Source organism: Nicotiana tabacum, chromosome 14 (genome assembly GCF_000715075.1).
Source record: "Nicotiana tabacum cultivar K326 chromosome 14, ASM71507v2, whole genome shotgun sequence".
NCBI classification, from domain to species: domain Eukaryota; kingdom Viridiplantae; phylum Streptophyta; class Magnoliopsida; order Solanales; family Solanaceae; genus Nicotiana; species Nicotiana tabacum.
In genome coordinates, this window is record NC_134093.1 from 53,435,927 (window position 1) to 53,508,015 (window position 72,089).

The 72,089-nt window shown below is 38.8% G+C and overlaps 3 protein-coding genes across 5 annotated transcripts; 1 reads left to right on the forward strand and 2 right to left on the reverse strand.

Moving 5' to 3' along the window:
- The first annotated feature begins 17,573 nt into the window (after positions 1-17,573).
- LOC107791047 (photosystem II D1 precursor processing protein PSB27-H2, chloroplastic-like) lies at positions 17,574-21,820 on the forward strand. 2 transcript variants are annotated; one of them, XM_016613034.2, is made up of 4 exons: positions 17,574-17,745; positions 18,124-18,238; positions 19,131-19,525; positions 21,439-21,820. In XM_016613034.2, exons 2-4 carry the CDS (start codon positions 18,160-18,162, stop codon positions 21,574-21,576), a joined length of 612 nt encoding a protein of 203 aa, XP_016468520.1. In that variant the 5' UTR covers positions 17,574-17,745; positions 18,124-18,159; the 3' UTR covers positions 21,577-21,820. The 2 variants fall into 2 exon arrangements, with proteins under 2 accessions (XP_016468520.1, XP_016468521.1); XM_016613035.2 differs by having other exon boundaries at positions 17,606-17,745; positions 18,142-18,238.
- Positions 21,821-23,039: 1,219 nt separating this feature from the next.
- On the reverse strand, positions 23,040-28,973 carry LOC107791048 (imidazoleglycerol-phosphate dehydratase 1, chloroplastic). The gene is made up of 8 exons (XM_016613036.2): positions 28,667-28,973; positions 28,011-28,132; positions 25,990-26,094; positions 25,667-25,759; positions 24,907-24,981; positions 24,247-24,309; positions 23,982-24,091; positions 23,040-23,578 (listed from the first exon to the last, which is right to left on the reverse strand). Exons 1-8 carry the CDS (start codon positions 28,902-28,904, stop codon positions 23,551-23,553), a joined length of 834 nt encoding a protein of 277 aa, XP_016468522.1. The 5' UTR covers positions 28,905-28,973; the 3' UTR covers positions 23,040-23,550.
- A 1,842-nt stretch (positions 28,974-30,815) lies between these two features.
- Positions 30,816-46,438, reverse strand: LOC107791595 (uncharacterized). Of its 2 annotated transcripts, XR_001649297.2 has the most exons (10): positions 46,264-46,438; positions 43,800-46,152; positions 42,166-42,295; positions 41,997-42,085; positions 37,244-37,482; positions 35,680-35,766; positions 34,396-34,495; positions 33,186-33,378; positions 31,418-33,055; positions 30,816-31,340 (listed from the first exon to the last, which is right to left on the reverse strand). XR_001649297.2 is itself a non-coding variant. In XM_016613677.2 (9 exons), exons 2-9 carry the CDS (start codon positions 46,032-46,034, stop codon positions 31,473-31,475), a joined length of 4,656 nt encoding a protein of 1,551 aa, XP_016469163.2. In that variant the 5' UTR covers positions 46,035-46,152; positions 46,264-46,438; the 3' UTR covers positions 30,816-31,472. The 2 variants fall into 2 exon arrangements, 1 of the variants encoding a protein (XP_016469163.2); XM_016613677.2 differs by having other exon boundaries at positions 30,816-33,055.
- Between the last annotated feature and the right edge of the window lie 25,651 nt (positions 46,439-72,089).

A 72,089-nucleotide genomic window follows, 5' to 3' on the forward strand; every position in this document is an offset into this window, starting at 1 on the left:
CAAGTTGCGGCCGCAATTTTAAATCTGCGGATAACAGAAAGACTGCCTCGCGGCCACAGATCAAAATTGTGTGGCCACAAACCTCCAGTTCCTGACAATTTGAAGAAACCTGCGGACCGTACGTGGAATTGTACGGCCACAGAACCTCCCGAGGGGCAGTTTTGTCCGAAATTTTTAACTTTGTATAAATAGAAGAGTTTCACGAAATTAGATCAACTTTTGACATCAGCAACTACAGTAGCCATTTCTCTTTGCTTCTTTTAGTAGTTTTTCATATTTTGGGACATTTTAATATAGATTTTATCATTTTGATTTTACAATATGAGTTTAGTTAGCATTTCTTCTTCTATTTATTCAATTTCAAGTATGAGTAGCTAGATTTTTACTAGGGCTGTGACCCAACCCTAGTGTGTAAACCTTGAGAGTATTTAATTTAATACTTGTTTATGGTTGGGTGTTTATTATTTAGCCTTGTTCATACTTTAATTTGTGGAATTAATGGTTGCAAATATTAGTTCATGCCTATTTGACTTAGTCTCTACTTGAGAAAGAGAAACTTAGTCTAGGAAAACTTGGCGAACAAGAAATTGGGTCAATCGAGAGATTGATAATCCCAGTTAAAGGGTTCAACTTAGGAATAGTAATAACCCGACTTGAGCTTTTATCAACCGTTTTGTGCAATACCCATTTGAAGTTGAGAAAGCCAAATTGGGCAAAATCACTCTCTGACCGAGAGATATTAAGTGGGTAATTGAGAGTTGATAGGTACAATATACCCCGATCAACAAAACAAGCATTAAGGTCTATATCACATTAGGCAAACACCTAGGTGATGGTCATAACCCTAGGTATTTTTAAAAACTTGAAAAATAACAAAAATAATTTCTTAGTTTCATTTCTTAACTTTGCAATATTAGTTTAAAATAGACATAAAAACAAACCCAATTTGTGGACGCGTAAATTGAGGTAGTTCAAACTCATGTACTACAATATATACTCCTAACTCCCATATATAGCTCCCCAGGGAAATCGATCCCAACTTTTGTTGGGTACTACTATTGCAATCGACCGTTTAATATCTTTGATTTGAGGTGTGAATTAGACGAGATCAATTTTTGGCGCCGTTGTCGGGGAGTTAAAAATAGTGTTAACTATATATTTATGTGTGTTTTTGGAATATATTCTTTTCCTTCCTTGTTACTATCGTGTTGAGAAATTGTAGGTGCAACCATGGCAAACAATGAGCTCGAAAATATAGCTTTAGGGGATGTGGACGTTGAGGATGATCAACTAGATGAGGTCCCTCTTGAACCTCAAGCCAATAGACGAGGTCGAGTGCCTCATGACAATGTGCCCGCTCCACCCCACCTCCACCACGAGCGGCTCCACACCAGGTGTTGCCGAATGAAGGGTGTGCAAGTGCTATAGTCCCTCCCCATATTAGGGCAGACAACTTTCAAATAACCAACGTGATGCTCACATTGCTCGAGCAATGAGGGTTCTTCACCGGTGCATCGGGTAAAAATGCATACAAACACTTGAAGGGGTTCGTAGATACGTGTTGGGAGAGTAAACAAACAAATGTCTCCGGGGATGCTTTGAAGCTAAGGCTTTTTCCCTTCTCTCTACGGGGGAAAGCTTTAGATTGGTTGGAACATTTGCCAAATCATTCCATTCATACTTGGGATGAATTGGCGGAGAAATTTATTTCTAAGTAATTCTCTCCCGAGCATATGTCTATACTTCGGGATGAAATTCTAGCATTCAAGCAAGAGCCAAATGAACCATTACACAAGATATGGGAACGATATAGAACAATGGTGAAAGAGTGTCCCAACAATGATATGACGGAGAACATGATTCAACAAACTTTTTATCGGGGGATCAATACAACCAACCAATGTATAGTGAATCAACTTGCCGGTAGGAACTTCATGACTACGCCTTATGCGGAGGCGTGTGATATTTTGGATGAGATGGCGGATACTTCATCGGTGTGGCGATCCGGGCTAATGTTCCACAAGGTGATCCCAATATGATTCACTTTCACAAAGAATTGCATGACCATGGGCAAGCCATAGCTGAATTGACCACCACCATGAACCAATTGGCAAAGGCTCAACTTCAACAAGTGCAAAACCCGAGGCAAGTCAGTGCAATGGAGGGAGTAAACATGATGGTGAACAAAGGGTCCGCAAGGGCAACAAAGAGTGGAAAATTTTGTGCAAGAAGATAGTGGGTTTGACCAAGATGATTCCTACAATGACCAAGAAGAAGAGGTCCAATATATGAACAACTTTCAAGGGCAAATAAACAACTTCCATGGCCCAAGCCAACAACAATAGAGACCTCAAAACAATCAAGGAAATTGGAATTCTCACAACCAAGGTAATTGGAGTGATGAAAATAATTAAAGCAATTGGAATAACAACAACAATTAAGGAAATTGGAGTGGCGGCAATAATCAAAGGAATTGGCATAACAACAATAACCAAGGCAATTGGGGAGGCAACGATCAAGGCAGTTGGAGTAACAATCAAGGAAATCAGGGGTTAGGTTTTCAAAGGACCCCGATGTATCAACAACCGGGCAACCCACCTCCTTATCCTTCCCATGGTCCTAGTTCTTCCAACAATGAAATGGGCCGTATTGAGAACATGTTTAAGCAAATGATGGAGAAGAAGGTTGATTGTGATGCCCAACTTGCTTCACACAACACATCGATCCGCAACTTAGAAGTGCAAATAGGGCAAATCTCTCAAGCTTTAAATTCTCGTCCTAAGGGGGCACTACCAAGTGACACGGTGGTGAACCCAAAGGGTGGGAACAACACGGGGAATGTCATGGCTGTTACTACAAGAAGTGGAAGAGGTGAGAATGCACCCACCTCAAGTCAAAGTCAATTTGTGGTTAATGAGCAAGTGGTAGAAGAAGAATAAGAGATCCCGAACAATGTGGTGCAAGCAAATGATGAAGTGCGGATTGATATTAATGACAATGTGGGAGAGACTCAAAAGGAAGTGAACATGTCTAGGGATCATGTTATTAACATACCAGAACCGGTAGTTCAAAAGGTTAAGGAACCATTGCCTAAGCCTCCTCCTCCATATCCTCAAAGGCTCGCCAAGAAAAATGGAGATAATCAATTCAAAAAGTTCATTGACATAATGAAGAGTCTCTCAATAAATGTGCCATTAGTTGAAGCCTTGGATAAAATGACAGTTTATGTAAATTTTATGAAGGATTTGGTGACAAAGAAGCGGTCAATAAATTTTGAAACTATCAAAATCACACATCAAGTGAGTGCAGTTGTGCATTCAATGGCTCTTAAATTAGAAGGTCCTGGTGCTTTCACAATCCCTTGTACCATTGGAAGTTCCGGGTTTGCTAAAGCTCTTTGTGATCTTGGGGCGAGTATAAATTTGATGCCCTATTTGGTTTTCAAGATATTGGGAATCGGGCAACCAAGACCCACATCTATGAGATTACATATGGTCGATCGTACCATGAAGAGACCGTTGGTAGTGATTGAAGATGTATTGGTTCATGTTGATAAGTTTATTCTTCCGGCTGATTTTGTTATTCTTGATTGTGAAGTAGACTATGAGGTGTCGATTATTCTTGGAAGACCTTCCCTGGCTACGGGGAAGGCTCTTGTTGATGTGAAAGCCGGAGAACTCACTTTCCGGGTGAGTGATGAAAAGGTGGTGTTACACGTGTGCAAATCTATGCGGCAACCAAATAGCAATGAAGTATGTTCTTTCATGGATTTGGTGACCGACGTGATTATTGATGATACAAGTACCACGATTAATATGGGTGGTATGTTGAAGGCCGTCTTGCTCAACTTTGATGATGACGAGATGGATGGCTTCATGGAATGTGTGAATTCTTTGCAAGGAATGAGGTCGTACAACTATGCACCCCCGAAACTTTCCTTGGATCTTGAAAATAGGAAAACTCCTCCTACAAAGCCTTCAATTGAAGAACCTCCTACCTTGGAGTTGAAGAAAGAGATCTGGGAGGACAGGTTCGTCAGTTTGGCTGCCTTCTCTTGTTTTCGTGAGTGGTGGCCAGTGAGATCGCTCACTCTTGAGCGTCAGTTCCAATTGAAAGATCTTGAAAAGTACAATCCGGGAGTCTTGAGGCAGTTCCGAGAGAGGAAGGGGTGGATGTGGTTCACCTAGAGCGTAGTGGTCACGAAGGAATACCTTGTCCGGGAGTTCTACGCCAATGTGGCACATATCAAGAAAGGGACCAAGGTAACTAAAGTGAGGAACCTGAAGGTGAGTTTTGACCAGCACACATTGAATACCTACTTGGGGTTTGATGATGTTGAGCCCACACAGTATTTGAAGAAGTTTGCAATGGGGGATGCAGCTCGCCCATGGCTAGCTGAGATTCTGGCAGCTCCTAGGCCACCACCACCATGGATCACAACAGGGGTGTCTATTCACAGAAACACCCTAAGTTTTGAGGCAAAGGGGTCGCAGACCTTTATATGCAGCCGACTGGACCTGTGTCAGAATGAGACATACCTTCCTATCCCGCGGGCAGTTCTAGTCGCCTCCATCATGGCCAGGTACCCGATCAATGTAGGTGTCATGATGTCAGCCAACATATATGTGGTTGCCAAGCAATTTGATACCTCCTACTCGTATCCCAATACCATTATTGAGTATCTTACGGATGCACGGGTGGAGCCGCTAGATTTTAATACGAAGGTGTATGCAAAGAAGCCCTTCTTATGGTATTCGTTGATGAATGCACACAACCCTAAGAAAAAGGGTCAGTCGACTACCACCATAGGCCAGTCTGATGAGCCATCGGTGGTAGCTACAGAGACAGTCGATATGCCATCTACTTCAGCAGAGCCTTCAGCCAGTGCAGCAGGTATGCCTTCACCTCCAGCCTTAATGCCTCTAGCAGCCCCCATTATAGGTTCCACCTTGGCTTTGAAGCCGGTGCCGATGAACTATCTGTGTTGTGAGTCTCCCAGACACTGGCGAGCCTTAACAACTAGATGTATATAGCTAATGCAAAGCTGTCTGACATATCCAGTAATGTTGCAGCACAATCCTCCATTCCGGAACCCTAGATTCCCCCCACAGTTAAAGAAACTCTGAAGAAGCTCTTGGAGAATCAGAACACAATCATGGCCACTTTGGTGCAGCATGGGTCAGTAATAGAAGAGTTGGGCAAGGAAATAAAGAAGATGTGGAAGTCCCGGGCCTCCAAGAAGTCAGTGTAAAAGCTCTGGAGACAGGTTACCAAGCTTGAAGCAGTCGGAGACATTCCATTTGACATGCTGATTGACCCGCACCACCCAGGACCAGATCCTACAGCACATACAGCACTAGCTGGCCAGTTTGATGAGCTAGACCTTGCTACTGACACTGTCGAGGCAGTACGTTAGATGTTCACCAACCCAGTCATGCCCGAAGTTGATGATGATGAGATCCAGCTGGATGAGACTGAGGTCGGTGATGCTGTTACGGACACAAAGATGGCCAAGGAGCCATAGGGAGTTTTCTTCACTCTTACCCTTCCTTTACTCTTATTTTGTTAAGCATTGGGGAAAATGTTTTTTTTTTATTTTGGGGGTTGGGTGGAGTTTATTTGATATATTTTGATGATTCTGAGACAATTGGTTTGTAATAACTGACAGTATTTTCTTCTTTTTACTTATTCTATATATATTCTCTCTTTTCCTCTCTCATTATGTATATATCTTCTTTAATTATGTATATTCGTTATACTTTCAATAGTTTTTGCTTTATAGCTTCTTTACATGTGTTTTTTATTAGTTAGTGTTTAAACTAAGTAGTTTCTTTTTGAATTAGTAGCTTCTTTTTGATTTAATAGCTTCTTTTTATGTTTTAGTAGATAATAAGCATTTGATTTTCTTAATGCCACGGTTCTTTTCAAAGGTAGTTTTTGCGTGAATCGGGTGACTCTTCCCAATGATGGATGGCGTGACAACCTTCTTAAGGGACTGAGTCCGTTTTGGTGTTTAGGTAATAATAGTAGTAGTAATGAATAAAAAGACTTAATTAAGTCATGCTAGAAGAGTCAAACATGCTTCACTTGGTACCAACACACTTAACTACGTGTTTATGGTTAAAAATAAGTTTTTTGGAAAGAAATAGCTCTAGTTAGTGACTTTGTGACTCATGTGTTGATTTAGGCAATCATCGAGTGGTTTAATCGAATCATAGTGATTTTCAATCTTGAATGTGGTCGTTGTGGGACCTCGACTCTATCCTCTTTAACAATCCAGTTGCGTGAGAGGTGAGATATTTTTGTTGTAAGTCCAAGTATCCGTGCGAATGGTCTAGAACTTACCCCGAATGTGTTTCAAGGTGAAATCTTAAGTTTTTCTTGGCTTGAAAAGTGATTGTAGGCTTTCCTTGACCCGCTTGAATTTTTCCATTGCCCACCAATTTTGTTATCCCTAGTCAACCCATTTGAGCCTCGAGCCTTTCTTATTTGATAACTATGTTACAAGTCTTTACCCGTTTTGTTGTGACACTCTCTTGGCACCCGAGCTTTCCTTAACACTCTTGTGATACAATTGGATAAAAACGTAAGTTTGGGGGAGAGACGAGGAGCTTGAAGGAGGTATAAAGGCACAAAAAGAGAAGAAATAATGAGAAGGAAAGGCAAGAAAAGGAAAGAACAAAAAGAAAAATGCAAAAGAAAGTGAATAAGTGGAAGAGTTGAAGGGATGCAAAGAAAAGTAATGATACAAAGCATGGAGAAATCAAAGAGGAGAAAATGAATATCATGATCAAGAAAGAGTGATGCTAAGTCTCTCTAGTTCCCCAAGGAAAAGAAAGTGCCTCAAAGAATTGGCAAAGCATGAGCCGAGAACAAAACAGTGGAGTGCTTAAGGAAAGATGAACCCGGTCTACCATAGTATATTCAACCTTAGTCCAAAAGGCTTCATTACATTTCGAAAAATCCCTACGTGATTTCAAGCCGAGTGAGCTTACATTAGTGGCGATCTACATAAAGGGCAAGCCTATGGTTCTTAAAGTCGTACTTGCGACATTCTCTTGAGAGAGATCAGTGAACCTTTCACAAATATTTTGGATTGAGTGCTAAAATTCTTAAGTGAGATAGGCAAACGGAGAGTAGAATAAGAGGAGTTTGGGATCCACAATGACCTACATGAAAGAGCGATCTTCCTTGATGAACAAAGTCAACTCTTGATGCTCAAGTGTCACATTAGAACTATATGTGCATAAAAGTTTAACTTGTCGCCTAGTTGATAATACATAAGTAGTGTGGGTAATTGTTGGTCCCAATTGATATGTGAATGACTCACCTTTGATTGGATGGAATGGCCCTTAACTATTAGAGGTAGGAACTATTTTATTTGCTTGAGGACAAGCAAAAACTTAAGTTTGGGGGAGTTGATAAGTGGGGATTTTGACTACTTATTAGTGCCTTTTAGCTTTTGCTTTAGTCTAAAAGCGTTTAATTATATTCCCGAAACTGATAAAATATGCAAAATTGCAGAAATGTTCGAAGTTGGACACCTGGGATGAAATATGACTCAAAAAGGAGTAATCAAAACATAAGGCAACAAAAGGCACAAGAACTTGCAAAGTGTCGATCGTAGAATTCCATCTGCGGCCGCAAACAATGAAGAAAAACCCAACAGGCTTCCTAGCAAAATGTGGTCCGCAAAGGAATTGTGCAGCCACAATTGAAGAATTGGAAATCAAGTTCAGAGGGTGTGCAATTTTCCAAAGTCCAAGTCCCTCAAGATTGCGGACCACTGCGGACCACAGAAGACCAAGTTGCGGACGCAGTTTTAAATCTGCAGACCGCAGAAAGACTGCCTCGCGGCCACAGATCAGAATTGTGTGGCCGCAGACCGCTAGATCCTGACAAGTTAAAGAAACTTGCGGACTGCACATGGAATTGTGCGGTCGCAGAACCTCCTGAGGGGTATTTTTGTCCCAAATTATCAGCTTTGTATAAATAGAAGAGTTTTACGAAATTAGGTCAACTTTTGACATCAGCAACTACAGTAGCCGTTTCTTCTTGCTTCTTTTAGTAGTTTTTCATATTTTGGGATATTTTAACATAGATTTTATCATTTTAATTTTATAATATGAGTTTAATTAGCATTTCTTCTTCTATTTCATCAATTTCAAGCATGAGTAGCTAGATTTTTACTAGGGTTATGACCCAACCCTAGTGTATAAATCTTATGGGTGTTTGATTTAATGCTTGTTTATGGTTGGTTGTTTATTATTTAGCCCTGTTCATACTTTAATTTGTGAAATTAATGGTTGGAAACATTAGTTCATGTCTATTTGACTTAGTCTCTACTTAAGAAAGAGAGACTTAGTCTAGGAAACTTTGGCTAACAAGAAATTGGGTCAATCGAGAGATTGATAATCCCAATTAAAGGGTTCAACCTTGGGATAGTAATAACCCGACTTGAGCTTTTATCAACCGTTTTGTGCAATACCCATTTGGACTTGCGAAAGCCAAATTGGGCAAAATCACTCTCTGACCGAGAGGTATTGAGTGGGCAATTGAGAGTTGATAGCTATAATACACCCCAATCAACAAAACAAGTATTAAGGTCTATATCCCATTAGGCAAATACCTAGGTGATGGTCATAGCCCTAGGCTTTTTACAAAACTTGAAAAACAACAAAAATAATTTCTTAGTTTCATTTCTTAACTTTGCAATCTTAGTTTAAAATAGACATAGAAACAACCCCAATTTGTGGAAGTGTAAATTGAGGTAGTTCAAACTCACATAGTACAATGTATGAGAGGTGGTGCCTCGGTAGTGCTGGTAGATGGGGAAACCAACTCATGTTGGGTACTACTATTGCAATCGACTGTTTTATATATTTGATTTGAGGTGTGAATTGGACGAGATCACTGGGGGAGAAGCTCCGACTCCCGCGGCCCGTACTTCAGAGTAGTAGGTCCATGTTAATCAGGTTCCGGGTGTTATACCAGCACAACCCATCATTCCAATCCGGCCTAAGGTCAGGCTAGAGGCATCTGAGGATGAGCGGAGTAGACTTGAGAGGTTCAAAAAGTATGATCCACCTACTTTCAGTGGTGCAGTTACTGAGGATGCACAGGGTTTTCTAGACAAGTGCCACTCTATTATCTGCACCATGGGCATTGTGAAGGTAAGCCGAGTCGCCTTTACTACATTTCAACTGTCAGGAGCAGCATATAGGTGGTGGAAGGCTTACGAGGAGGGTAGACCAGCTAATGCAGCCCCACTCACTTGGGCTCAGTTTTTAGATATATATTTGAGGGAGTTTGTTCCCCAGACCCTTCGGGATACATGGCGCACAAATTTTGAGCAACTTTGTCAAGGGACTATGTTAGTGTCATAGTATGCCATCAGATTCAGTAAGTTGTCCCGACATGCACCTGCCTTGGTTTCTATAGTCAGAGAGTGAGTCTACAGATTCATCGGGGGGCTCAGTTATGGTCTCAGATTCAGTATGACTTGAGAGTTAGAGATAAATACTCTGTTTCAGCATGTTGTAGAGATCACTCAGAGGATGGAGGGTATGCAGGGCTGAAGAGGAAGGATAGGGAGGCTAAGAGGCCTCGAGATTCTGGAGGATATAGTGGTGCCCACGCTCCAGTTGCAGCTCGTCATGGCAGAGGCTATGTGAGCCGCCCAGTTCATTCAGCACTTCTAGTTACTAGAAGTGTTCTAGCTATTCCGAGGTTTTAGGTTGCCCATTATGCACAACCATTTTCCAGTGCACCTCCTACAAGGGGTTCCTTCAGTGGTCAGTCTAACCGACCAAGCCAGAGTCAGTTTCAACAGCCACTTCCATCGAGAGCTTGTTTCGAGCATGGTGATACTAGACATATAGTGAGGGACTACCCAGACTTAGGAGGGGTGCACCTCCACAGACTATACATGCTCTACGGATTCCACAGGGTTCACAAGCCATGGTTGTTGCTCTAGTTGCCGCTTCACCTACACCGCCAGCTAGGGGTGGAGTTCAGGTGGGTAGAAGTCGCCCTAGAGTAAGAGGCCAAGCCCATTTCTATGCTTTTTGGGTAGGACTGAGGTTGTTTTGTCGGATATTGTTATCACAAGTATTGCTCAGGTTTGTCATAGGGATGCATCTATTTTATTTATCTGGGTTCCACTTATTCGTATATGTCATCTTAGTTTGCTCTATATTTGTATATATCTTGTGATTCTTTGAGTGCTTCTGTATATATGCGTCCACGCCCGTGGGAGATTCTATTATTTTAGACCATGTTTCATGGTTGTGTTTGGTCACTATCGGTGGTTATGAGACCAGAGTTGACCTTCTTCTACTCAATATGGTGTACTTTGACGTGATCTTAGGTATGGATTGGTTGTCACCTATCATGCTATTCTGGACTGTGACCATTATGTATTATCCCAGGAAGGCTAGTGTGGTGGTTGATTCCTTGAGTAGGAAGGCTGAGAGTATGTGTAGCCTTGCATATATTCCAATTTGGGAGAGACCGTTAGCACTGGATGTTCAGCCTTTGGCTAATCGGTTTGTAAGTTTAGATGTTTCGGAGCCTTGCCGGGCTCTTGCTTGCGTGTTTTCTCGGTCTTCTTTGTATGAGCGCATTAGAGCACGTCAATATGATGACCCCCATTTGCTTGTCCTTAGGGACATAGTGCAGCACGTCGATGCCAAGGAGGTCTCTATTGGAGATAATGGGGTGTTGCGGATGTAGGGCCGAATATATGTGACTAATATGGATAGGTTGCGTGAGTTGATTCTCAAGGAGGCCCATAGTTCACGGTATTCCATTCATCCAGGTGTTGCTAAAATGTATCAGGATTTGAGGCAGCACTACTGGTGGAGAAGAATGAAGAAAGATATAGTAGAGTATGTGGCTCGGTGTTTGAACTGTCAGCAGGTGAAGTACAAGTATCAGAGGTCGGGCAGTTTGCTTCAGAGACTTGAGATTCTAGAGTTGAAGTGGAAGCGTATTACCATGAATTTTGTTGTTGGACTCCTACGGACCTTGAAGAAATTTGACATAGTATGGGTTATTGTGGATAGACTGACTAAGTCTGCACACTTTATTCCGGTTATGACTACCTACTCTTGAGAGCAGCTAACTCAGATCTATATCTGTGAGATTGTTCATCTTCATGGTGTGTCGAAGTCTATTATCTTCGACTGAGGCACGTAGTTCACATCACCTTTCAGTAAAGCCGTGCATCGCGAGTTAGGCATACAGGTCGAGCTGAGCACGACATTTCATCCCTAAATGGACGGGCAGTCCTAGCGCACCATTCAGATCTTGGAGAATATGCTATGTGCTTGTGTTATGGATTTCGGGGGTTCTTGGGATCAGTTCCTACCACTCGCACAGTTTGCCTACAACTACAGCTACCAATCGAGTATTCAGATGGCTCCTTGTGAGGCCTTATTTGGGAGGCGGTGTCATTTTCCAGTTGGTTGGTTTGAGCCGGGGGATGCTAGGTTGTTGGGCACCGATCTGGTTCAGGATGCCTTGAAAAAAGTCATGTTGATTCAGGATCGGCTTCGTACAGCACAGTCTAGGCAGAAACGTTATGCTAATCAGAGGGCTCGTGATGTAGCATTTATGGTGGGAGAGAGGGTTTTGCTCAGAGTTTCACCCATGAAGGGCGTGATAAGATTTGGGAAGAATGGCAAGTTAAGCCCTAGGTATATTTGTCTTTTTGAGATCCTTGAGAGAGTTGGTGAGGTGGCCTACATACTTGCATCACCCAGCTTATCGGTAGTTCACCCGGTGTTCCATATCTCCGTGCTCCGGAAGTATTATGGTGATCCATCACATGTATTAGATTTCAGCTCGGTCCAATTAGATAAGGATTTGACTTATGTTGAGGGGCCGGTGGTTATCTTGGACAAGCAGGTCCGATAGTTGAGGTCCAAAATCCTTGCTTCAGTGAAGGTTTAATGGGAGGTCATCCGGTCGAAGAGGCGACCTGGGAGACCGAGCACGACATGCAGAATCATTATCCTCACCTTTTCGTCACTTCAGGTATGTCTCTATGCACGTTCGAGGATGAACGTTTATTTTAAGGAGGGGAGAATATAACGACCCGACCATTCAGTTTGTGTATTTGATCCTCGTTTCCCCTTTTGATGCTTCAAACATGTGTATTTGTGGTTTTATGACTTGCGGGGTTAGTTAGTTTCATTCCGATGAGGTTTTGGATTGATTTGGACCCTTTGGTTCTTGGTTTAGAAGCCTAAGTTAGAAATGTTTATCGAAGTTTGACTTTTGTAAAAACGACCCCAAAATAATATTTTGATGGCTTAGATAGGTTCGTATCATAATTTTGGACTTGGGCATATGCCCGGAATCAAATTCGGAGGTCCCTAGGTTGATTTGACTTATTTTGCCGAAAGTTGGCAATTTGAGGTTTAGAAGTTTTCCTAAGTTTGACCATAGGTTGACTTTGTAGCTATCGAGTTCGGAATTTGATTTTGGGACTTGTAATAGGTCCTTTTTTTATTTGAAACTTGTCCGCAAAATTTGGTATCATTTGGAGTTGGTTTGATAGGATTCAGACGCTTGGTTGTGATTCTAGAGTTTCTTGAGTTTTCTTTTAAAATTCATGCGTTTTGTTATCCTATTCGTGGTTCTAGATATTATTTTGGTATTTTGATCATGCGAGCGAGTTTGTATGAATTTTTAGTTTGGAGCCCGGAGGGCTCGGGTGAGTTTCAGATGTGTTTCGGATTGGATTGAACTTATTTTTGGGTTGTTGGTGTGCTGGTGCTCCAGTTATCGCAATTGCGAGCACCAGCCTCGCAATTGTGAAGTGAACATTAGGGGGAGGGAAGGTATTTCAATTACGATGCCTCATTCGCAATTGCGAAGCAAGGCTGGGACTGGGTAGGATCGCAATTGCGATCAAGTGGTTGCATTTGCGAAAGGAGCAGACTTCGCAAATATGAAGCCGGTGTCGCATTTGCGACATTCCTCAAGTCCGTCAGTTGCCGCAACTGCGAACCCAGTGTCACAATTGCGACATCTGCAATTGAATAAAAGGGCTGGAAAGTCAGAATTTGATCTCATTTCTCTCATTTTAGAACCCTAGATTCGGTATGAGGCAATTTGGAAAGGAGATTTTCACCTACAATCATTGGATAAGTGATTTTGCTAAATTATCCAACTACATTACATGATTATATATGAGATTTAACATAAAAAATTATGAGAACCAAAGAGAAATTTTGGAAAATTTTGTCTATGTTTTGAAAAATAAAAATTTGGGATATGAAAGTCGAATTGGACTCGGATTTGAAAATAAAGCACATATATGGACTCGTGGGGTTACGGGTAGTCAAAATATACGCTTGGACTCGGGTTTTGATTGGGCGGACTCGGGATTAACTTTTGGAAAATTGTGTAAAGATCGTGGCTTTATTAATCGAAATTGATTTCTCTCGCATTGTTTGATGATATTAAGTCGTTTTTTGGTTATATTTGAGCCATACAAAGGCGCATTTTAAGGAAAAGACTATTTTTGAGTATTGATTTGGCCCAGTTGACGTAAGCATCTTGTCTAACTTTGTATGGGGGAACTACCCCTTAGGAATTGGGTTGATTGTACTATTTGAGTTGTGTGAAAGATGTGTACACGAGGTGACGAGTGTGTGTACGAGCTTATATGCGGTATTTGATCGGTTTAGACTCTTAGGTTACTTTTAGGCACTTAATTGAAGTTATTACTGTTTGTTCTATCTTTTGTTGTCAAAATTATTCCTACATGCCTTATTTGGAGTTGTTATTACATGTGCTAGTTTTCATTGTCGATGTTTCCCTTATGTGCCTTTATTTGTAGTTGTTTTTATATTCTATTCTTTCCATTGTTGAGTTATTCTCATGCATTTAGATGTAGTTGCTATTTCATGCTATCCCTTTCATTGCTAAGCTTATGTTATGCACTTGAATTGGAAGTTGCTATTTCATGGTAATATCTTCATTGTGAGTTGTTGAAGTTGTAATTGTGAAAGATAATAATACATTGAGGTTGAAGTTGTTGGTTACCGAGATATATTTTCCTGTTGAGTTATTTCTCATTCATTTTGTTATTATTGAGATTCTTGTACACATTGTGCTTGAGCTATGGGCTATGTGTTGTGATAATATTATTATTGTTGATTTGGTAATGTTGTGGCATATGAGCAGATGTGGTGCTAGTTGATTATTGTGTTGTGATATTGATATGCATACGGTGGTATAAGGTGGGTATTGAAACGCATGCGGCGAGATACGATGGGATTTATACGCGTATTGCTAGTAAGGGAATTACTTGAAGCCACGCGGTGAGATAAGGGGGCTAAAATGCCTGTAGCCATTTCGGAAAAAATATTTTAAAAATAAATGCAAGGCTCACGCGTTGATATAAGGAAGATTGTGATTATGACTAGTGAAATGTAAAAATGAGGTTTGGTGCCTCGGTTGTGATTCTTGTTGTACATTCTATGTTGAAAGAGCTTGTTGATGGAACGACTATTGTTATTCCTTCATTTATTTTACTTGTATTTGATTACTTGTTGTTCTTATCATATGCTCATTCTCGTTGTCCTTTATTTCTTTTATATCCGTTATTAGCCTTACATCATTGTGCTACTTTATTGTCATTTAATTCTTTACTTTTCGTTATTAGATTATATAAATATTTTGCTCAGATTTCTAAGTCTAGTAAGTGTCTTGATCTGGGCTCGTCACTACTCTACTGAGGTTAGACTTGATACTTACTGGGTACCGTTGTGGTGTACTCATACTACGCTTCTGTACATTTTTGTGCAAATCGAGGTACTTCTGCCCGTTTCGGACGCCAGTGAGCTGATTTAAACGCTTCGGAGACTTCAAGGTATACTTGTTTCACGTTTGTAGGCTTCAAAGTCATCTTCTGTTATTGCCTCTACTATTGTTTATCTTCATATCAAATAGAGTTGTATTTAGAGATTCCTAATGTATATCTTTAGAGCTTATGACCCAGTTCCACCGATTTTGAGGATTATGTGATTGTTATTCCGTATTGATGTTATCATGAGATTTTTCAGTTAATTTAATATCTTAGTTGTTATTTCTTCTAAATTCTCAATGTGTGTTAGGCTTACCTAGTCTTAGAGACTAGGTGCCATCACGACTACCTAAGATGGAATTTTGGGGTCGTGACAATTTCAATCTACATTCAAGAATTTATTCTCATTACAACCAACTCATAACAACACTATTTGATCATCTAACTATTTTATACCGGTTCAATCTCAGTAGTTTACATAATCCTCCAATTTAGGAGAATCTTAGTTATTCACCTTTAACTAATCCAACAATAATATTATAATATTCTTTGGAGTCAATATAATTCATCATTTAAAGCCTGTGAATGCTATAAACTAGGGTTTCATGATTTAACCTTTCAACTATTTTGAAACAAATGCCACAAATATTTTATACTCATGATAAATGAGTTTGAGTTATTGTAACTACCTTTGTGAATTTATTTTTCACAAAACCCAAAGTTTGAAAATTTTGGTATTCTACAACTTAAAAGATTGCAGAGAATTCAAAGGCTATACGATATTAATACTTTTATTTAGGAGTAGTAATTAACTCAAAACTTCAAAAAAAAATATCTTAATTAGCAAAAAAAATCTCAAGATCAATCTCTAACTTTATTCCAAATCTCAACTCAAAATTTTCCAAAAATATGAGGCTGCCAGTCATTGCTTTTACACAGCCCAACTGTTACAGCGAGTTGTACTTTGCGCTATGCATTTTATACCTTATCATATACCTTTTAGTAAGATGCTCATAACTTTTCGTACAGAGCTCAGATTGATGAACAATTTGCAACATCGGAAACTAGGCTCGAAGGGATACAATTTAGAATTTAAAACTACATAAAAGCTCTATGGCTTGAGAGTTATACTCGTCAAAGTCAGGTTATGTGCGACATTCGATATCTTTTCCACTTAATATTTCTAACTTGTTCTAAACTATTTTTCCCACTTCTAAACATACTTAATATGTTCCATATGTCCCACATATATTTTCATGTCCAAATGGTATTATTATATTTATTAGTTCTCATTAGCATGAAAACAACACGTTTAGCGCCTGATAACCTTAAAATGGATCTTAAACACTTCGAAACTTTTTGGAGCGCTATCTTTACGTGATACTCTTTGTTTTTTAGTTAGTCCAAAAAAAATATCTTTCTATATTTAGTATCAATTTAACTTTAGCATATTCATGTTACATTTAATTATATGATTTATAACCACAGAATTATCTATGACTTGTTTAGACCACAAGTTTTAAGCATTTTTCCCCCTCTAAATTATATACTCTTTCAAATACCATCAGATAAATTGAGACAGAAAATAATACTTATCACTGAGATCTAAAACTAATAAAACTAGAGTGAAAGTGTTGACTGTGGAGTTTATGGTATTTACGTTGGTCAACTGGTACTTAAAAATTACTTTAATTCTTTGTAATTGTATCAGTATAATTTAACTTCTTATAATAAGTTACATACTATTAATTGTAAGTTAAGAATAAATTTGTTTTTTTATTATATGTAATCATGTAATATTTTTCACACCGTCAATACAAAAAAAATATTTCTACATTAAAAAATTACAAAAGGAACGTGTAACATAACATTATTTTATATGATTACACATACATATTTCTTTTATTTTTTTAATTTATAAGGGGAAATGTGTATTGGGTAAAACTAGTTGATGACAGCTGGGCGAATGATAGAGCGACACGTGGCACTGAAGACAGGTAGGGTATGAGTCGGCAAACAGCTGTCACCAGTTGCAAGCAGCGAACAATCAGCACCGTACCAGCCTCGAAAACAAAGCAACCGATAGTAAAGATTTTGAAGCTTTGTCATAGGTAACATTCATTGGACAACTGTTATAGAGAATATCTGCATTTAAAGCCAATCGTTATGCCTCATCAATTGCGATTTTATTCTCATTTTAAGAGGGGCTTGATTTGAGGATCTTGTCCCCCTATAGGGCTATAAATAGCAGGATTAACAACCATTGTAGGACATGAAATATTATGTATACGAAAAGCTATAATCTATTATCATATTACACTTAATTTTAATATTTGAACATTACATCCACTCTTGTCATCGGAAAGTCTAAGACTTTAATCAGACTTGTTATCTCCTTTAATTTCAGTCGCTAATCTTATTTTTGTTCTTATTTGTCTATCGTTTTTAGATCAAATTGAATCATTTATCTATAAACCACGATATAAATTTAATTGTATCGTTTTACAGATAAACAAAAAGGAAAGAGATGGGAGAGGAGATTATTGAGTGGGCACCGGTGGAGCCTTCGCTAAAAAATTATTCTACGTAGTTAAGTAATTTTATTTTATGTGCGTGTGTTATTTGTTTAGTTCCCTCCGCTTACACACAGAACTTTGAAGGTACCCAAGTGCAACTGAAGTTGTAATACGAGGGTGTTTAAAGTAACTTGCCCATAATTTTGTCCCTTCGACGGTTCAATACTTCAATCTGCGAACCAAACTGAAAGATATCTCATACATTTCACTTCTCAAGACTGTCTGTAGTATCTATCACTAAGAGCTGCTGCTACTGCCACTCTTCTTCTCTGTCAATTTCCACCTATATTTGTTCTCCAGATTTTCCTCTATCCACCCAAACTGAGTATTCTATGTGTCTATTCTTTGGTGGGTGTTCTATTTTTATTGCTTTCTTGGTAGTAATTTCAGCTACTAAATTACCCAAAGAATGCTAATTCAATACTTTTGGGCCTATCCTAATTCCCTCTTTTTTATGATTAAGAGGAATATAATTTTATTTTGGTACTGTTATTTATACATTCTTGATTTCTGGAGGTCCAATTTATATAGGAGCATATTGGTATTCCTGTTAACATTAATGGATGGAGTTTGGAAAAATTAACTTTGCATGTTGCTAAATGAGAAGTGTTGTTTCAAAATCAGTTTATATGTATTAATTTGGATTAATTAGCTAATGATTCTTTGTTCTTTCTTTTTGATAATGTAGTTAGCTTATGACTCTGACTTGGTTCTTATTTTATGAAGGTTTCTTCTGATATTTAGGGGGTAGCTTGAGTTAGGATGGCTTTCTTTATTCCGATGAATGTTTGTCCATTTTCCATTTCCAGCTCTACTAAGAAGACTCAAGACAGTGACGAATGTAAGCGTTTTTGCATGTTTGATGTTTTTAACAGCGAGTTTAAGTTCTGTTAGTAGCACTAACACTGTATAGATTTTTTATGCCATCAAGTTAAATTGACCTATAACTATAGGTAACTCTAGATAGCACGTTATACATGCACTATCATGACAGTGTTCGAATCCTATAACAAATAGGAAGGGCGATGAATATGGGAACCTAGTATAGAATTTCTTTAAGTTGCAGTTTTCTCTGTAAAACAGGAACCCCCATCCCAGGAGCTGGTCCATCTGGTCGAAAGTAAGGCAGTGTAATCCAACTGTCTTTGGTCATTTCTTATTATGTAATGCATGTCTTAATTGTAATTGCATAACTAGTATTCCATTTGCACATATTCTCAGTCTTTGATCTGATATAGTCTGTGACCATTCTCGTTGATTGCAACAATTCAACGGTTATAGCCTACAGTTGACTGAGGAATAGGTAGCTTACCTAGAGGGATAAGGTATTAGACTTGTTTTGCGAGTGAAGGACTGGCGAACTAAGTTGAGTTTGGAGACACATAGGATAAGCAAAACTAAGGAAGAAAATTTTGTTAACAGATAGATGATAATAGTACTAGGACTTCTGTTCTGTGAACATGCTCCTTCCTTTTTTCTTATTATATCCAAAGGAGAACAGCTAAGTGTGTCTTAGCTTTATTTTTAGGTTTACTTGTCTCTTTCGTTCTCAATCATCATGAGGTTGTTTTGATGTCTAGTCAGATTTTTCTTCTTCGTCGTCTTATATTGTGCTGTGTCCTTGACATCTATAGACCTCACATGAGTACTTTATCTACATAATATCATGATTGAATCGTTCCTCATTCTTGACAATTTTCTTTTCCTGGTTGCAATTCTGTTCAACAAAACAGATACACTACAATCAAAGAGTTCTGGTATATTATCATCTAAAGAAGAAGCAACTCGGCGCCAGCTTCTTGTTAGTCCTTTGGTTACACTTATAGCATTCAACTGCGGCTTAACGGTGCTACCAGCTTGCGCAAAGGATGAAGAGTTTCAAGACAAGGATGAAGGTGTGGCTGGGGCTATTAAGTCCTTGTTTGATCCAAATGAGAAAACAAAGTCAGGAAAAGTTTTACCAAAGGATTACTTGAAATCTGCAAGAGAGGTGGTGACGACATTGCGTGAATCAGTAAAGGAAGACCCGAACGACATGTCTAAGTTTAGACGAACAGCTGATGCAGCAAAGGAATCCATCAGGGAATACCTAGGTGGATGGAGAGGACAAAAATCAGTAGTCAATGAGGTAATCCTTTTTCAACAAACAAAAAGTAGAATGTTATTGCATTGTAGCTCATTGAAAAGTTGTATTACTTTGTGCAATATTATGGATTCATTGTTTCCAAATATACACAGCAATTTTGGAAAATATTTCCTGTTGGCTAAGGAAGAGGCTCGCCTGACATAATAACTTCAAATTTCAATTTCATAGAACCTCGACTTCTCAGGTGGTTGTTATAATTCGTCGACAGTGCAAAGTTTATTTCTTGTTTCTAGAGCACCTTTTAGATCTCCATGATCAACAAATTAAAGTCAGAGTAACTCCAAATTTTACCTTGCATAATGTCTTGAAATGAAATTATTTCTTCTCAAACATCTACCTGTACGTTTTTTAAAATTCTGCTGTTCAGTAAATGGTTCTCGCACTTCTTTAGCTAGCAGAGCTAGAAAGATTTCTAGTGGCTGTTTTCTCATTTTAGAGTCACGTTTGCGGCGCCAAAAACTATTGTAGCGTGGGAGCATGCTCTTCCAATTCAATTATGCATTTGAGTTTGGCAGTGCTAGAGCACAGATTGCAGAAAAGAAGACAGAAGAAATCTGGTTGTTGATGCACCTTTGCAAGAATTACTGTCTTCTTTCATCACTAACTCATCAGTTGCAATAGCTTTAGAGTTTGTGCAAATCAACTGTCTGAAAGAAGTCAAAACATCTTGTGATATAACCTTATCAATTAGTAAAAATCCTTTACTTTCATGGACCTACGCCAGTCATTCCAAAGAATAGTTGCGCCCTTTCTGCTGCGGCTGCTGGCATGGAGTTAGCTGGGGCCTAAGTTGCTCGGACTCTTCACTTTCGGTGCCGCACCTGTGTCGACACGACATGGGTGTGGGATCCGTACTGGATTTGGTCCACCGATTTTGGGTATTTTGACCAAAATCGATGGAGAATTCGGTTTAAAAAATGCTAGAGTGACAAACAACAACAACCACCCAGTAGAATCTCACTAGTAGGGTCTGAGAAGGGTAGAGTGTACGCAGACCTTACCTATATTCGGGGGGAGGGGGATAGGGAGGTTGTTTCCGGAAGACCCTCAGCTTAACATACGAGACAATAATATTAGAAAAGAACACAAGAATAAATCTGTAACAACAAAAGAAACCAAAAAAATAATAATCAACATCGAAAGAGACAACAAGCAACCCCATACTATGCAAAACGAGAGAAATAGTGTGCACACAACAAAAACTGCTAGCAGTCTTAGACAAAACTCTATCAGACTAGCCGGTACAACGAGGGAAAACGCTTGACTACCCTCTAACCTACAACTCTAGTGCTCGACCTCCACACCTTTCTATCTAGAGTGAAATCGAAGAAAATGGAATACCTTGTATATAAAAATTTATATGTGAGTCCAATTCCTTTTATCTCCTTCTCGGATTCTCCTCTTGATCAATATTTTCTCCTTCTCGGAATACCTTGTAAGTTTTCCATATAATGTCTCATAATTTAAACATATTTTTATAACTATATTTTTAGATATTTGAATTATTTTAGCCGAATCACCACACCCGTACCCGTATCTGGATCCGTACCCCTGAATCTTAAAATTTAGATCATGAAAGATTCGACCTCTAAATCCGCACCTGTATCGGACACAGCACCCGAGTCCGAGCAACTTAGGCTGGGGCTTCTTCCTCGAGTCTTGTCATGACCGCACTTGTCTACACCCAGCTGAAGACTCCACATGATATATAATTCTTGACATGCTGATGATTTTATGCATCAATCTACTCTAGCCTGCAAAATACTAAAAGTTATAGTTTAGGGGGGTTGTCCTCCTGTAGTGGAAACATAAATATTTGAGAGTTGAAACACATCCATGTCTTCCCCAGTTTTGTTGCATCTGGTCATTGTTTTGACATAGTACTGTACTTGCAGGAGTCATATGTTATGCTAGAGAAAGCTATTAGATCTTTGGCCAGCTTTTATTCAAAGGCAGGCCCATCTGCTCCACTTCCAGAAGAGATAAAGCTAGAGATCTTAGATGATCTGAATAAAGCAGAAGAAGCATTGTAACATGGGGTATATTCAAGGTGCACGCAAGCTGACTCGGATAGGGACAAACACCACTATTTAAAAAAATACATTCTAAAATGGTTCTTGATTTACATATTAAAAGAGGTTAATGTGATATAGTATCTTCTGTTGCACGATTCTCACGAGTGAACACTCCTTTCTTTTTGAGTGAGATATGAGGACATGCTCAACTAATGTAGTCTATTTGATAAAGATACATTTTATTGTAGTATTTTTGATTGCATTTGTTTTTTTTTTCCCTTCTTTCCATCAGCCCTGTCGCAATGATATTTTGTTTGATGTTGGTGACCAAACCATCTGTTCCAAATGTGACCTAAATTTTGTGACAAATAGACACTAGACAAATAGCCTATTTGACAAAGCTGGAGAAATCAGCTTATTTTGAGAAGTGCTTTTGAAAAAAGTACTTTTGCAGATCACTCTCAAAAGCACTTTTGAACAATAATTTGTGTTTGGCCAAGTTTTTCAATAAGTGTTTTTAAGTATCAAATTACGAATAAAGACATGAATAAATTTACTTAATAGTTAATATTATAAGTAAATAAATAATCTTAAAAATTTGTTATTACATGCAATAATTAAATCTTTTCATTTTATTTAAGTAAAATATGAAAATAAAATTTAAAAGTACTTAATTCTTTTAATATAAGTTAAATATATTAAAAATCATTCAACAAATATAAAAGCATTCACCCCTAACGTCACTATATATTAGAAAGCATTCACCCCTAAAGTCACTATATAAGTTAGGAAAAAAAGTGTTTTTGGCCTCTTGAGAAAGATTGGCCAAACAGGCTAAAAGAAAGGAATATTATCCGAATACAATAAAAGGTTCCTCAATTCAAAGGTTTCATTTGGGCGTAACCATGAATGCATGTTATGCAACCTACTTTCAAAGAACTCTGATATAAAATATATTATGTAATCTGCAATGTTAAAGGTGAGTAATCCAGTCACCACTCAATTTATTGAAGCCCTTCACTAAAGCAAGTAAACCAATTCATGGCACGTCGACAGTCTTAAATAATATTTGCTCGAACAATAAAGACCAATACACTAAGCTCTTGCTTGACAAGATATCTATTGTACGCAACTTTACAAGAGGTTGTCTCTACGGCTTGCACCTCGACTTCTTGATCACACAAGCTGCAACAATTACCATTACGCCTGTATTCCACCCCCACCCCACCCCACCCCACATGAAGTCCATGTTCTATTATACCAAAACCACTACGTTCAAGTATCCGAGACAACACAATCCACATCCCTTTGTATCTGTTTTTCATTTTGTTACTATCAAGGAACAAAAAGAGTATACATCGCCATGCTGACTGTAGTTTCTCACATACTGTATGAAGCACTCACATTTTGATTAAAGCCAAAATCAAAATTATGAAAATGCAGAACATATGAAAAGCTCAAAGTTGCATGTAACCACAAAATACAGAAAAAAATTGCTTGGACTTAGCATAGGGTCAAGTTACATCTCATGTTTGGCTGGAATAGATTGCTCTATACATTCCAGAGAGAGAGAGAGAGAGAGAGAGACCTTTTATTGTGCTCATTCATATATCCTCTTAAAATATCACCCTTGTAATAGGCAACTTAAAAGAACAGAAGCAATCTTTCTTCACGAAAGTACAAATGACCTCTGGTAATAAAATAGATTACAACCAAACAAAAGCATAATGCCTCCATCACCAGTCAAACCTCCAACATTTCATACATAAAAACTGAAATACTGAAAGTAGCTGCCTGCTTTCATCTTGTAGCATTTGTAGATATCAAAACAATTTCTTGAAAGAGAACTAGAGAAGCGTCTGGTGCATATTGATCCATCTTCTTCTGCGACAAGGCTTCAGTAATCATGATATACCTTGCAGAACAGCAGTGCAGTAAACTACTGAACCAACCTTCACTCAAAGAATCTGAATCTTTGCGTAAATAGATATTTCACGATCTGGACAAAACCCCTTTAGAGCTGCACCAATAAAAAGGAGGCAATTGAGGTTCAGAAAAAAGAAATCAAAGTAAATTGCCATTCTTTCATAACACGTCAGTTCCCATAATCATGTGTGTCTGTGACATGTATGTCTACTGGGATCATGTTTGAATATAAAAGGATTTTTGGGTGATGTGTAAACTGCTGGTGGTTGATGTAAGGAAAGGAGCTCTAATGAATCTAAGCGGTGCAGAAATGGTAACTTGAAGAAAGGAAGAAAATATTTATTTACACAATTAAAGCCCAATGATTTTGTTCGATTACAAGTAGTACTACAAGCTTACAGGGAAATTAAAACTGAACACCCCTAAACAATAACCTGATGATACTGACACATTATAAGCCGTTTTAAAAACTTAAAGGAAAGGAAAAATAACCAAACCTGGGCACACTTCCACCACGACGCAAGTCATATTCAGTTGCTTGCCGAAGAGCTCTAGCAAACGCCTTGAAAGTTGCCTCAATGATGTGATGAGAATTTTTTCCAGCAAGCTGTGACCAGACAAATTCAACATCTTAGTATAAAGAGTATAAAACCAGAGTAAAGAAGAAGGGCAGAAAAATAAGCGACAAAAAAAAAAAAAAAAAAAAAAACCGAAAAACCCCCTCACCCCAAAACCCCCTGAACAGGTCATAAAAGAATTTACCTGTCGAATATGGAGCGTCATTCCAGAAGTGTTGACCAAAGACTGAAAGAAGTGTTCCACCAGCTAAGCATAATAATGTGATTCAAATCAGCAGGATCCAAAAAGAATAGATATAGAAATGAACGAAAACTTACACAGCTTAAACAATTAATGTTTTATGGCCAAAAGGGCATACAATTTGTTTCTTTTCTTAACTATAGTAACAATTAGTTGTAAAAGTACTCGGCATGTACACATGATGTTGACACATGCTCTATCTTTGGACATTTTGAACTGATATACTTTATTAATAGTAAAATTATTACTTAATATTTATACCATCCCAAAATCCAACATTCATACATTAAACAATCTGAATCCAAAACCACAATATGATGGTTCTACTATGAACCTAGTACACAAACTAAATTTTGTTATATACATTAATAGAGGGATGAAAAGGTTCTAGCATCAGATTTGATCAAAACCTAGAAGCTAATATTTGATTAACCAAATTCAAACAGGTGGTAGCAATGGAGAAAACCTATCTGATACTGGAGACAGAGAAAATCTTCAATCTACTATACTAGAAACAAATGCTCATTCACAACTGAAGTTAAATGATGAAGGAACTTGGAGACACTGACCCTGTTCATAGTAGAATAAGAAGATTAGACAAACCTGAGTGTCATATGTTCCAACTCTCTGAGTAGGTATTTGTAAATCATAGCCCAAATATGGCCTTCCTGATAAATCCTATATAAATTAAATATAAAATAGTTAATACACGTGCAGATTATGAGCATAAATAGATCAATATGATTTTATTTGATATATCATGACATTTTCCTAATATCTCGTGTGGCTGTTACAAAATAATACTATATATAGTTATGCATTATACCCCCTAAATTTAACCAACTATTTATACAAACAGGAATTTCCTCTTTATATCATAAGTACAACTAAAACAACAGAGTTTTTTCAATTTTTGTGTAAATTCAAAGTCCTACAATTTCTTTCCCTCCATAAGAACCAAAACACAATGGGGCTGTTTTCAACTTCTTTTTCCTAGCAACCCGTCTGCATAAAAAGATCAAGATCTAAAACCAAAGACAATAGTTGTTCCTACACCGGAGCAAATATTATTCTTGTCTAATCAGTGAATAGTCATATTTCAATAAAGAAAAATAGAAGATTTTATGAGGTAGTTTTGTGGTTCCAAGAAACCACATTCCATGTGAAATAAAGAAGAAAGTATAGACCTTGTTTTGTGGAAGTATGTAAAAATTCTGACTAGAGATAACAGTAGGGCTGTCTATTAGTTATCATTGTGATAGTGTAAAAGGCTGATAATCTTTACACTTCAGACAGAGAATATCTGACAACATACATGACTGCCCTGGAATAAAATTAGTATTCCCATAAGGTTATCACTTACCAGTGAAACATGAATCAGTGCTTCATCTAATGGAGCTGAAAAGTCACCAAATCGATTGATTCCTTTTCTATCACCAAGTGCTTGCAACAACGCCTTGATAATCAAAATATAGAAGTCACCCAAAGTAGAAGTCAAGGCTCTAAAGAGAAAAAAAACTAAGGAATGCCACACACAATGAGGAGTGACACAAGCAAGTAAACAAGCCTCTCCGTCAAAACGAGATGTCGCAACCAATCTCAGATAAAATTGAGTAAAGAGACCAAGACATGGAACGAACACATGGGATTCTGAATTACTGAATTATAAGCTCCTCGAGAACTCACAGTTCCAATGGCAAGTGCAACATCTTCATTTGTGTGGTGGTCATCAATGTGAATGTCCCCAGTTGCTTTTACATGCACATCGAACAACCCATGTGAAGCGAGTTGCTAAGGAAATAAAAACAAAGTTCAGTACTAGCAGAATACCAGAAGCATTGCAGATGTAAATCAGCAACTGAGCTGAGAAGTAGAAACCAAATAGCTACTCATCCACATCCAGCAATATAAATTAGATCGTAAACTTCAGAAAAAAACTATATCATAAAAAGTAGAAAACTTAACATGTAATTGAAGGAGAGGACAAAGACAGAATCTTTAACTATTTAATTTCGTCCGTATTTTTCTTCTAGAAAATGGACAAGAAAAGAGATAAGGTCTAGGCATACAAATCACAAATGAAATCCTTTCCTGTTATTCTGCAGTTATCTTATTTCTTAATGGTGTACACAAGCAATAACTCTTGAAACAAAAGGAATAAATGAACCTTTTTCCTTTTCTCCTTTGAGGTAAATCTCTACAACTACTTATTTTCTTACAACGGTGGTTTTTAAGCTAACTTGCGCACACCTCAACTATTCCACTAGCTACCTGCCACCTCCTACCAGCACGGGAACCGAGTAACTTGGCCCATCAAGGCTTAGGTTAGGAAGAAATCACCTAGGGTTTTTTTTGCCTTCGCTGGGATTTGAACCTAAGACCTCATGATTCTCACCCCACCTCATTAACCACTAGGCCGAACCCTTGGTATAAAATAGGGGAACAAGATTTGAACAAGCTTCATATTTTTGCCAAAAGGAAAAGGAAATGCAGGAGTAGTCCAACAAGTCCTTATTGTTCAGGCTGTTTTACCTAAGTATAACACATCGGGATACATGATATTCAAGAAATTAAGCATGTTCTAACTCTAAAAGCATATACGGTTAGACATGGGACATTATATTTTAAGCCTTCAATACGCCCTCATGTGCCGACCTGATTTTTCCACCCAAGTTTGTATAATATTTTCTATTGAAGGATGGTGAGAGACTTGAATTTGATACCTTGTTAAATGTGTGCTCGACCACTTCTGTTATTTATTTATTACTCACTCCATCCCATTTTATGTGGCATACTATTAGTTTTAGAGCTCGTTTGGACATAAGAAAAATTTTACTTTTTTTCAAAAAAAATTCACTTTTTTCCGAAATCAGTGTTTGGCCATAAATTTTCAAATTTTCACTTGAAGATGAAAAATTTGAAAAACTCCAAAAAGTTGTTTTTCAAAATTCACTCAGATCAATCACAAAACTTCAAAAACAACCCAAAATTATATTCATGTCCAAACACAAACTCTAGTTTTCAAATACCATTTTCGCTTGAAAAATAATTTCACTTTTTTCTGGAATTTTACAATTCTTATGTCCAAACGCCCACTTAGTCTATCCAAAAAATGAATGACACTTTTTTGAGATGATTTTTTAGCCACACATTTTTCTATTGCTTATTTTAGATCAAAAGTTTCAAAAGCCTTTCTTTCTTTCTTTCTTTCTTTCTTTCTTTCTTTCTTTCTTTCTTTTTTAAGCCTTCAATACGCCCTCATGTGCCGACCTGATTTTTCTACCCAAGTTTGTATAATATTTTCTATTGAAGGATGGTGAGAGACTTCAATTTGATACCTTGTTAAATGTGTGCCCGAACACTTCTGTTATTTATTTATTACTCACTCCATCCCATTTTATGTGGCATACTATTAGTTTTAGCCTATCCAAAAAATGAATGACACTTTTTTGAGATGATTTTTTAGCCACGCATTTTTCTATTGCTTATTTTAGATCACAAGTTTCAAAAGCCTTTCTTTCTTTCTTTCTTTCTTAAACTCCGTAGGCAATCCAACACCATCACATAAAATGAGACGAAGAGTAAGTACTACTAACTAACAGGTGAAAACTCATCAATTTTTTGTTTTTATTTTTAAAATACTCATAGAAAAAACTATCAGGCGAAAAAGAAGTCTTTTTTTCAGCAGAAGAAATAGCAGCACTTACATCCAACATGTGATCAAGAAATGGGATCCCAGTATTATTCTCCGCAACACCTGTTCCATCCAGATTTATCTTCACATACACATTCGTCTCTTTAGTAGCCCTCTTCACTTCCCCAATACGACCTATCAAAAACCCCAATAAATACATCAAATCGACTTCGCCTCAATCCCAAACTAGTTAAGAGTAAGCTATATGAGCACATTTCTTTACAAGGCTATCAAAGTCTAGAATTTACGTTATATTCTATGCTTTGACAGTGATTTTTTTACATCACCAATGTAGTTTAACCTGTGATAGTATGTTACTCACCATTGTTACCAGATTACCATTTAATGCTTATTAAAGAATTTACTTGTAATTACCTCACAATTGAAGGGATTGTGTAAATATTTTTTACATCGTCCGTGGATGGAACTTAAACTCTTAGTGAAAAAAGTGTAAACCCAACTTCCGAAATTAAAAAAAAAAAAAAAAAAAACCCACTAAATAATCAACCCACTAAGCCTCAATCCCAAACTAGTAAAAGTCATCTATATGAATTCACCGTATCCATTATGCTCTATTCAAGTCCATTTCATTTTTTTTTTTTAAAAAGAAGAAGAACCTATTTGAGAAAAGAAGTGAAACCCATTATTGGGTAGGGAAAATGGAGTTACCTGTTTCAGAGGAAGTAATCGAAGACCCATTATCAAAAGCGTGAGGAATCGTTGTTTGAGCTGTCATTGAAGTAGTAGCTAGTTTGTGGTGTAGTCCAGTGAAAAGTTGTGACTTTTGTTGATATTTATTTGTGGAAAAAAGAAGGGTTTGTGAAACCCTAGTTGTTGAATTGAAAAGGGGAGATAGAGATGAAGAAGAAGAAGAGTTGAAGAGACGATGAGAAATTGATAGCTCCATATGTGAAGAGAGAGTGAGAGAGACGATTGCGAGCTATTCGTTTGACCAAGGAACAACAAAGGAGGAGGAGTGACAATTAGAAACGACGCCGTTCGCGTTCTTTTTTGTTTTGACTTTTACAAAAGTCAATTACATGATCAAGTCACTTAAAATTATAATAGTTAAGTAATTGCTAATGAGTATTAATTGGATCTTGAAAAAATAATATGATAACTAACTAAGTTATAATAGGTTATATTGTATCAATAATGTAAATAGTCTTTTATATGTGTGTACGGGTTAAAAAAAATTTCTTTCAATTCTATTAAGATGAACTCTATAAAACACAAAAAGACATAGATAAAGAAGGAGAATACGATTTGGAGGAAAAAAGATGGACACAATAGATTAACGACTATTTCTTACATTTTTTTTTTTTTGGGTTATAAAGACTTCATCTAATTTTGCTTTTGATGAAATTCCAGCATTAATTTTCGAGGTTGTTACTCTATCTCTTTGGTCACTAGACCACTGCAACTATTTTTAAATAACTAATGTTCCTTTTGTTTTCCTATACTGATATTGCTGCTTCCTTTCTAGAAAATTATCCTTCTTTGATAATCCAACCGAGTTTAGTTATTAGTTTGGAGTCCTTCAAATTGTTGGTTAGATCAATTTCATTATTTATGGTTTTGTGGTATTTGCCAACTTTACTTCTTCATGAGAGCGGACTTGTCCTTTTTATAGTCAGAGCAGATCATATTATTGTGCCAATGGAACTTAGCAAAAGTGACCCTAGAGTAGAAGAAAATGCTAATATCGTACATCCATAAAGAATTCAGAGGACAAGTAAAACATCTATTTGAGCTCTATACATACTGAATACTAATTAATTTGATATGAAAGTTATTTTGACATAGATGATAGAACCATGTCATTCTAATCATCTTGGTCAATATATAAACTGGAATAGGGACGACACGAGCAATGTTTCTTTTTCCTTATGATTAATTGTGTGGATGACAAAAATTTGTATGAAGGAGAAAATGGGTGAACATAGAAATGGCCGTTGTTTGAGAAATTCCAAGTAGCATTATAACAGAAGGATGCAAACTCGATAAAATAATTTCTTGTTTTCAAGAGAATTAAATTACTACCATCTCCATAACCCACAACCTGGCATAACACTTGGTTTCCTATTCTTCGGAAGAATCAACTTATGTCTCCCTTCTTCATCGGAGGGACAAAGGCTTTTCCCTTTCTCGAGCCTTTGAAATCCTTGGAGAAACTTCCTTCTCTTAACTACACCGTGAAGATAAGGTATTAAACCTGTATATGAATCCATCGCAAAAGACTTCCTTTGAACAAATCGCTTGATTGCCATGATAGATATTGATTCTTTTAGAGAACTAACAAGAAATGGTCATTTATAGGAAAGTAAGTACTATGAGAACAAAATAGACAAGCCTGCACGTCCTGTGTTGCCAAAGTTTGAGTTTCAGATAAAGAATATAGCAAGGAATATGTGTGCGCCTGCATAAAATATGTCAAAGTTCCAATTATTTTGTCAGTTGTTGTGACAACATTATAAACATAAATTCCCTCCCTTTTTTTTTTTCCTGAACTCGCACCAACTGGATAAGATAATCCCAGTATGATATCTACCTTAAGTCTAGTACATCAATTATAGATATATAGATGAACAAAGAAATTTTCGACCACAAATGTATCTAACCCATTCCATCAAATATATGAAGATAAACGAAAAACTTGTCATATCTGCTGCGATAAGCTAAACTTTTGGGTAGCAACAGGAACTTAGAAAACCATCCAATATGTGAAATAATATGTACATGGAAAGAATCTGTGTTGCTAGCAAGAGGGGCGCACAGTCCTAACAAGCAAAATACGAGGGATCACATAGTGAAGAAGTTAACCAGAAACTTGGATACTTTGGTGCTATTATCATTTCAAGTGATGAATTACAAGGATCTCTGAGGACCTTGGGAACAGAATATAAGATCTACACAGAACTACATATGTACAATCAAAATCTTCGCGAGTCTTTCATCAATGGAGTCCACAGAGTCACAAAATTTGTTGCCCCACCCATGAGATACAATTCACACACTCATTTGACAATGATATTACTAATAGGCCGGTAATTGTATAGCCAAACAATTTCCTTTACACCAGCTCCCTAGGGGTCTCTACTGTCCAACTTTCTCAACTGGTTTAGGACATTAGTTTCTGAGCATCCAATTGAAAGCTGTTATAACCTTCAAACATCTTCAACCTGGATGACCGCATAGAAATTGCACAACATCTGGACCACTTTTTTCTGTAGCCTTGCTGAGTAACCTTTCCCTTTGATTTTTCCTTTACCACATGACACTCTGGAGAATCAAAATTGGTGTGATTGACAAAACCCAAACAGCTTTAGGGACATCAAATGACCTTGATTACACAAAAAGGTAGTTCAGCTAGAGAAACAACTTCATGGGACATTGTATGAAATCCTACATCAAGCTTACCGTTGAGTAAGGTAATGTTTAAGTAGCATTGTTAGTATGATTAGCATCAATAGACCTAGACCTGAGTCTGAATCTTTTCTTCACCAGCATGCTGTGGAGAAACATCATCAGACGAATGAATAGTTCCACTGCAACTGCCCAACACAGTTACTTCATGACTTTCAGCCTGACTGCCCACCGCAGTTTCTTCAGCAGCACGTTGTGCATAAGAAACATTAGCAGAAGAATGAACAGTTCCACTGCAACTGCTCACCACAGTTACTTCATGACTTTCTGCCTGACTGGGCTCAGAGTGAACAATCTTCTCATTAAAAGAAGCTTTTGCTTCAGCACTGGCATCGGAAGAGTTCAAGCTGGAGCCACATGCTTGAGATCCAGGAGAGAGATCAAGTTGACAGTCGGTGTTATTTACCAGAGCAGCATTCAAAGAAGTTTCAACCGAGGAGTCGATTACAGGTCTAGAAGAAGAAACCTCAGCACCATTATTAACTCCACCAATTGGAGAGGCATCTAAATTTCCCCCCTCCACAGAAACATTTGAGCCACCAAGCCATTCAACATCAGAAGTTTGCTTTAAAGAAGCCTCAACCGAGGAGTCAATTGCAGGTGTAGAAGAAGAAACTTCAGTATCATTATTAACATCAACTCCATCACATATTGGAGAGGCATCCAAATTTCCCTCCTCCACAGAAAAAATTGAGTTACCAAGACGTTTAACATCAAAAGTTTGCTTTGAAGAAGTTTCACCCGAGGAGTCAATTGCAGGTCTAGAAGAAGAAACTTCAGCACCATGATTATCATAAACTCTATCACCAATTGGAGAGGCATCCAAATTTCCCTCCTCCACAGAAACATTTAAGTCACCAAGATGTTTAACATCAGAAGTTTGCTTTAAAGCCACAACATGTAGCCCATTCTGCAAATCAGGTCCACTTGTAGTGTCTGAGAAGAAATTTATGGCAGGCTTTGCACTCGCACAAGTTGCAGATACACACACTGAAACTTTTGTCTTGTCTATTTCTTCTACTTCACTTTGTGCAGCAGGTTCTAGAAAACAACTATCTGTGGTATCTGCCGATAAACTTTTCCCATTGGCATCAATGGGGGTAGTATCTGAAACCTCCTCATTCTGTTTCTCTGCATTCATGTTTCTGGCAGAAGCTTCATCTGATGAATCAATACCAAATATCGAACAAGTGGTTTGGTCATTTTCCTTGCAAATTGTTTGATGGATTGGCTCAGATGACTGGGCATCAACTTCAGAGGAAGGACCCAATGCAGCATCTCCCAGATCAGTGTTTCCAACACTTGCACCGGAAGGAAAGGAGGGAATCGATTTTGTGGTTGATTCAGCGAGTTTCTTCTCCATATTAGATTTGACAGATTTATCCTCCTGACTGGAGATTTGAATATGAGATCCACAATGAGTACTTTCTTCTCTAACCATGGCACTATCACTTAAATCGACAGCAGTAGCTGGAGAATCAGAATCTATTGCATCAACGTCATCAACTTTTTCTACACAGGCTTCATCGCGCAAGTTTCCATCGCACCTAGTAAGGGATTCCTGATCAGCCTTTTCAACCAAAGCAGGCAACTGAGGAACACTATGTTTCGAGTCACCAGCATTTTTACCACCTACAGAAAAATCCAGACATCCAAATCACAAGAATGGACATATAAGATTAAGATATCAGCTTATTTTCCTAATAAGGCAAGCAAAACGGGAAAAAAAAAAGTAAAAGCAGGAATTTAATTATTATAGTACCCTCTAGGGTCTCTCCATTTAGTAGCCTCTTTTGAAGCATATCCGTCCCAGGGAACACCAACATATTAATGGACTTCATTTCTAGCTTCTCTGATTCCTCAAGTGGATTAAATCCAAAAACTACCGTCCAAGTATGCATATGCTCAGATATAGCAGGAATAATCAACTTCTCGACTTTTAGAGTGGAGAGGACCTGGAAAGAGGAGACCACAAATTAAATCGTTGGTCTGCACTCCAATATTGAAGAATAAAATACAAAGAACAAAATGGACATGCAATGACATAATCCCTGACTAACTGGAAGCAGATGCATTAGATAGCTGGAAAAGGTATGACATGCATATTACCATCTGGAAAAATCACTTATACTGGTAGCAAGCATAAAAAATTTCAGGTCATAAGATGTCCACATACTAGGTACAAATATGTCCATTACTGGGAAATGAGAGCAACAACAGGAATGAACAGAATTTCAATTTGGATGATGCCAGGTCTTGTCTCTGCTTTCTTTCGTTAACAATACAACTGTGCAATACTACTTATGATGCCTCTTTTGAGACTAACATTGTATTTTTTATATAACCGTGTGTCCGGGCTAACTTGAGCGCACCTCGACTAATTCCACGGGATACCTGGTAACTCTATCCACCAAAGCTTGATCACATGGGAAGAAATCACCTAGTTTTTTTGCCTCCGCTGCGATTTTAACCTGAGACCTCATGGTTCTCACCCACTTCATTTACCACTAGGCCACACCCTTGGGTGCAACTAACTCTTGGAAGTTTAAAAGACATTTTTATGTATCCAAATGTCAATTCTATAAATAAATTGTATTACACTGTTTCCAGAGCATCTGGTGTCACAATATTTCCTAAAGCATCCTACATTTTCCCACAACCATTTGCTTTGTAGCTCTTTGATGCTGTTTCTGCCACTTCAACAAAGTGCTATATTAAATTATTTATCTGCTACTTCTTAAGACCAGAACAGCAATGGAAAAGCATTGAGATGCCCTCCGTTCCAATGAATCCTTTTGCATTAACAGAATGATGACTCTCAATAACTCATTATAAATTGCAATAGCAATATATGCACATGACGTATGTGACATATCTCAATGATTTCTTATGTACACAAACCCATCTTCAAAACAATTAGATGAATAAAGTGTGGAGCCAACAAAGACAACCAGTAATAATTATTCTCATACCGTCTCAATAGCAGACAGCAGCCGGCGGCACATCCCTTGGCGCCTATATATATTCCTGGTCCCAATGTATGGCATTTCTGCAAGTTGAGTTCCATGGATCCTAACAGTTTACAGCCAAAACAATGTTTATTGATTGGTAAGGCATGAAGGAACAAACATGAGAAGAGGAAAACTAACAAGGACAAAGGAAAGCAAGAAATTATCTAACAGACTGATTAATTCGAGAGAATGATGAGTAGGGAAGTTCCTTTAATAATAAGATCAAATGCTTCAGAAAGTTCCTGTGCGTTACAAGATTAAAAGGTACAACACGGAAAAATAATGTAATGTAACTATGATGCAAGGATTAGTAATGCAGGCATTAATAACGCAGAGATTAGTAATGCAGGGATTACACTGCAGGGGTTATTTCTTGTTGGATGTTGGTTTGTTGTATTAAAAGAAATATGAGTCTGAAGAGATGAGGGTGCCAAGGGTCTACCAGAAACAGCATCTCTGCCTTCTTAAAGGCAGGGGTAAGGTCTGCGTACACTCTACCCCAAACCCCACTTATGTTGTTATTGTTGTTGAGTCTAAAGAGATGAGGGTATCTTTATTGTTTCAGTAGTTTTAATCAATCTATTGTTAATACATGTATTCTTATTCCACATTCTACCCTGCATAAAATAATACATAGATTACTTATGTGTATATTATTACTTATAAGAAGAGGCAAAATTAAAACCAAACTAAGTATAAGTTTTACTGAATCTAATTAAGAGAATAATTCTCCTTATTCAAGCGACCAAACAAAATGCAAGTTATGCTGAATTTAGTTAGCGGAACAACAAAAGTGGCTCCTAATAGCTACAAAAAAAATCTTTCAACTGTGTCCTCTAAAAAACAAGGGATGATAGTATTTAAGGAATAAGTAGAATCAGTTCCAAAAATTAGAACCCAAAAAATATATGCCAAAAGATGGACGAAAGAAACATATGACAAGAAATTACTACTGCGAGTACAAGTAATTTGGAGCAGTAGCTGACATTGAGATACATTCAGTTAAATGCTGGCAAAAATGATAGTCCACTATTGCAATAAATTCAAAGACTAATTGATGACGCACAATTACGTTTTGCTAAAGATCATAAATCCCTAATGCAAGGAACACAATTGCAATTTCTGGGACAGCTGAGAGAGTTCAACTGTTAAACAACATATCCACATTCATGCACCCAACTCTATCAATATCTGAAAAATAAACTTGCATTGTAACATGGGAACAACTTGAGCAATCCAGTATACCTTATGGATGCAGCAGATATTATTTCATCGCCCCTTTCCAAGATTGCAGTATAGAAGCCACGAAAATTCAGCCGGCTAAAGTTTGAGCTTCAGAGGAGAGAAAAACAGTGTCAGATACTGCTGAATAATACAACCAAGATTATAGAAAAGGATAACCGGGTAAAAGATGAATCTAGAAACACGCAAGCACATAGTTCCGCAAAATAATAAAGCAAATAGGGAAAACTATTTTCAGACAGCACAAAAGAAACATCGTCTGGCTTAATTGACAATTCGGTTTTCCATTTCCAAACAAGAGAAGAGGGATGATCCAATAAAATCAATACATTATTGCCCTTAGTGATAGCCGTTCTTTGTGATTCAGAAACCCAATCCACAAAAGAAAAGTAATATTTTTTCTAACAGGCAACTATATCATAAGGAATCACGAATAAATGAAGAAGGAATAGCCACATCCCCATAATTATGGCTTTTAACTTCATAGTGCCTTTTGAGGTTTCTCTGGCGACAGAAAAAAGGCATGGGAATAATCTATTTCTAACTAGGCTTCTAAGAAGAGAATCACTGTGTTTCAGGGAAGTGTCTACGAGGAAGATAAAGAGAGAAAGCATGTGCTAAAGAGTCCTGGCAAATTAAGGACATAAACAAGGACAGCTGGGAAAAGCAAATTCAACAATCTTCTACTATGTTTATGAGCATCAGCCCAGAGACAAAATGTAAAATCATAAACATTGTACTCCCTCCCCTCTCAAACTAAATGTCGTGCTCCATCTTTGGCAATCAGTCAGACAAGCTGAGTAATAGCCTGTTTAGCCAAGCTTCACTAGAAGTGTTTTTTCTTTAAGTTTTATCTGGGAGAGTTATGGTGTTTGGCCAAGTTTTTTAAAAAAAAAAAAAAAAAAAAGGGGGCAGCCCGGTGCACTAAGCTCCCGCTATGCGCGGGGTCCGGGGAAGGGCCGGACCACAAGTGGTCTATTGTACGCAGTCTTACCCTACATTTCTGCAAGAGGCTGTTTCCACGGCTCGAACCTGTGACCTCCTGGTCACATAGCAGCAACGTTCCCAGTTACGCCAAGGCTGCCCTTCAAAGTTAAAGGAGCAAAATTGTTTTGAGTAGCAGGCTAGCAGCAGAAGTTGTTTTTGCTGAGTAAGAAGTTGAAAAAAGGTAGCTTCTAAGCAGAAGTTGTTTTTACTTTTTCCAGCACAAATATATTCTTACTAAGTGGGTCCGCAAACAGTTGGGAACGTTGAAACTCTGATACAGAAATAAAAACTAACAATTCTTTTTCCAAATTAGAATCCTTAAAATAAGTCTATGGGATCATATAAATCCATTTTTTTATTCAACAATGAGCCACTATATATGGGATGTGATCATTTCTATATCCATCTTCACATTCGTATTTCTACGACATTTGTCATTAATACCAAATGGCCATATTAAATTATTCAGCCAGCTTAATGAAGTTACAAAAAATAACGAGGGCCTTCAGATATTAAATTGGATATTTAGCACAACATTTACAAACTTACAACAAGGCATAGAAGGTAAATAGCTTCTTACCCGCAGTTGTAGAGAACATTATGAATAATATTGATGCCACTTTTCCTATCCACAATCGGCAAAAAACATTCATCCATAACAGCCAGTGCAACAGCTAGCTTAGAATTGCACTCCACCCGTTGAGAAAAGGCATGGTGAGAACGATCAGAGTCTAAATCCGTTCGTTGAATTAGGGACCATGAGAATCCAGCTTCAATCTCATGTTTGACACCAAGAATCTTCTGCAGATGATCATACAGCTGCAAAAACAGAGAAGAGAAATGAGTTGAACCATTCAAACACATCTTGTGAGAGATAGCAACATAGACTATCTCAGGTCAACAATAGTTTCACTAATTTTGAGCTTGAAAAAGGTTCAAAATCTAAAAGAAAATTAGAAATTTCGGGACACAAAATGTTCAAGGTAAACTGCATGCTTCTCAATAAAATAGCAAAAGCCTAACTGAATTTGCTACCAAACTGGTAGTTTTGCAGATCATGCATTTGCATAGTGGTAACTATTTGAGAGAAGAAAACTCCAGTTAAAGACTCTTGAGGAACCAGTAAGCAATCAAGGATAAGACACAAAGGGGAAGGGGCTCTAAATTCCTTCATCTCATCCACGCCTCTCCACAGTATTGAACTGTTTGGCCTTTTCACTTTTCAAGCCTCAACAAGCCAATTGCATTACTCTCTCCCTCACTCCGTCTCTAAGTTCCATATAGCAATTTCAGGTTACTGTTCGGCTTTGATTGTACAGATTGCTACCATTACATTCAGAAATTTATCTTTTTTTTTTTTTTTTTTTTGATAACCGTTGTGTCCTCAACAAGCCAATTGCATTACTCTCTCCCTCACTCCGTCTCTAAGTTCCATATAGCAATTTCAGGTTACTGTTCGGCTTTGATTGTACAAATCGCTACCATTACATTCAGAAATTTATCTTCTTTTTTTTCCTTTTTTTTTTTTGATAACCTTGGTGTCCAGGCCAGCTTACGCGCACCTCGACTAATTCCACGGGATACCTGCCACCTCCCACCAGCAACAGGTACCAGGTAACTCTATCCACCAAGGCTTGGATAGATGGAAAGAAATCACCTAGTATTTGCCTCCGCTGGGATTTGAACCTGAGACCTCATGGTTCTCACCCACTTCATTGACCACTAGGCCACACCCTTGGGTGCTACATTCAGAAATTTATAGGTTCAAGTTCAAGATCTACAAGCTACGGAGAAAGGATTTAGCCTCATATTTTTGGTAGTTGGTCCAACAGATGCTAACCCATGTAATACATGGTATAAGACAACAACAACAAAACAAAAAAAACAACAACAAAAAAAAAAAAAAAAAACCCGTGTAATCCCACGAGTGGGGTCGGGGAAGAGTGGGATGTACGCAGCCTTACCCCTGCCCTGTAAAGACAGAAAGGTTGTTTCCGATAGACCATCGGCTGAAGAAAATATGAGAAGGAGCAGCGGCGACAAGTAGTAACAACACAAGATATTAAGAAAACCGAGGCAAAGAAAGCAATCAAACAATAAGTAGTAATAGCAATCTGAGAATAAAACGAAACCATACTAACACTAATGATACCGGACTAAGAAAGAAAAAAGGACATGTTCGACTACCTACTAACCTTCTACCCTAATCCTCGACACCCACTCCCTCCTATCAAGGTCATGTCCTCAGTAAGCTCCAGCTGCACCATGTCCTGCATAATCAACTCTCCCCGATACTTCTTTGGCCTACCTCTACCACTCCTCATGCCCACCAAGGCCAACCTCTCACACCTCCTAACTGGGGCATCTATACTTCTCCTCTTAACATGCCCGAATCACCTCAACCTCGCCTCCCGCATCTTATCCTCCACGGAAGCAACTCCCACCTTATCCCGAATGACTTCATTCCTAATTTTATCTAACCTGGTATGCTCGTACATCCATCTCAACATCCTCATTTCAGCAACTTTCAACTTCTGGACATTGGAGTTCTTGACTGGCCAACGCTCTGCCCCATACAACATAGTCGGTCTAACCACCACTTTGTAGAACTTACCTTTAAGTTTTAGTAGCACATTCTTATCAAACAAGACACAAGACACTGAAAGAGAGCCTCCATTTCATCCATCCTGCTCCGATGCGATACGTGACATCCTCATCAATTTCCCATTTTCTTGTATTATAGACCCAAGGTACTTCAAACTTTTTTTCCTGGGGATGACTTGTGTATCAAACCTCACATCCACGTCTGCTTTCTGGGTAACGTCATTGAACTTACACTCCAAATATTTTGTCTTGGTCCTGTTCAACTTGAAACCTTTAGACTCGAGAGTCGGTCTCCAACCTCCAGCCTCTCGTTAACACCATCTCGCATCTCGTCAATCAGAACTATGTCATATGCAAATAACATACACCAAGGCACCTCCCCTTGAATGTGTCTTGTCAATGCGTCCATCGCCAAGAAAAATAAGAACGGGCTAAGGGAGGATCCCTGGTGCAACCCCATCACAACCGGAAAGTGTTCCGAGTCTCCTCTCATTGTCCTCATCCGGGTCTTAGCTCCATCATATATGTCCTTGATCACTGTAATGTAGGCTACATGAATCCCTTTAGCCTCCAAACGTGGTATAAGACAACACCACATTTGCTTTTTACTGCAGTTTCCATTAGCAGATCTGGAACTTGTTCTTGAACCTTATTTCGGTGCAGTGGGCTACACGAAATACAAAGGTGTATTAGAAAGCTGGCTAGGGAAAAGGTTAAAGAAGTCTTTGAAATGCTTTTGGAGCACAGTTCCTGCATGCACTCTATGGAACATTTGGATGGACTGCAATCATAGATGTTCTAAAAATTAGATGTCCAACTCTTGGTGTAAAATGGTGAATGTATATGATGTTGATCTTCTCATACTTTCATTAACTCCTTCCTTTGCTAAAATGAGCAACAATCCTTTGATTTTCGTATATCGCTGCACTTTCTTGGTGCTACAAATGAATTATGCATTTTTTAACAAAAACAGGGGATGTAACTTTCCAATCAAGTTTTTTCTTGAGACGGCTCCTATGATACCAAGTTGCTAATGAACCTCATGAATCATGTGCACCTTATAGAGGAGATGATTGCATAGCTACAGTTTGTCTGTTTGACAAGGCATTGAAGTAGATGGGCTAGGTTCTATTTTCCTGATGTATAGAGCAGAGAGATCTGCAATCATTTTTAGGATCTTATCAAGGAGAGAATTGGAAAACAATATCATGTTGGTATGACAAGGCCAAAAGTAGAAGCTAGTTTTGGTTTCTTTAACTAAACAGAAGAGGCGTAAACCCCAAATCATGTGTAGGATCTAGAGGATCCCCCCCCTCCCCCCCCCATGATATAGTGTAATCGGCAGAATGCCCCTCTTGATTCACTGTATAAAACTGTTACATCCTATCTAAGTAATAAATTAACAAGCCTAGTGAAGCTAGGCTCTTCACATGTAGAATTGGTACCATGAACTATCTTGTGCAAATTATGGTCAAGGTTTAAATGTTGCTGCAGTGAAAAGGACTTAGATCACTAAATGAAAGAAGTTCATGGATCCGGGCTCCTCTAGGAGCGTCTAATAGGATTACAACCCGCGAATATCATATTTCAGTAAACAGATACGCATATTACAGTGCTGAAGCCAACTGATTGCAATGGATGTATCATCTACCAGCAAGCTAATGCATGAAACAAGCTGATAGATCTGATGAATTCAATTTAAAGTGGCAAAAATTAACAACAGGCTGGGTGGTTGGTCGAAAACAGTATCAAGAAGAAATAAAAGAAATGATTCAGATGAAACAAGCTGGTTCTAAGATTCTTCATATTATTTTCAGGGTTGAAGTTCAAGCTTTTGCAATTTTTAGCTCTGTGTTTCTGCATCTTCATTGGCTCACAGACCTTTTAAAGACCACAGCATTTCTGTTGGATCAGTTTTCTAGTCCTTTCAGTTCTTCCTTCACTCTTGCTTGTTGTCCATGCATATAGTTGCAGAGTTGTGGATTCACAGCTTCTTTTCTCTTGCAACAGCAGGTCAAATCATGTCTACGCCTAAGTTGCTCGGACTCTTTGGTGCTGCACCCGTGTCAACACGATGTGGGTGTGGGATCCGTAGTAGATTTGGTCAATCGATTTTGAGTACTTTAACCAAAATCGACAGAGGAGTCCGAGACAGATACAATGATTTCTTAAATAAAAACAAAAGCTATGGTGGAATCATAATCTAGGCATATTTTATAAATCTATTTTTAGATATTTGAATTATTTTTAGCTGAATCTCCGCACACATACCCGTACCTAGATCCGTACCCCCGAATCCAAAAAATTAGATAATGAAAGATCCGACCTCTAGATCCGCACCCGTAACAGACACCCGCACCCAAGTCCGAGCAACTTAGGTCTACACTATCCAGCAGGCATAAAATTGTTGAAGGAAAAGTTTTGGCTTTTCAACTCAGGTTCTCTGACAAAGAGACTGAAAGCGAGACATGTACCGAAAATGACCAATTGAATTCTGAAGGTTCTAAAGCTTGGAAGATCATGATTGCAATTTTCAACACATGAATAAGAGTTAATGCCAAATATCATTTTGTTTGATATGAAGGTAAATGACAGTCTATAACTCCATTAGGATTTGAGACGGGACAACAATTTCAAAATAGTGAATAGTGAAACTTGATAACTCTTTAGTGATTCTTAATATGCTATACATCAGACAGGAGAACTCACAAACAGAATAACAGAAATACCTCTTGGCATTTCTGCCCACAAAATGATACAGATGGATTATTAGAACTAGCTGGTAAAGCATTTATATCCAGACTGCATGATTTGTGATCTGCAAAATGAAAGTTTAATAATTCAGCTCAAGCATAGAAGGCGTCAACGACCAAACCTCCAAAAGGCAAACAGCTTTACATTTTTTCTCACACAGGCTGCAGTAGAGGAGCCTATCTGCAGCTGCCTGACCTTCCTCTGCAGTAGTATTGGCAGTCCCACAAAATTTGCATGTGGAATTTGGACAGTGCCAATCCCCTGGAGGAAGCATCTGTAGAAAAGAGAAGCATGTAAACGTGATGCTTATAAAGAGTAAATAATAATATAAAGTAACAGAAAATGTTCAAAATCCCAGTCTACACATGTTGCATCTTTCGGAGATGCCTGGATAGAGGTACGATGTTCTAAGGAGATATCCTAATTAATGTTCATTTACATATTACACAATCAATTCTAGTGACAAAAATGTTCAAAATCCCAGTCTACACATGTTGCTTTTGGAGATGCCTAATAGAGGTATGACGTTCTAAGAAAGAAATATCCTAATTAATGTTCATTTCCCTATTACACAATCAATTCTAGTGATAGTTATGCACTTATCTTTCTTTCCAACCATTTAATGATACAAACAACAAACCAAAACAGTCTTGAAGATGGAATGGAAGAGGACATAGTTAATTTTTGGAATGGTTTACTGATTGTTTCACTATAAGGATAACAAGATCAGTCACAAAAAATGGACTAGATTACATAACTGCAGTTGATTGACCTCTGTCACATGGCTCCTTTTCATTTTTCTCCCTTATGGTTGCATTCATGCATGAGATTTAGTAGCAAGTGTATTCGATTATATCAAATAATGAACTAGCACATGGAGCTCAAAGAGAGTCTGTTGACCAAGATGGTGATAATGTAACGTAGAAGGGCATGACTGCTCCTAAGAAACAAGAAGAAAAAAGGGAGCAGATTCATAGAAAATACTAAAGTACATAGACCTGCTCACAAAGAGCTAGAAGACAGCCCAAACCATTGCTGCTAATAAGCAGAAGACTTTTATCATTATTAAAAATTCTTACAGGTGTCTTTTTCTTTTTGAACTAGGAGCAGAGCCATTTCTTTTCTTCTTCTTTTTTTTCAGTTCAACTGGATGGAACTTTTTTCTTTCCATTTTTAACCAGTTCTTTCTGTTCAGCTATTGTAAATATAGCATGGACATGTTACTGATAGGGGAAACCATTCATTAAAGATTCCGTAGAAGTGGAAACTACACATATATTTTACGTCAGTTTTCTTATCAGGTAAGATAACAACAGATATCTTTTATGTCAGTTGTAAAGAGTTGCAAGATGATCGCAGAGTACACTGTTTCCTCCACTTCTGTAACCTGGTTCTTCATACAGTTCTAATTATCTTAGGACTATGGTGGTATGTCCAATGAAAAGGTTAGTAGCAGACTATGATTTTGACCCGCCCCACACCTTACCACCGTTATTTTCTGTTCCTCCTTCATCTCCTCAGTGGTTATAAGAATCTAAAAAATTTTCTGACGATAAAGGGCACTGATAACATTCTCACGCATGTAAAACACTAAATTCATACATTTAAATGTCAGGAAGACGTCCAAAAACCAAGTAGTATCAAAGGAAAGCAAAAGACGGGAATAAATTTCACATTTGCTACCACAACACAAAAAGAATAGCAGTGCAGGAATGCACAGTACTGATTAAGAGGGAAAAACATGATAACACCGAGAAAAAAGAGAATATTTTACATACTTGTATACCCAGACAGCTCTGATGAAAAGTCGAAGGGCAACCGTCACAACAGATAAGGTCCCCACCATCACCACATATACCACAAGTGTCATCATCAGGATCATCACCATCAACATTTACAGTATGGAAATCTTGGCGTTCAGATTCTTCTTGCCGATTCCATGCATCAACCAAGCACTCCAGCAAGGAAACGCCAGACTCCAATATTATGTTTTGAAATGGTTGACGCGACGTACTTCCTGCATGGAGTTCAAATTTTGAAACTGGAAGGATTTTACTACAGCAACCACAGTGGACGCCATCTCGTGTGATCCAACCTTCTAGCTTTACTCTGGTCCTCCTACGATTCATATATTGAACCTTCTGACTTGACTTCACTGTGCCAGAGTCAATCATCCAGGCCAATAAGGTTCTTTTTCCAGTATAAGGAACATAGCCATCATCTTCAGAATCTTGCTCCTTATCAGACCTGCGGACCAACAATGTACATCGCCCAATTATCCTACTTTTTCTTCCCTGTACTGTACTGGAAGCAGCTCCAGTAAATGATTTTCCAGACATATCCTGCTTAGATCTTCCTCCCTTTGATGAATTTCCACTTGTATCACCATCACTCTCCTGATCTGTTGCATGAGACTTGCATTTCAGTAACTTACCTTTCTTCTTTACATAACTACTTAGCCTCTCCTCGTGCTGATCACCATCTGTGTCCTCTGCAGACTCTTGCATAGCAGACTTTTTGTAAACTCGGTTCTTGGCATCATCTTTCCTTTTCTTCTTCAGTTCTTTCTCAATCTTCTTCCGTGTTTGCCTGGTTAGCTTATTGATTAACTCATCAGACAATGGAGCAAATGAACTAGAGCCACCGTCATTTTTACTTTTGCATGAATCTTCCCCCGACAGTTTTTGCAGTGCATCATAAGCCTTAATTATTGACCAGTATGCTGTTCCACTAGGATTAATGTACACTGCATCTAAGTAATCTCTGTTCCTTCTCGGTCTGTAATCAATGGTCCATCCAGCTTCAATAAGCATTCCTCTTATTTTCTCTCGCAGCTGCTGCTTCTCTGTACTCCCACCTCGTTTCAAGTTTCCTCCTTTACTTTTGGCAGGGGTAACATCTTCAGCTGCTACGGACCTGCTTTCTTCCTTAATGACCCTGGCCTTTGAGCTAGCAGGCTGAAGCTGCTGCTTCTCCATGCTCCCACGTTGTTTCAATTTTCCTTCTTTGCTTTTAGCAGGGGTAACATCTTCAGCTGCTGCTGACATGCTTTCTTCCTTAACCGCCCTCATCTTTGAGCTAGCAGGCTGCGAACTAGGTGGTGCCAACTTAAGTGATGTATCAGTCTCATCTGTTCCACGGTCTACAGACTTGATGCATTTTGCCAAGAAAGGTTTTTGTGATTTCAGCTCAGTCCGCTCTGTTTTAACAGACAATGGTCGTTTTTCAGGGCGTTTAGAATCCGAGTGCAAAGAAGCTCGACCTAGCAAATCTTTCTTGACAACATCTTCGGACCTGGAACCTTTCCTACTTTCAAGATCATAATCCTTGTGTGATAGGTCTACCTTCTTCTTCTTATTCACCATTACCTTCAACACTCCATTTTTCCCCTGCAATCTGATTGGTTCATGAGACGATTCCTGATACTTCAACCTAAGCAATGAAATGGGCATATGTGCTTCATCCTCATCTAAATCGTACCTTTTCTTAACACCACACTCATCACCCTTAGCTCTATTACCCGACAAGCTACTCGAACTCTCAATATTCGAATGTTTCCTCTTCTCAACCAGCATACTCCTACTACTAGAACCGCTTACAAACTCCCTAGAACTCCCACCAGTTCTTGCAACATTCCATTTCATCTCCTCATCGAATTCATCGTACTCGTCGAAATCAAACAAACCTAACCTACTTCTCTTACTCTCACTTTCAATCTTCCCATTCCTACCAAGCTCTCTACTTTCCCCACCACTTTTTACACTACCATTATGAAATTTCTCTCCATCCCTTCTCCTAATTGGCTCCAATAACTCTTCATCACTCGACTCGGAATCACTCTGAACCAACCTTGGCCTCTTCTTCACCTTCTGTGAAGCCCTTGAAGAACCCACACCCACACCCCCTCCTCCACCCCCTATACCCATTCTCTCATCCTTCTTCTTAATTATCAAACACCCAGATGAGCTTTTCTTCTTCACTATACCCCCTGATCTCGCACTACCCCCCTCCATACTCACTCAATCCTTAATTCATAAAGGAAAAAAAAAAAGAAGCAAAATTGACCCAAAAGTTCTCGAGAAAAGCTTTCTTTAATCCAAATCTTCGTTCAGTTATCCAACATTACCAGATCTGAAACAGAAAAAAGCATAATTTTTACGATTACAAACAATATTTGGGGGAAACTTTTTATGTTCAGTTAGTGAATTGATTTGCATGAGAAGAATCGGCGGCGAATTTTACCTTGCCGGAAAGTTTAGGGAATTGAATCGGCGTCGAAAACGGTGTTGATCCGATCAGTGACGTAATTCTCCGGCGAAGTAAGCGAATCGCCCGAGAAAGATAGAGACAGAAGCAAAGAGGGGAATTGTATTGGTTCTGGGCATACTTGTCGTATAAATATACAATATGAACAGACGCCAGCTTCTTCTTTTTTTTTTCTTTTTAGTTTTTACAATATTTTAGAACCCAATATAAAACCAAAAACCCCAAAAAGTGAACAGAAAATTGGTGTTAGTACTGTACAATATACTTTAGTTTGTTTTTTTTTTTTTTTTTAACTATAGCGATAGACTAATTCATTTCTTAATGAATTAGGTTGTATGATCTTTGCTTAGACATCTCTAAGTCTGTAACTTTACCATTAAGAATTCATGTTACATATTAGAATTCTGCTTTTAATTCACAAATAAATGCCTTAAACTGAATATTGCTATTTTTAATTAATTTATCAGAAAAGAGAAGTAAACGTTTGTTAGCTGGAATACTGAGGCAGTAATTCCCCCCCCCCCCCCCGGCGGGTTAAAAATAGGAGTAGTGAAAGAAAAGAAAAAGGGTAAAAACAGGGGCAGAAGAATCCAAGAATGGATTTGATATTGAGTTGTAAGTAGGGGAATTCGAGATGTGGGGGCTGGGTGTCAGTTGAGCAGACCGTTGTTTTGAATATCAGTTGAGAGTAATTTTTCTTGATTTCAGTCTTTACGAAGCTCTTTTCTTGTAGTAGTTGTGACCTTTGGTGACATTTGACAGTTTTTAAGATATACTCCAAACTTTGAGAAAATATTTTTTTCCAGCATATTCTGCTAATCATTTTAGGTAGTGGAGTATTTTCTTTTTCTTTTTGATGATATAATCTAATTAGGTGATATACCAAATGAGGAATAAATCAAATATTGAAAATTTAAGGGAGGAATCTATGATTATTTATTAGCCTTTTTTTTTTGCTTAATCAGCCTTCAAATACTAATTATTTTTAGATTCAATTTCAAATATTTTTCTCCTTTTTCAACTCAGTATTATTTGAAACATTATAAATATAAAACAAAAGAGAACAAGCTTGACAAAACTCAGCATATTTTTTATGGGAAAGTGAACACAATTGTTTATCCATAAAATGGTACAGTTGAATTTATACGTGGTTTATAGAGAAGTGAATCGATTTGATCCTAAAATGATAAATGAATTGGACAAAAATATAAGACTTAGCCTTGAAATTGAGATAAAACAACAGATATATTAGTCCAGGGCGCAGAGCTTCCGGAGGCAGCAAGGATAATATAAGCTAAGGCTGTCCAACGAGACAGGCCTTCCCGTCCCGTCCAGCGTCCCGTCCCGTCTCACTTAATTTTAAATGGGATGGACCCATGTTAAACGGGACACGGGATGGGACGGGATGGACATTTCGTCCCGTTTATCCTATCCCATTTCGTCCCGTTTCGTCCCGTCCCGTCCCGTCCCACCCGTCCCGTCCCGCGTCCCTTTTTTTTTAATTATAGTCGTTGGGCAACGGCTATAATTGTAAAAATAGACGTTCCCAACAACCAAAAACGGCCATATTTGGCCCCCACCCCACCCCCCAAAGCAGCCCCCAAACTTTTAATATAATCTCTAAGTTTATTAAATTATACTTTGACCCTATTTTCTACTATAAATACCCCCATTCTTCTTCATTTTTCCCACAAAAATAAATCATTCTCTCTCAAATCTCTTACATTCTATTTATATTATTCTCTTAATTTTCTCGCAATCAAGTGATAAGTTTCAAGTATTTGGGCAAATTTTTGGAGCAACTTTCAAGCTTCAAATTAGTTCGTCAAGTATTTGGAGCAATATTTTGGGCAATTTCTTCAAGTTTCAATATTTAATCACGGTGCACTCGTTCCATCTCCTAATTTTAATATATATTTTTTGCGCATTATTTTAGTGCTTAATTTTTGTGTTTACTTTACGTGTTCTATTTTCGTATTTCATTTGTGTTTTAAATTTTTATGTTAACTTTTTTAATTTATTTTCGTATTTAAATTATGGCACCTAAAAATATATTTGGCGTATTTAAAAAAACTAGTAAAAAAAGTAGTAAAGGTGAAAGTAGTAGTAATTCTAATCCTAGTCCTAATCCTAGCCCTTCTCCTATAATTAGAAAACATATAGATGAAATGACGCATATTGATGAAACTTCATTTTTCCAATCCCCCCGCATGTTATAATATTAATTTCGGAGAACAACTAGATTATGAAACTTTACAAAGACAATTTGGCAATGATATTTTTATTGAGGACGAAGAAAATGAGGATGAAGAAAATGAGGAAGAAGAATTAGATGAAATACCCACTAGTCCCGCAACACAAGCTCCAACTCAGAGTCAATCTCGGTCTGGAGCTTTACCCCCTGTACCTCCTGTAAGGGGTAAGCCTAAGGGTGAACGTCCCAAAATATCACTTGTATGGAAATTTTTTAAACATGATAAAGTCAATCAACGTGCTACATGTGAAATATCTAAGCAACGATTTGCGCATACCAAAAGTGGTGGGACAGGGGGTTTATCTAGGCACTTAGGTAGGGACCACAAAATTTAAAAAATATTTAATTCCTTATTCCCTAAGTTTATTTAATTTCTACTATACTTAACCCATTTTTAAAATTAAGAGTTGCAAAGGGACTTGTTCGTAAAATTTATGAGAATTTAGCAATTCAAGAAAATGAACAACCATCTCTCGAAGAATGCCAAGCTAACATATATTCTTATGTTAGATCAATGTTTGATAAATATAAATCTATGGAAACAACAGGTGGAGAAACTGCTCCTTCTACTTCTAAGTCTAGAGTAGAAGTTCTATGGGAAGATATGGATAATATAACAGGTTTTGATTCCTCTATTGATGATGAACTTAATTCTTATCCTAATCAAGGATTGGAAAGTATTAAAGACGAAGAAGGCAACGAACAACTTTTGGCATGGTGGAGGGAGCGTGGCAAGGCTTTTTCAACACTTTCAATAATGGCCAGAGATATCCTTGCTATTCAAGCATCATTAGTAGCATCGGAGAGTGCTTTTAGCGTGGCAAGATTTCAAATCGGAGATCATAGACATTCATTAGCGGAGAACAACCTAGAGATTTCCGCATTATTCAGAGATTGGATTAATTCAGAAAGAAAAAATCTTGGTTTTGAAAAATTAACCACTAGGGAAGAAGAATAATACAATGAGATACTTAGCACTGGGAGCGATGACGGCATGGAACTCATGGAACATCAATCAACATTGCCAATTCCAGAACAATGTCCGAGAGAAATTATAGATAAGTTACAACGAAGTTATATAGGAGCTTACAAATATTAGTATGATAATTTGTAATTGGCTACTAAGAGGCCTAGTTCAAACAGAACCCTTCCTAGAAGGTGGCTGCGTAGATTAGGTGCTCTTCAAAAGAATTATATTTGTATGTGAGATTTGAAAGTTCTATTAATAAAATAAAAGGCTCTAAGCGTTGAATTTTTTTATGAATTGTCTTACACTCTTACTTAGATACTTAATGGCTTGAAATTATATTAAATAAATTATAACTCTATTATAAATTTATAATTACTAGAATATTTTATTACAAGTCTTTTATTTTAATATTTTATAATTCTTTACTTAGTTTCCTAATTTTCGTTTAATTTTTAAGTTTATTAAATATGTCAAAAACCTAGATGTTGCAAACTTTAAAAACTTAGTCATTGTCAAAAGAATATCTGTTGCCAAACTCAATGCTTAAATAATATTTTTTTTAAAACGGCACTTAAGGCCCGCGAACCCGTCCCGTTTGTTAGCGGGACGGGATGGGCCTACCGTCCGTCTCGTCCCGTCCCGTTTGTTAGCAGGACGGGATGGGCCTACCGTTTCATTCCGTTTGTCCCGTCCCGCCACTGTCCCGACTAAATGTCATCCCATCCCGTTAATTTTGTCCCGTCCCGTCCCGTCCCATCCCGTTGGACAGCCATAATATAAGCAAGCAAGAAAGCAAAATATTAATGAATTTTTTTTATAGAATACAGTGTGTGCTTCTCGGAAAAATCGTCTCTTACAATGATGGTAGAGTTCACTATTTATAACTGTACCTAGGGAACATCCTAGGATCAAGCCCCTCTTAAATGACAATTATGAGAGCCATTGAAGAGTGTGTAACGATAGGCAGTAAATGTCTTATTCTCTGCAACGGACCGCATACTTAATACTAAAGAATATTCTTCATTAAATGCTACCAGGTGGTAGGCATTTATTTCGCTTTTATGAGTATCATTCTCTCCGATAACAAGCGAGATCATTGCCGTTGGGCCCGACTGTTTTCTGTCTTCAACTCCACGTGTCACTTTCTCACGCAAACATTAAATATGGACATATTTTATCTCATACAGATAGTCCCCCTGCTTTCTGGTGGCACAACTTTGTGTCACCGGAAAGTTGGTAGAGATACTTTTTTAGCGAAAAATTCTTTGACCCCCTCTGAAAAGTTTCTGACAGTTGATTAGACGCATGTCTCTCCGCATTTAATGCCCTGAACATGCGTCATTCCACGATTTAGCATTACTTTTGCCGGTTATCGAGGTAATTATGGCTCTGATTTTAGTCGCATATTTCTTTACTTTTACGCATCAAACTTCTTCATTTACACTTTATAATTCTCCAAACTTTCTCAAACTCTCTTTACTCAACTTGTACTTTGTCTTCAACTTTTCTTTAACCTTCTTCTCAAAGAAACCCTTTCTTTATGATAAAAATGGCTTCTTCTTCCAGAAATCCTAGTTCTTCAAAAAATAAAGGTAAAGCCGATGATGTTGTTCCTCCTACGGTGAGCACCATCTGTTGACGACCAATTTTGACCTTCCCTTTTAAAACGAATTTATTCATACTTAATAATTTACAATAAATACTTTAAAAGTATTTTCTATTAATGAATATCTATTATTTTACAAATTAATTAAGTACTAGTCTCATTAATCAAGTAGTATTAATATTATGTAATTACAAATGTATTTACTATCTTAAGATTATTAAAATATTTTTTGTATATACATTACATAGGTTTTATAATTAATTTGACAAATTCACTCCTTAATTTCTAGCGAATTAGGTAACTATGCTAATATTTTGAAATTAATGTTATAATTCAAAATATGTGTTATTTATAGATAATTAATTAAAATAATTAGTAACCTATATAATAATTATAATTTTACCACATTTTATTGAAATTTTTAAGCTTATTTAAATTAATTTTAAAAGGGTTAAAAACTAAAGTGCTACATGTGTAATTCTTCAATTAAATACAAAGTGGCTATTCCCTAAATCAATTCTAGTCCAATACCAGTCCCAATTCGGAATTGACCTAGTCCAAACACCCCATCCCCTTCCAACTTGGCAATCCATGCCATTCTCATTGAACCAATGAGATCCTGCCACGTCACCCTCCTTTATCACTCACAAAACAAACACACATGCATCTGAATCGTTGATCCATCTGAACGGCTCGCATTTAATCTCTGATTTTCCTTTGATCTTTAAACACCCGCCCAAAGATCCATCTCCACCGTCCAAATTCCATGATCCAATGGCCACCAAAATTTCTTTTAAAAAACCTTAAATGCTCGAAATTTCAGGGCCATTGATCACCAGATCCAACAACCCAGATCCTATCTTCTATCTTTAACCTCAAAGACGGCCCCCAATACCCCAAAAACCCTAAATCATTTTTCACCTGCCCAGCCGCCCTTCTTTCCCCTTCCTCTCTCTTTTCTCTTGTCTGCCCCTGCTCCATCAATCAACAGACCTTACACAAATTAGTGCAAGATCGTGAAATTAACTTCAAATCATCTCATTTGTCTCTCATATCCATGATTCTCGCTGAATCTTTGCCTGTTTCATCATCAAAATTCAAATCCCCCAAATCCGAACCTTAACCCCCAGAGATAAAACCTCAAATCGCCATTGACCTTTCAAACCCATGGCATGCATGGTCATTCGTTTGTTCCTACACTCATGATCTCGTCGTTCTTTCCATTTTCACCATTCAATTTCAAAAGCCCTAATCGAAGAAGTCAAATCAAAAGGTGAAACTTCAACTCGCTAGATTTCTTCTTTCGTCCTTTCAAATCGAAGCAAGCATGAGACGTTAGCTGGCTTCATCATTGATATTCGACACCCAGAGGTCAAATGCAATGACCTCTGGGTATTAGGGTTCTGACCAATGGTCTCTTATGCTTCAATGTTGAGTCTCTCATATCTCTCATACTCAGGTAAAATCGACATTGATTTCCCCTCTGTTTTCTCTGATTTTACCCGACTATGCTCACATCATCAATTTATCGTCACTCTCCACTATCTTAGTTTGAAATCTGAAACCCTAAGGCCTTAAATGGCACTATAAAAGGGGTCTTCAATGCTCTCACCTAACACACAAATACGAACACTCACTAAGCACACAAAGACACTGAGAAATTTAGTGTTTCCAGTCTCATCTTTCTTACTGTTTTCCCTCTCTTTTGTTGAGTTCTATATCTGGTTTAAACTCGAGGGTTCTGAAGATTTTGAGCAACAAAGAGAGTTCGTTTGGTCTGCTGCCCTCAAAAAGGTCAGCACCCCTCTCTCACTTTTCTCTTTTGTTCGTCTCTTGGAATGATATGAGTATACTAAGATAGGTTCTATAGATTATAATTATTCTGTATGTGTTTGACATGTTTGATATTTATGCTTTGTTAGTTTGATAACCTTTTGTGGTCAGCTTGTTCTGTTATGATTCTTTAAGTGATAATCGATTAAGTCATTGATAATTGTTGATCTTTGTTCTGAGTTTTCCAACAGTCTCCATGCCTAAGTTCTTAAATGTTTATGTTCAATATGAACTTCATAATTCTCATTAACTTGCAATAAGCTCATCTCTGTCTTGTTGCACCTCTGTAATTTTTTGTGAGCTTTGAAGTTGAGTTTAATACCCGATAATATAACTAAGATGACTTATATCCCCTTACCTTTTAACCTTGAGCCTAAACTTGAAGTGTATCTTCTTGTGTTTGTCCAACCATTTTTTAGAGTTACTACTATAGTCTTTTTTGTTTAGCCATTATTGTTAAACCAATCGTGCTTACCTAAACTTCATATTTTTCCCTTCATTGATGATGTTGTTGTGATCTTCACCCCTGCATATTGTTCCATGCACCTTACTTGTCTTATGATCGAATTCGTTATTTGGTAATCATAACTGAGATTAAATCTGAAAGTTCAATGAATCCATATCACTAAACTAAGGTGAAAGAATCTAAGTGATTAGATACTTTCCTTCTCTACGTCTGTATCTACTAACTCTGAGGGTGATCTCTGGGCTATCACTATGACCTTCTCATGATCATACTCGACTATTGTATACATTTGTAGGGAACTATCTTGTTTGAATTAAACTGTCTTCTTTTCATGAACTTTTATTGTATATATTCTGTTAAGGTTAAGCTATCTTCCTTTTCATAGTGTAAGTCATGATCTTGTTTGGATAAAGCCAACTGGTTATTATTGCATAACTAAGTTTGTTTGCCCCATGATTTGAGATCTTCATGTACATGTGTAATTCAAAATTTATGCAGTACATCCCTATCCTCAGTCTCTTTGAGCCACTACTAATTTTGTAAAGCTTTCATGCATCTATCATCAACTTGTTTTTCATGAAAGTAGAACTTAGACATTCTATTATAATCAATTTAGGAGTTGATGCATGATTACTTCATACTTATATACTAAGCTAGAATTATGTTTGAGTTGAATTTGTTTTGATGCAATGTTTCCATTTCCTTTCTTCACTAACATGTTGATTTGGTTCTATAATTGGTTCTGTAATATGCAAAGTTCCCTTGCTTGTATGAGGTTACTACCTCACTTACCCTGCCTATGTGTAGTTGATTAAATATTGCAAGTATCTCTATTTGACTCTACGATACCATGTTTTTGTTTTAAATTATGCCCAGTTCTTCTCTTTATTACTAATCTAAAACTGAACTTGACTCTCAAAACTTATGAAGTCCATTTATTGATATTATCTGAACATGATGACCTGTCAATACTGTTAGAAGCATCACCCTGTTGAGACCTTAGAAATCCCATGTTTGAACCTGTGAATTTGTAGTCATGATGAGAGTTTAATCCCATTCTTGATGACCCTGATAACCTCTCTATAATAATGGTTGACCATGACTGTTGGTTTGAATCTGCATTGATGATCTTTAAGGTGTTAAGTAGTGTATTAATACATGTTTGAATATGTTGTTCCTTAATGACTTATTCCTGCAATAGTATGATATGAAACTTCTATTTTTCATCTATCTGTGTTCTAAAGTCACCCCCTCTTAGGTTTACTTGATATGTGTTTCTTATTTAGTATCAAAGTAATCTATATTATTCTATTAAGAGGAAAAGTATATATTTTGTGGTAAGTAATACTTTAGTATTTAGTTTACATTGGAAGGGCCTCATTGGCACTTAAACCCATAGGGAAAACATGTTGTTAGTGTTTAAGGGTATTAGGGACCGGAGTTCGACTCTAGGTTGAGCTACCCTCCCAGGCACAAGCATTGCCTTGAGCCTTGAGTCCCTTGGGAACTTTGAAGTGGAAGGGGATCCAAAGGGAGCATCGACCTCGAGTGGGATTCCCTCCCTATCTCTTAATTCATTGACACATTCAGTTCTTTAAGGGTTTAATGTTTAATGACAATGAAAGGTTTCCAATGTGAACTATTTGCTAAGTAAAGCCACCACATTAATATATAATTTTCCCTTACAATATTAATCTTATTCTTGTTTTAATTATCTATTTATGTACCTGTCATATGCATCAGAGTGTGATTTGTTGTTAGAATATGTTGAATATATATTGACTATGTATCTAATGACTTTCCTATTCTTTTGATATGTACATCTGTTTGGGCCGCTGAGTTCCTGATGAACTGAGGCCCAATTCCAGCCTTGTTGCATTTCGTCGAGAAGCCCAAAATCAGCTGTATTCGCGTCTCTTTACTGCTGGGCCTACCTTCTTGAGGCCCAATCACCAGAGTCCAGTCCTCTTTCCCTCAACTCCTTTATCACTGTTTACTATCCTATTAATTTAGTTTACCTCTTTTGCTAATTTGGTTTACTGTTGGTTGCACTTGTTATGCCTTTGCTGTTATTTTATATCTCATGTATATAACACTCATATATTAAGATCACATGCTTTTCTTTTATGCTTTAATGTCATATAAACTTAGGCAAGCCTTAAACAATTTATGATTTAAAAGGGAAATTAGTTAGTAATAAATCCTTAATTCGCTAATTATAATTTGCTCACAAATTATTATGTTTCACTCATCTTTCCTTTCCTTAAAAGATTTTTAAAGCCCAGAACTTAGCAAAATAAGAGCTCTATTTCAAAAAGGGAAATCAGATCTCAGCTTCATTTTCGAAAGGAAAATCAGAACTTCAAGAACTGTCGCCCTTAAGGAATTTTCGGCAAATAACCTCTTCTTTGAAAACCCTCCGAATCTAAGGTAATTTTAGGCTCACTTTCTTACAAAACACCCTTTAGAATTATATAAATAACCATCCCCCAAATCAAAGTATTTTCATAACTCAATCTCTTTTATAAGCTTGTAAAATCTAGACCACTTATATACCAATTTCAAAACTCTTTCAATATATCTTATGAACTTCTTCATAAACTCGTATCCCTTTAAGGTTTCATATTCCTTTTATCATACTCTCCCTTTAGGTATATAGTAAGCAATACTCTTTATTACTAATCAAAGAATTTTATAAATAATATCCCAAACGTAGTCTACGTCCTATCGAGCTATCTCAAATAGATTTTAAAGGGTGCCTAACACCTTTCCCTTAGAAGAACAAGAACCCTTACCCATAATCTCACCGGTTAGCAGACCAATAAAGAACATGACTTAGTAATTAAATAGGTACCCTAATATACCTTTAAATATTAGGTGGCGACTCGCTTTCATCAACAACAGAGAAATCACAAGTTGAATCCTATCTTAACTAGTGCAAAATAGGGTGCAACACCATCATCCCAAGAAGTCTTGTCACAACTAAAGACTTTAAAGAGAAATATCATTTTGCTAACCCTCGTACGTGGGTCGCTGGCATGTATCCTTCTTCTATCCGTCCTTCCAGCATCCCTACTATGAAGGAAGACTGCCACTACCCTGACTTAAACATCATTGCTCCTGACCTGTCGGAGCGGATAACCTTACCCAAGAAGGGTTTCACGTATTTTATACGTATCTCTTCACTTTGGGGCCGTTCTCTCTGAGCGGGGAGCTTGACTCCATTATTGCGGAGTTCTGCATCTGTTACAAGGTAAGTCTAGTACAAGTAAGTCTTTTTGTGTAGAGGACAGTCGCTTGTCTTTGGCGTCTGTGCCAGAAGACGGGAGATGAGCTAATCCTAACTCGATTAATGAACATTTATTCCCCCAAGATATTTTGCGAAGGAATGATAAACTTTAGTATACGTGGCCACCATGCTCTTCTAGCTAGCATGGATGATGACAATGACCATGGGTGGATGGAACGGTTCGTTGCAGTTGCCACCAGGGACATCATTCCGGCCACGACTTCATCCTTTTCGGACTTATGAAACCGTACTCGTAAGTTCATCGTTTGTTTCTTCTTCTGGCTAAAGATCATCCCATGCCATTATTGATTCTTCTTTTTTCTCTTGTTTCAACAACTCAGTGCATTCCATCGAGGGTCGAAGGATTGGACCAGTAGGTCCAAAAGATTTTGGATGTTACTACGCCCAAGACCCATACGTGGAAAGAACTAGCCCTTAAATATGAGTGGAAGGCCAAAAATCATGGTAGGTTAAACTCAACTTGTTTTTCCCTTTCGTATAAGAAAATTGATTAACCCTTTCTCTCTTGTTGAATTCAGGTCTACCCCAAGGCTCAGTTGTCGTTTCCGAGGAGGACGTTTTGGCTAATCCTGCTAACACGGTGAGGCTGTTGTAGGAGTCTTTGTCCCGAACGGGTGTCTCCGGTCCTGCTTCTGGTGCAAGTGCTTCTTCTTAGAGTCCCCGGCCGGAGAACAAGCAAGCAAAAAGATGTTGCTCCTACGCGGTCGGGAGAAAGAACAAATAAGCAAAGAATGCAATGCATGAGTCATCCACGTATGTCGTTTAAATGAGCATCGCGCCCGAGCCGGTTCCAGAACCGTGGTGATCGACAATGATGGAGAAGCTAGTGATGAGGAGGCTTCTCTATATAGAATACGACGACCTTCAGCAACTCATCAGAATGCTCAATCTGTTGTGATAGTTACACTAACCGAGGACGATGCTTCGGCACTCTAGGGGGAGTTCGAAATGGTGGAAGATGGTGACTCTCACTTCCGAGTCCCAGTTGCCGCGTCCAGTACTGTAAGGCTGAGTACCGGGTCCCTTCGGTCTTTTATTGACGAGCAACCAACAACAACACTGCATTTGTCGTAGTCGCTTCTCATCCTACAATGCCATCTGCTTCATGTCCCTCTTCTCCAACTTTGCCTTTACCACCAGCAACTGTTACATCATCTCCACCGACCGCAGTTGTACGAGAGGAGGATGTCCCTCTTCCCCAGTCCCCAATTTATGGTAATTTGGGGCAAAACTATTATGTCCCCTCCGAAGATCCCCAAAGGAGGAGGAATGTTACCCTCTCGGTCTCTATTGGATGCCATCTATTATCCCATCCGGTGGTGCTTACTAACTATCTGAAGCCTATGGCTTCAGAAAAAGATAGGGATAAGATACAAACTCTTTTAGGAGAGTGTTTGTTGAATAACACCATGCACAACGCAACAACGGTATATTCTTTATTTCCTCTGTTATTTCTTCTCTCTTTGTTATGGTAGGATTTTGAATTTGTAATTTTGTTTTATAGGCCAACTTCCTTGCTTCCGAGGGCCTTCAAAGGCTGATTCATGATAAGGAGGAACTTACTTCCGAACGGGATCAACTTTTGGTCGAGCGAGACCAGAATGCTGCTCGCCTCTTAGAACTGGAAGCACGAGCTGCTGAGGTCGTTGCATTGGAGGCTTGGTTGTAGCAAAGCGAGCAAAAAGTGGTAACCCTTAGCCAGGAGGTCACCCCGTTAAGGGAACAATTTGAAGAAACTAAGGCTAAATGGGCTGAAGTCCATAATGTCATTCTTGTTGTATCCGATCGCGAGGCTGCCTTTGCTGAAAGATTTAGTAATTTGGAGGCAGCCTTAAACTCCAAAGCGGAAGAGCTTGCTGCTCCCAAGGATAAGTATTCCCGGTTGGAGGACAAGCATAAGAGGACCACAGAGCATAATAAAATTTACAGCTCCACTGTCCGAGACTTTGATGTCAACCTCCGATCCATGAGATTCGCTCGGGACAAACTTTTTGCTGAGGTTGGCCAACTTAAAGAAGAACTTCAGCACCGAGTAACTTCCCTCATTATTGAAAAAATATATGCTATGTACAACATGAGGAGAAAAACCTTGGAAGAGGCCAAAACGGGTGTCATTGACTTTGATGCCGAAATCGCTAAGGCCCGTGAGCTAGAGTTAACTGCCAAAAGGGGTCTTCCGGCCCAGCCTGATGCTATCGATTCTTCTGGTTCTAGTTCTGAGTTCTTGAGAATTGAAGAAGAACCGAAAGGTGATAATGCTGAAGGCCAAGATGATGAAGGCCAAGATATCGAATCGGTAGCGGATCTACCCACTTCTCCTGGGGGCGTAGATGTTTCTCTTCCTCCGGGTTCCATAGATGCAACAACTTACTTTTTGCTCTTTTTTTCATACTTTTGTACTTATGATGTTTGGCATATTTATTGTGAATAGAAGTATCTTTTCGTTCAAGTATTTGCACAAGTTTTGCTCCTTTGCATCTTTTTTCGTTTAAACGCTTGCGCAAGTTTTGCTCTTTGCGTCTTTTTTCGTTTAAGTGTTTGTTCAAGTTTTACTCTTTGCATCAAATTGTGCAAGGCTTCGGGTGTATTTTCCCCCAAAAGAGTTTGGATTTCGGGCACAAGTTCTTCTGAAATCAACCCTTTAACATGAGGGTTTTCATAAAAGAGGGCGCCCTCTTATGTTTACGGTGCTCTTGAAGAGGACGTCTCATGTTCATTACAACACTAGCATTTGAAGTACTTGTGTTAACTTTTAAATGATAAATTCAATTCATCGTTCAGACAAGAAACAAGATAGATATAGAATGACTTTACTTTATTCCTTCCATTTTCAAAACTACATAAATATTCGTTGTGCTAAAAAGAAATTGCCATTTCTTGTGGCTAACTTGTACAACTTGTTTCTATGGGGCTGGGCGCGCAGTCCCCGGTCCCGATGCTATAACTATGTTTTCGAGTTTCGTATTTCGGTCGATGTGGCAGTCGTTGTTTCCGTAATTCGGTCGATGTGGCAGTCGTTGTTGCCGTATCCTCATATCATTCCCCCCAGTGTTCAAATGCGAAAAATGCAAATTTGAACACTGGAAGTTTTACACCTTCGAGGATTCTGCTAGTGAATTGCTAGATAATCTTTAGTTCGATAGCAAACTTCACTTCCCCTTAGGAATTTATGCTATCGAGCCAAAGATTATCTAACAATCCCCTAGTGGCTTGCACTTGTGAACGGTCGGGTAATCTCTATTCGACTGCAAACTTTACTTCCCGGTAGGAATGTTTCTATCGAGCAAAAGACTATCTAACCACTCCATAGTGGTTCTTTTCTACTATGCCTTGTCATTTGAAGGTCTTATTACTACTGTTGAAGCTTCCTTCATAGTATGCTTTCTGTTGCTGCCTTGTTAAAAATCTTGCCAGAAAAACCTAATCGGGACAAAAACTAGATGAAGGGAAAAAGAGTGTAGCACATACTTTCAGTACATGCGAGGCTCATCAGGAATAGTATCTCTTGAGGTGAGACACATCCCAGTTGCTTGGCAACTTTTCTCCCTCCTGATTTTCTAACTCGTATGACCCTTTCCCGGTGACAGCTGAAACCCAGTAGGGGCCTTCCCATGTTGGACCTACCATCCCCGCATTGAGCTCCCGGGTGTTCGGAGTTACTTTCCTTAAAACCAAGTCTCCCACTTTTAAATAACAGAGGTTGGCTCTTTGATTGTAATATCTCTGCTTTTGGCCTGCCATCCTTATATGCGTCGAGACCCTGCGTTCATCGAGCAACTCCAAATTGACTAACACTGCGTTATTGTTTGCTTCTCCGTTTGTCCGAAAATATCTTAGGGTAATCTCTCCTACTTTCACAGAGATCAGGTCTTTTGCTCCGTACACAAGAGAGAAAGGAGTCTCTCCCATACTTGATTTGGCCGTTATTCGGTACGCCCATAGTACACCTGGTAGCTCTACAGGCCATTTACCTTTAGTTGCTTCCAATCTCTTTTTGAGATTTTGTATAATCACTTTGTTTGTTGATTCTGCTTGACCGTTTGAACTCGGATGATAGGGTGATGATGTGATCCTTTTTGATTTTCAAGTCTTCAAGGAACTTCGTGACCTTTGCGCCTATAAACCGCGGCCCGTTGTCACATCCTATCTCTTTTGGTATCCCAAATCTACAAATTATATTCTCCCACAAGAAATCTACCACTTTGCACTCGCCGGTCTTCTGATAAGGACATGTTTTAACCCATTTAGAAAAATAGACAGTTAAAATTAAAATAACTCTTACCTTACCGAGGGCCGGTGGCAGTGGTCTGAAGATATCCATTCCCCACTTCATAAATGGTCATGGTGACAAAACTAAGTGCAATGGCTCCGGCGGTTGATGTACCAACAGAGTGTAGCGTTGACATTTATCACATTTTTGAACATAAGCTTTGGCGTCTTGTTCCATCCGGGGCCAGTAGTATCCTGCCCTAATTAATTTTAACACTAAGAATCCGCGCCTGAATGATTTCTGCAAATCCCTTCGTGGACTTCTCACATAACATAATTAGCTTTGGAGGCTCCCAAACATCGGGCCAACGGGCCTTGGTAAGATCTTATGTACAATTGACCTCCCTTGAAGCTGTATCGAGATGCTTTAGTGCGTAGTGCCCGCGATGCTTTAGAATCTTCAGGCAATTTTCCATGCTCGAGATTGTCAATAATCACGTTTCTCCAGTCCCAGACCAAATTAGTCATGTTAACCTCGTAATAGCTACCCGGGTCCAATACCGAATGCATAAGATGTACTACCATACTGGAGTCCGATCCATTCATCTCTATGGATGATCCAAGGTTGGCTAGTGCATCTGCTTCCTCATTCTCTTCCCTCGAAACATGCATAATCGACCATTTTGGAACCGCGAGCAGAGCCTGGACTTTCATTACGTATTGTTGCATGCATTCCTCTTTGACTTCGAAGATCCCGTAGACCTGATTTACTATCAATTGGAAGTTGCATTTGATTTCTATTACCTCAGAGTCCAGTCCCCAGGCTAATTCGAGACCTACAATCAAATCTTCATACTCCGCTTCATTGTTAGTCAGAGGAACAGTTCTTATGGCCTGCCTTAGGGTTTCCACCGAGGGCGTGGTTAACACTATGCTAAGCTCAGACGCTTTCACATTGGAAGCTCCATCCGTGAACAAGGTCCAAACTCTTAATGTCGATTCCGACACTATTACTGCTTCTTTGGTAGCCAAAGGTAAAAGTCCCGAACTGAAATCGGCCACAAAGTCGTCCAAAACCTATGACTTAATTGCAGTCCTGGGTTTATATTCTATGTCAAATTCGCTCATTCCAATGGCTCACTTGGCCAGCCTACCCAAGATTTCAGGTTTATGAAGATTACTTTGCAAGGGAAAATTGGTCACCACAACTATCGGGTAACATTGAAAATAAGGCCTTAGCTTTCGAGTGGCGACTACAAGGGCTAAGGCCAATTTTTCTAGACGTGGGTAGGGAGTTTCTGCTCTCATCAAAATTTTACTTACATAATAAATAGGAGATTGCGTACCTTCATCCTCGCGAACTAAAACGGCACTTACTGCTACCTCCGAGACCGCTAAGTAGATCAGCAGTTATTTGCCTTCCTCCAGTTTTGACAGTAACGGAGACTTGAAAAATACCTTCAGATCCTTCAAAACCTGCTGACATTCCAGTGTCCATTCAAAGTTATTCTTCTTTTTGAGGAGTGCAAAGAAATGATGGCATTTTTTCGAATACTAGAAAATGAATCTGCTCAAAGCGGCTAGTCTCCCCGTTAGCCTTTGAACCTCTTTTAAGCTTGATAGCTGGTCCGGGATATCTTTGATGACTTTAATTTTATCGGGGTTAACCTCGATCCCCCTTTGCGATACGAGGAAACCCACGAACTTACCAAAGCTGACCCCGAATGCACACTTCTCGGGGTTAAGCTTCATGTTGTGTTTTCTTAAGATGTCAAAGGTCTCTTGCAGGTGTTTCAGATGGTCACCTGCGTTCAAAGACTTAACCATCATATCATCTATGTAAACTTCCATAGTTTTCCCTATTTGTTTCTCAAACATTTTATTTACGAGCCGTTGATAAGTGGCTCCGGGTTCATCTTGATTTGGTTGCACCCACAGTAAGCATCGAGGAAACTCATTAACTCGTGCCACGACCATCTCATCAATCATTTAATCAATGTTTGGCAATAGGAACAAGTCTTTTGGGCATGCCTTATTTAAGTCGCTATAGTTTACGCACATGCAAAATTTATTCTTCTTCTTTAGAACTACTACTATGCTAGCTAGCCAGTCAGGATACTGTACCCCTTAGATTGAACCAATATCAAGCAAGTGAGTTACCTCTTCTTTGACGAATTTTTTCCTAACCTCGGCAATATGAAGTTTTTTCTGTCCTATCGGAGGGATGTTGGGATCCAGGCTTAGTTTGTGCGCAGCCACTTCCGTCGGGATACCTGTCATATCCGCATGCAATCACGCAAAACAATCAACATTAAGTTTAATAAATTCAATAAATCAAGCCCGGGTTCGGGGTGTAGTCCTGTCCCCAAGTGGAACTCCCTCTCCAAGAATTTTTCAAACAATGCGACTTGTTCAAGTTCTTCGCCATGCATTTTGTTGCGTCCGCTTCTTCTGGTACCTGAAAATATCTTGGTACCTGATAGGATTTCGACGACTCCTCCCCCGGGTCGACTTTGCTCGGCTCAGGAGCAGGTGCCGGTTCCTGTAATTGCTATGCCGCATGCTCCTTCCCTTTGCTACTGGAAACTGATATTGCATTCATCTCCCTTGCTGCCGGTTGATCGCCTCTTATTTGTTTAATTCCCTCGGGAGTTGGGAATTTCAGCAAGTGGTGATATGTTGATGGCACAACCTTTATCTTTTGCAACCATAGTTTACCCAGGATAATATTGTAGACTATATTGCCGTCTACCACATCAAAAAAGGGTTGTCTTTATCACCCATTCGGCATTCATGGCCAGTATGATCTCCTCTCGGGTTGTCACACTTGCTAGGTTGAACCAGGCGAGGAGTTTTGTGGCCGGAATGATGCTTCCGGTGATCTTGACTTGCTCCAACACACTCCATTGGATGGTGTTGGCCGAACTTCCTGGGTCCACCAAAACACGTTTAATTTTAAAATCTAACACATTTAAAGAGATTACCAAAGCATCATTGTGCGGTAGTAGCAATCCACCTGCGTCTTCCTCCGTGAAAGTAATGTCATCCTCAGCGACTTCCCAGAGTCTCTTGCTGTGGGTCACTGACACCTTCATCTTTTTTGCTGCTGAGAATGTAACCCCGTTAATCGCGTGTCACGACCCAAACAAACCCCTGTCGTGATGGCGCCTATCGTGGAACTAGGCAAGCCGACTCATTTCCAAAACAAACCGATATTTTTATTTCAAAGATAATTTCAATGCTATTTAACATAAAAACCTTCGCAATGGCGTTCAAATCAAAACAAAAGTGCGGAAGGAAAAGCCCTACATCAGGGTGTCACTAGTCATGAGCATCTACTATAATCTGTCTAACAATATCAAGGCTAACTCAACCTGGAAAATAGTTAAATACAACTAGAGGAAGATAAGAGGGAGAAGAGCAGGGGCTGCGGTCGCCAAGTAGCTACCTTACTATCCCCGAGAAAATCTGCAACCAAAATAATCAACAACCGCTATCGTGTCCAGCTACGCCTGTATCTACACACAAAGTGCAGGGAGTAACGTGAGTATGCCAACTCAGTAAGTAACAAAAATAAAGAAAGACTGAGCAGTAGTGACGACCAATAAAGCATATAACGTTCATATCGGGAAATTTCAGTAGAATACCACATGCTTTAAAAATCAGGATTTGAATCAAAACATCTCGTTTAAACCCAGTTCCAGTAAAAAATCATTTAAAGATATTTTTTTCAACAGTTTTCAAACAGAGGAAAAATGCAAAGGTGAGCAAAAATAATGAAATCATAAACAGCCCCTCGGGCAAAACATCACTCATATACAGCCCCTCCGACAAACCTCACAATCACTCGTGCCACTCGGGCATACCTCACAATCACTCTTGCCACTCGGGCATACCTCACAATCACTCTTTCCACTCGGGCATAACTCAGAATCAATCATGCCTCCCAGTCACTCAACACTCGGCACTCGGCACTCTCACTCAGTAGGTACCTTCGCTCACTAGGGGTGTGTACAGACTCCGGAGGGGCTCCTTTAGCCCAAGCGCTATAATCTGCACGGACAACTCATATGCTGCACGGACAACTCACGTGCTATAATAATAAAGTATGCTGCAGGCGGGCAGCCTCGATCCACACTCATCCTCACAATCAGGCCCTCGGCCGATATCAAACATGCTGCGGCGTGCAACCCGATCCCATAAATATCTTCACAAATCAGGCCCTCGGCCTCACTCAGTCATAAACCTCTCAAGCCACTCAGGCATTTCAGTAAAACAGGGTGCTCAGCCCAAAATAACATTTATATGCATCAAAATATAGTAATAAAACCGAGTTATGCAGTAAACAAGTGTAACCATAACTGAGTATAGATTTTCAATCGAAAATAATGAGAGGATAGTAAGAAAAGGCCCCTAAGGGTCCAAACAACACTGGCACAAGGCCCAAACATGACATTCAGCCCAATTTACAGAAACTCTTTCTAAAACATATAAGTATCGTATAGTTTCAACAAAGTATGCAACTTTACAGTTGCTACGGGACGGACAAAGTCACAATCCCCAATAGTGCACGCCCACACGCCCGCCACTTAGTATGTGAGTCACTAAAAATAGTAGAATAATATAAAATCTAGGGTTTCGTACCCTCAGGACTAGATTTACAATCGTTACTTACCTCAAACCAGTCAAATCTCTGCCCCAATTTTCCGCATCTGCGCTTCAAATCTCGCGCCTGCGGTAGCGCACCTGCGCATTTCCTTCCGCTTCTGCGAAGCCTGCCCATCGCCCTCTTTTCCACATCTGTGGACTCCCCTTGCGCACCAGCGACCTCGCACCTGCGACTCCTCCTTCCACAGGTGCGAAAATAGTAGTAGCAGCAGCTTCAGCTGCATTTTCCAACTTCGACAAATCCGTTAACAGCCCGGAATCACCCCGAGGCCCTCGGGACCTCTACCAAAAATACCAACTAGTCATATATCAACATAAAAACTTAGTCGAACCTTCGAATCACTCAAAACAATATCAAATCACCAAATTACCCTCGGATTCAAGCCTAAGAACTTCTAAATTTCCAAATTCGGCAACCGATGCCGAAACTAATAAAACCACGTCCGAATGACCTCAAACGTTTCACACACGTCACAAATGATGCTACGAACCCATTCCAACTTCCAAAATTCCATTCCGACCCCGATATCAAATTTTCCACTACCGACCAAAAATTGCCAAATTTTCAATTTCGTCAATTCAAGTCTAATTCTACCACGGACCTCCAAATCACATTCCGGACGCACTCCTAAGTCCAAAATCACCTAACGGAACCATAAGAATTCAAATCCGAGATCGTTTACACATAGGTCAATATTCGGTTGACTTTTCCAACTTAAGGTTCTAAATAAGAGACTAAGTGTTTCATTTCACTTTGAAACCACTCTGGGCCCGAACCAACTAACCCGATATATCATAATATAGCCTAAGAGCATAAAGGAAATATAAATGGGGGAAAACAGGGCTATAACTCCCGAAACGACCGGCCGGGTCGTTATATCTTCCCCCACTTAAACATACGTTCCTCCTCGAACACGCCGAGAGTTTTTCCGAAAGCCAAGAAATGGCTGTGTAACTTTCCCATGCACATACTCGGGGGTGATCCCACGTCACCCTATCCCATACAGGTCCGATAGCACAGCATAACTGAAATTCCTCAATTCAACCTAGCCCACAAGCCTTCGAATCAAATTTCTGACACCCAAAATTTCTTATAAGATTTAGAAGTTCGTATCTACATACCGTATAAGTCTGAACAAGCTTTACCAAAAGCCGTAACCATAACTCAAATACTCAAATTCAAATATCGCATAGCTCGAATGCTCGAAGCAATGATTTCAAATCACAGTATCGACTCAAATCAACCAGTACTGGTAATAAACCTCATATCATACAAAACCTCATTCTAAAACCTTCGTACACTGCCGATGATAAAAGAAACATACCGAATTCATAACCATTCATTAGACCAATAGGTCATGGAGCTCCCATTCCTTCTACAAGAACGATAGCCAATTTCAAAGCCGACTTTCGATATTATCCTCCCAATTATACCACAATCAAATCTGATAGCATCCATTCTAGGCCCAATGACCTCGTCTCATCCAACACAACCACTCTAGTGACATGACACATCAATACAATCTAAAGACACCCTACTAAAATCAATAACCATGCGCAATTCGACATCAAGTACCCAAAGTGCATTACCATAACCACGGAGAAGCAAACGATACCATGCCACATAAAAACCGAAAGAACATAACCAATACATCATCAACCAAGCAATATCCAATACTATTCTCGCTCAAATTCCGCTATAAGGCCATAATAGAACCGCACCATATGTGCATATAACCAACAAATCACAACTCCTCGTAGCATAGAAGAATAACTCACAGATCATTTCAGAACACGAATAAGCTTCACATCAACCGAATGGCACATCCTTCAACAATAGCAGTATGGAGCCAATCAATCCGGCTCGGTGTAAAATATACATCCTAATTGGGCCTACCAATGGTCCCCAAATCAACTATGGTCAGCCACCAATAGATAAACAACCTCTGAAAGTCCACAATGACGGAATCATAATTCCTTCTATCATCTGGCTAGCTTTGGCCACAACTTCACAGTCCACAACCATGAAACAATATGCTCCTGAGAACTCCCAATCTCTAATTCCATAGAACACATGAATCACCATATTTGATTCCACCTCCACTGCCCGAATGCTTAACGCCTCTCTCATACACAATCATCCCACGAGAAATACTTAAAAAAAATTCTTCAGTGCCACCTCGCAAAAATTTGAATATCAACAGTGGATCAACTAGGAGAGTGCCGCAATACCAGCAAATTACCCATAAATCAAAACACACTGCCCCTTCTGAAATTTACACTCTCATCAAGCTATACCAGATAGTAATATCACTTACCTAGTCATCAGAAACCGTTCATGCTGCCTAAGAATTTATGTCCTTCCCTTCAAAACTGAACTGTGACCTTGTACATGTAAATCCTATTCCTGCACAACACACCACATCTATTATGCCATCATGTGACAAGCATAAGAATTCCATTATCAACTCTGAGTCACTAGCAAATTACATACCTTATTAGTCAGAAACCTTTTTCTTGCTTCTTTCTAGGAGGAAATCATAACACACAACACGTTCTGTACATCGGTAGAAAATATCCGGTTCAAACCATGGTAGAACCCATCATGAACACTTTGAAATCCATTTGCACATAACCAAGCTATTTGAACTGAATTCCTCTAACTCCACCAAGCCATACAGGTTGCCAAATTCGAGAGCATTGCCATGAAATACCTGTAGATACTAGCCACATCATAAGTACCTAAAGAACCGATCATACCCATTACTGTGCTAACCCAGCCTACTACCAAGAAGTCCTCTTTCTCCAAGATTTTTCTAATTTGCCTTCAAATTGCTACTTTTTCCTTGTTAGAACACTACTATCCTTAACTAAAACTTACCCCACGAACTCTAGCATAGAATCACACCGCCCTAAGGCTTATAAGCCGCCGAATTCCCTTTTTATGTATCCCAAAGGTTCCACAACCAAAAATGCTTACTCCGAAGAGACTTTATGTGAACTTAAAACTGTTTCCTTCACCTTCTTGATACTGAAATGCATAATTCACAATGATATAAGATGCCACGAGTCTCAACACCATTCAATGTAACTCCCAATTTTCTAGCCATATTTATAAATCTTGAATCCATTGGAACCATTCTCGAGAGTCATCCACTCTACTCAAATCTCGAATTAACCGACCAAACGGACCGAAATGACCTGTGCCCCCATTAGCACACCGACACCTATTGGAATAAAGAGTAACCCACACTCCTACGCAACCGAGCAAATTCCAGCTCTATGTACACTACATTCTCTGTGAATAACCACTCAATTATTTTATGGTCCTCCTATAACCATAGAGTATAATACAACTTGTGTCCAGAAATTCCTTTACCCGAGTCATCCTCGATCTCGACCTCTGCAAGTCATAACTGATTCACCGGTATACCCCGAACCGAAACTAATATGACCCATAACCGTGCAATCAACTCGTCGATAGCAGACTCCCACTTAGCCTTAAGCTACAATTATATAAAATTAGAACCTGTAAAAATTTTTCCTTCTCAATTACCAAGGTCTCGCACCGTTAACGTGCCAGACTTCTCGAAGTCTTTTATTAAGCCTTTCATGAACATTCTGAATCTCCAGCCAAAATCATACATGCGACCTCCTACCGGGTAGCAAGTAATATTCCTCGCAAAAGCTTCATCAACATCACGCCACCGCTAGCTGCACGCAGGAGATAACCCACATGTGGAATTCCTTACCGATATCTTCCAATGACACTGCACTGAGTGCAACGACCACTAAATCGATAAATTCTCCTGAGTTCATGCTCGCCCACAATTTGTATAAGTCTGCACTTTCCCTATTGACATCAACTGTACGTCAAAAATACCTTCCGAACTCAAGTCATATTGCACCTGACACGATAATCAGATCTTCACGCCTCTATTCATTTCAAACACACTTCTTTCTGCCATATTCAATTTTTCCTTTATACACTACCATTACTCCAAATAGAGTCTGCAGACCGATTCACATACTAACACGATTCCAAACCATTCTACACTTTCTCAAGGCGCACGACTACCCTACTAGTGTATTCATATGCTAATCTGCCACTCTTACTTCGGTTAAATCATCTCCTTTAAGAAACTTCTCAACCTCTACTTCTCCTACTTGACCTGCTAGTACTTTAACCACCGCGAAACACTTCCTGTCATGTTTTCCCTCATACTTTGCTACCCAACTGCTGCATCAAATCGAAATGTATCTCTGTCGCACCTGAACCATTAAAATATTACCGACTGTAAGTCTCTTCGAAGATCATCTTTCTCGAGCCATCAGTATCAAAAATACCTATTCGCAACCATAATTACTACACAATCACTTACTCTTCTTGAGTCCAAACTCATTGACAAGACATGAGAATTTAATTTGCCCCAAAATTTAACAACGTGAAAGATCCTTCAAAACATTCACACTCGAGACCGTACGTCACATCAAAATGAAAAATCAATCGCCCAATGGCCTTCCTTTACATTTCAAGGAAACACTTCTCGTCATATTCAAATCGTTTTAACACATCCCGCAGTTACATCATACTCATCACAAAGCCATTCTACCGCTCATCGAGCCACGAATTCCACTCGTAGGGCATTATCGGACATATGAGTCCAAATGTACAGGTTACAGCTGAAGCTACCGAGCCAAAGCTACGGTTTAAACCTGGCTTCAAGTCCTCCAGACTAGCCCATCACCAAAACACATAATACACATCTCGAACCTCATTCATAGAATCACAAGCCGGCGATGCACAACTGATATCAAGCGCTCATGTGCGCATACGAATGCGTGGAAGGAATTCAAAGAGTTATGTTTCAAGCTGAATCAATTTCGCGCGATAGAATACAAGAAAGTAAAATTTTCCTAAGGGTTCTGCAGCCTCTCGAAGATAAGTACAGATGTCTCCGTACCGATCTACAAGACTCTACTAAGCTCACTCATGACTCGTGAGACCTATGTAACCTAGGCTCTGATACCAATCTGTCACGACCCAAACAAACCCCTGTCGTGATGGCGCCTATCGTAGAACTAGGCAAGCCGACTCATTTCCAAAACAAACCGATATTTTCATTTCAAAGATAATTTCAATGCTATTTAACATAAAAACCTTCGCAAAGGAGTTCAAATCAAAATAAAAGTGCGGAAGGAAAAGCCCGACATCGGGGTGTCACTAGTCATGAGCATCTACTACAATCTGTCTACCAATATCAAGGCTAACTCAACCTGAAAAATAGTTAAATACAACTGGAGGAAGATAAGAGGAAGAAGAGCAGGGGCTGCGGTCGCCAAGCAGCTACCTTACTATCCCCGAGAAAATCTGCAACCAAAATAATCAACAACCGCTACTGTGTCCAGCTACACCTGGATCTGCACACAAGATGAAGGGAGTAACGTGAGTACGCCAAATCAGTAAGTAACAACAAAATGATGAAATCATAAATAGCCCCTCGGGCAAAACATCACTCATATACATCCCCTCGGGTAAACCTCACAGTCACTCGTGCCACTCGGGCATACCTCACAATCACTCTTGCCACTCAGTCATACCTCATAATCACTCATGCCTCCCAGTCACTCAGCACTCGACACTCGCACTCAGTAGGTACCTTCGCTCACTAGGGGTGTGTACAGACTCCGGAGGGGCTCCTTTAGCCCAAGCGCTATAATCTGCACGGACAACTCACGTGCTATAATAATAAAGTATGCTGTAGGCGGGTAGCCCCGATCCACACTCATCCTCACAATCAGGCCCTCAGCCGATATCAAACATGCTGCGGCGTGCAGCCCGATCCCATAAATATCCTCATAAATGAGGCCCTCGGCCTCACTCAGTCATAAACCTCTCAAGCCACTCGGGCATTTCAGTAAAACAGGGTGCTCAGCCCAAAATAACATTTATATGCATCAAAATATAGTCATAAAATCGAGTTATGCAGTAAACAAGTGTAACCATGACTGAGTATAGATTTTCAATCGAAAACAATGAGAGGATAGTAAGAAAAGGCCCCTAAGGGTCCAAACAACACTGGCACAAGGCCCAAACATGACATTCAGCCCAATTTACAGAAACTCTTTCTAAAACATAAAAGTATCGAATAGTTTCAACAAAGTATGCAACTTTACAGTTGCTACGGTACGGACTAAGTCACAATCCCCAATAGTGCACGCCCACATGCCCGTCACCTAGCATGTGCGTTACTAAAAATAGTAGAATGATACAAAATCCAGGGTTTCGTACCCTCAGGACTAGATTTACAATCGTTATTTTCCTCAAACCGGTCAAATCTCTACCTTGCAATACTCTTGCCTCTGGACTCGGCCTCCAAATGCTCCAAATCTATTCACAATCAGTACAATACCATCAATATATTCTAATGAAATGCATTCCAATGGAAAAGCTACAAAATTAGACCAAAACCCGAAATTGGCTCA

Bases quoted from the DNA above. Each gene is read 5' to 3' on its own strand.
- LOC107791048 (XM_016613036.2), bottom strand. From the start codon at position 28,904: ATGGAGCTATCAATTTCTCATCGTCTCTTCAACTCTTCTTCTTCTTCA. The intron at 25,760-25,989 runs GTGAGTTCTCGA...TTGATTATCAAG, and splicing joins TTGCACTTGCCATTGGAACT to GCGTTGTTGCAAGCACTTGG. The intron at 24,310-24,906 runs GTTTGTCTAATC...TATTATGCTTAG, and splicing joins TTGGAACATATGACACTCAG to CTGGTGGAACACTTCTTTCA.
- LOC107791595 (XM_016613677.2), bottom strand. From the start codon at position 46,034: ATGGAGGGGGGTAGTGCGAGATCAGGGGGTATAGTGAAGAAGAAAAGC. The intron at 35,767-37,243 runs GTAAGAAGCTAT...TCTCCTCTGAAG, and splicing joins AATGTTCTCTACAACTGCGG to CTCAAACTTTAGCCGGCTGA. The intron at 33,056-33,185 runs GTACTATAATAA...ATTTTTCTGTAG, and splicing joins AAATGGAGAGACCCTAGAGG to GTGGTAAAAATGCTGGTGAC.
- LOC107791047 (XM_016613034.2), top strand. From the start codon at position 18,160: ATGGCTTTCTTTATTCCGATGAATGTTTGTCCATTTTCCATTTCCAGC. The intron at 18,239-19,130 runs GTAAGCGTTTTT...TCAACAAAACAG, and splicing joins GACTCAAGACAGTGACGAAT to ATACACTACAATCAAAGAGT. The intron at 19,526-21,438 runs GTAATCCTTTTT...CTGTACTTGCAG, and splicing joins AAAAATCAGTAGTCAATGAG to GAGTCATATGTTATGCTAGA.